Genomic DNA, 67,030 nt, shown 5'->3' on the forward strand with positions numbered 1-67,030 from the left:
CAAACTACACTCTAAAAAATGCTGGGTTAAAAACAACCCAAGTTGTGTTAAATATGGACAAACCCAGTGATTGGGTTGTTATGTGTGGGTTAAATGTTTGACCCAACCTGCTGGGTAGTTTTATTTAACTCAACTATTGTTTAAAAATGACTATATGGCTGGCTTAAAATGAGCCCAAAATATGTTGGAAATTAAAAATCAGACACATAATTACTAGAGGCAACAATAATAATCAAAAGGTGAACAGTCATTAAAAAGCAATTTAATACATGTTTATTATTTAATTATTATTAATTAAACATAATAAAGGTACAATATGTAAAATTTTTGCAGTAAAATATCCAAAAACCACTAGGCTAGTGTTATATATTTTGTCCAGCTGATTATTAACAATATCTCTAATGTTTTCAACTACTTGTAAATCATGAGAAAATTCCCATTCTAAACAGTGACACGGGGCAGTGCAGTCGCCTGTCAATGACGCAGTTACCTTTGTTACCGCCTTTACTGACGTAGAAACCACATGACAACAGTGCCGTGGACAAATGCGGAAGTAAAGTCTAGCGTCCAGCAAACCACTAGCTTGCTTCAAGCAGTTCCTTATTTACTTCTTGCACGTTTTATTGTGGATTGTGTTACTTATTTATGGAACATAATTACTGTTTACCATCTGCCGCTGGTTCGGTCGACAAGGACAGCTCCCGTAAACTCATGACCGGAAAAGCGGAAGCGGCGCCGGCGACTGTGTCATAATAAAAGTCCCGCTGCTTGTGAGGCGTGTGTTGATCAATCGCTCCAGCTCCTCGTTCAGCTCCACAACACTCGCTCCTGCTCTGCTTCATACTACAGTAACGTTAATAATCGCATCCACGAACATGAGTTCTTCCAGACTCCAATCCCTATTCTTTTGCACCATCCGTTTAGATGGAAACCACATGTCCCAAGTTTCTGCTCTAAAACTTGGCGTCATCAAACTACGCCTTTGTTTTGAATAGGCTTCTAGCGACCTCTAGCGGAAAACAATATCACAAATTGTACCTTTAATAAATGTTAATTTCCAACCTATTTTGGGTCCATTTTAAGTGATCAATAAAGTAATTTTTAAACATTAGTTGAGTTAAATAAATCTACCCAGCAGATTGGGTTTAAGATTCAACCCAACAGATGGGTCAAAACAACCCAATGGCTGGGTTTGTCCATTTTTAACCTAACTTGGGTTGTTTTTAATCCAGCATTTTTTTAGAGTGTATCAAGTGTCTTTTTTTCACAATTAGACCATACAAATCAACTCCTAAGTGTTGCAACCATTTAATATTATAAATATATCATAGGCTACATTACAGTTTAAGTAAAATATTATATTGAGAATCTCTTCCTTTGTAAACGATTATTCTATAAATCAAAGCCTAAATTAAATCTTTTCAGCGTATAAAGCAATTGTATCTTTTCAGAAGATTTGGACTAAATCACTAAATTCATATGGATACTTACTTTTACGATCTCTTTATTAACCTTTTGAACCGTCAAAGTGGCAGTTGCGTAGGTTTAGCTGTTAATGAAGGGACAGAAATCACTCAGATTTCAATAAAAATATCTTTATTTGTGTTCCGAAGATGAACGAAATTCTTACGGGTTTGGAATGACATGAGGGTGAGTAAATGATGACAGAAATTTCATTTTGGGGTGAATTAACAGTTTAGATGGTTCAACTGTCACCATTACTCTTTATTTGGGACACATGTGTTTACATATCAATATAAAAATTAACAAAAACATTGGAAATGCCAATAAATACTCACCAAACCCGTCTTCAGTTTGCTTCTCTTGTCAGCTAGAGATCAGATCACAACACAACTTGAGCAACATCTCCCCCGTGTGGTGATACTGAAACCTTCAAGAAAACCAAACCAGTTCCATCGGTCGCTGTTTAAATCACACTTTATTCACCATTTATAAAAGGAAAGGGAACAAATGACATTTAATGAATGCCAAGGACATTTCTCCAGTCTTATATCCCATAAATTAAAAGGCTTGCATAATTAAGTGTTCCTGAACAGAAACAAACCTGGAATTGCATGTGTGCATTAAAATGTTCTTTTCAAACACAACAAACTTCTAGTGAAAACGAGGAGCCACCACAAAGCAGTCTGCAGTGAATCTGAATATTATGGTAATTTCTCTGAAATAATCAGAAAATTATTAATGTTATTAAAAAAACAAAACAAACACACACACATTTAGGTCATTGTTCACAGATAAATTCTGACTTCATTATATAGTATATGGAATGCTTCAGTTAATTTAGTCCTGAATAATGAAACAGCATGAGATTCATAACAACATGTCCAGTTTCCACAAAGCCACAAAAAAAAAAAAATAAAAAAAAAAATAATGGTCCTAAAAACAGGCTTCATTTTAATTCTTTCAATGCAAAATATAAATGTATTACCGATTTCTTCCTGTTTATATTGCAGATAAAATATGACCCAGGTATTTTTCATCCACACTAGCCAAGCCTCAGACATAAACAAATGACTGAATGCAAAATATTTCTTGCTGAATTAAAATGCATTAAAACCTGTTTATTACACAGTTCTCTTAAAGAACACCCTAATACTGTAAGCAATGAAAGGAACTTCAAAACAAATTCGTATTTATGCAGTCATTTATACCACTTAAAAAGAGAAAAGTGAACACATCATTCTTGCAAAGAAATGTGAACTATTATTAAGTATTCACAGGCATGACCATTTGTTAAGCATCCTCTCAAAGTCTCATACAGAACATCACGTTCACTTGCTAATAAAAGCTGAGCGCCATAACCAACCGAGTTAAACTTAATAACTTACTCTTTAATCCAAACATTTTTCGGCCATTTTTTTCCAGACTAATTCATTTTACATGAGTAGAACTATTTTTTTTTTTCAATGCTACAACGTACATACGAATGCATTTACAAATGACTTCGACAGAACTCCTTTCTGTGTCACCTTCACGACACAAAGTCCCTACATCTCTGGTCATAAAGAGCCTCGGACGTTTTGCTTTACCAGGAGAAGTGTTGTTTAAATAATCAAACTAATGTCAGTTAAATTTTGAGCAGCTAAAATATCGATAGAGTTGTTCCGTCAAAACCCAGAAGACTAATTCGCCAGTGATTCCCTCGAGATTCTCCTATGGGTTTTTCAATTTATGAGTAAAATAAAGTCTGTGGTAAACATAACTTGACAATACTTGGATGTTTTGTTCTACAACGTAAACATGCACACACACACTCACATCCCAAACACTCTTAACTAGTTACTTATTAAAAACTTATTTTTTAAAATAAACATAAAAGCGTCAAAATTTGAGAGAACAAAATAGTAAATTTTGCGGCAGATATAGTAACAAAATAGTAAATTGTGCACACGATTTAGCAACTCAAGGAAACTAATTATTAAATCCTGTGCACAGTTTAGCAAACCGAGGAAACAAATTATTAAATCCTGTGCAGGATTTATAAATCGAAGGAACGAAATAGTAAATAGTGTGCAAGGTTTATCAAATCGAGGACACTAATTAGTAAATAGTGTGCACAATTTCCTTTTTTTCCCTGCATATCATGTGCGGGGCTCTGTACGTTTTCGATATGGCGTGTATGCAATTTACATTGAGCAAAATATCCAAGTATCGTCAAATTATGTTTACCACAGAGCTTAGTTTACTCATCCCAAGGGAATCGCTGGCGAATTAGTCTTTTTAGGTTGACGTCATCCCTGCAGCGCTAAATATTTTTTTGGTTCCTAAGAATGTACAAGCTAAGAAATGTGGAAAAAGACACAGAAGCCAAATTACAGTCAGAAAACAAGCAGTTTGGTGATACGTAACAGGTGCCACTGTGGTGAACAGAGTTTTTGCCCTCTCGTGTGGTTTGCGTGGCATAAATCAGGAACATGCCCAGCTCATATTTTACCCCAAAATCATCAGATAATTTCATTGCTCAAAACAGATTTTGGGGTAAAAATGTGAGATTCGCCAACAAATTTGCGTGTGTAACTAAGGCATGCTGAGCTCACTGAGGTAAGAGAGAGCAAATGTTTGCAAGGCTTGTGATTTTTGTCCGGAAGAGAGAGTGCATAGTCCAAAAAGTCTGGAGTCCACTGGAAAACAGGCATGAAATCTCAGTGGTAGCATCATGCTCTGTTGGTGTCTACATCTGTACCGTCTGAGCCCCGAAGGTTCTGGACCTGGTCAAGCACCCAGCTGATTCTGGGCCTTTCCTGAGGATTGGTCACCATAGTGGAGCTGAGAAGGGTTTGAAGACCTTGAGAATAACTGTCAAAGATAGAGACAAGATTATACAGGATACATCAAGGAACTCTTTGGCAGGTAACGTTTCTCCGCTTAGATGCTAAAACTAAATTCTGGAAGTGTTCAATAACAAGCTTTTCTGAAATAAAGAGAATAGTAGTTGACGGGTAATATGAGCTGAAACAGCTTTTATTAAACTTAGTCTCCATAATCGCTTGTGAATGTACAATACTGTGAAGATAAAATTAATTTTAATATTTTCCAAAACGTCCACATTTCTTCATGTGTAAACCTTTTGTAAATTGGGAAAATTACTTTAAAAGACATATTTATAATAGTATTTAAAATATAATGTTCCACATTTACTATAATATATATATATATATAAAATGAAATATATATATATATATATATATATATATATATATATATATATATATATATATATATATATATATATATATATATATATATATATATATATATATATATATATATATATATATATATATATATATATATATATATATATAAAATGAAATATATATATTATATATAAAAAAATATTATAATATGATTTAAAATACAGTATTTTATTATATTTGAAAATTATTTGTATTTTATTTATATAGCACCAATTTAATACAACGTTAGTTGCCCAAAGTGCTTCACAGTGCCAAGAAAAAAAAACAAATGTAAAAAAAATTAAAACAAATAAAACAATACAAAACACACACATTAAACATCACTCTCCATCATTAGAACTTGCATTCAGAGTTAAGCAAATGTGATTTTAACATATCTTTACCTGTTTTTAAAGCTTTGATGGACCTAATCGCGACTGGGAGATCGTTCCACAATTTAGGACCGGCTCGAGAGAAGGCTCGATCACCTTTGTGTTTGTATTTTGTCTTAGTAACGGCAAGCAGATATTTGTTTTCAGATCTCAAGGATCTTGGCGGAGTATACACTGTCACCATCCTAGATAAGTAATTGTGAATGGCCTTAAAAACAAGTACAAGAATCTTAAAAACAATTCGATAACGTACTGGCAACCACTTCAGTGAAATTAAAAGCGGAGTAACAGACTTCCATTATAACGAAAAGAGTGGCCTTTTGTGTTCCACAGAAGAAAGAAATGAGTTTGGAATAACATGAGGGTGGATAAATAATGACAGAATTTTCATTTTTTGGCTGAACTATCCCTTTAAAAGTGCTGTGTGATTTGGACTTTAGGCATCTCGTAGTGTTAGACTTTGATCTTATCCTCCTCATCAGCATAGCTGTAATTATAATATTATTTTAAACATAATATTATAATTTTTATAAAAATATAAACATTTCCCCTTTTTAACATTTTACACATAAATTATGTAACTGAAATGCGAAATATATTATTTAAAAATATTATAATTTTTGCAAAAAATATATTTTTTAAAATGTATATTTAGTTAAAATATTGAATATTATATGCTAATTACATTTAAGTTACACATTTTCTTATGTTTAATTTTGTTAATGCGTTAATGTTTAAAATATAATCAAACAATAATATTTAAAATATAATATATATTCATTTAAAATTAGCTGAAAATGTAATACTATATTGAAAAAATTATATTCCAGGATATATATAATATATATATATATATATATATATATATAGATATATATATATATATATATATATATATATATATATATATTATATATATCCTGGAATATATATGTGAATAATATATAGTATATAGTATATATAATAATATTACAATATACAAAATTAAAATATATTACATTTGATTGATGATCATCTACAAAAAAATTGGATCTTGCACTCCAAAGGTCCAAAGATGTTGAATTTTGCACAATAATAGCCCTGTGAGACCTCAAGCTCACCTGCACGGCTGTGGAATGGAGACTGGATTCTGGACGGCGAGAGCCACGCTGTCTCCCTTCTGAAATATCAAGTCATACGGTCCTTCCAGCATCATCATACAGTACAGCACACAACCTAGAGACTACAGACAGAAAAAAAACAAATGTTACCTACAGCAGATATAACAGACTGTCATAGACATAACATGATGCTGATCAGGAGCAGAGGATGAAAGGATGAAGGACATTAGACCTGCACAGACAGAACAGTGTATATATTGATATACATGTACAGAATTCTGTAAGTCATGTTGTTTTGAGAAAGAGCAGCTGAAAAAGACTTAGAAAAAGAGAATTACCCAAATATCTGTTCTCTCATCAATGATACAGTGACTCTCCACATTAAAGAGCTCTGGTGCTCTGTAGGAGATAGTGCACCTCTGAGCAGCCCAATCCTGAAAGGGAAGATGTAAACAAAAGAGGATTCATTTAATGTTTTGTTTTACTCGCTATGTTTCCATCCACACATTTTTATGCAACCGCATTCATTAACCGCACCAAAAAATAAAAAATAAAATAAAAAAATTGCACAGCATCTCAAATCATTCTGAAATGTCTGAGCCACATCTTAATGTGCATACTATCCATCCTAAATAGTATGTGAGATTAGAATAGTGTGTCCCAAAGCATCTATGTTGAAAAGAGTATCCCAAAAGTCCCCAGGTGGTCTACTATTTCCAGAAGATTTTTGAAGTGCATTATAGTCCGTGCACACTATAATGTCTAATATTGCCCACAATCCATTGCGCTTTGGAGGAAAATTCGGTTTAAAACTACAAACATGGTGGATGTGTGCGACCAACGGTTAAGTAGAGATGTTTAGATAAAGGAGTTTGAGTGACTAATAATCAACATTTATCCTGATAAAAAAATATTTACTTGATGTTACCCATGTTATATTTCATCTGCAAAAACAAAGTGAACTTTTCTAAACTTTTCCGTTTGGCCATTAATTTTTAAATGCATCATTATGCAAAAATATGAGGAGAGTTCTCCACATGAAAGACTTGCAATGTGCTACTTGTTTTCTCTCCAGTACGGTAGGAAATTAAATGAAATGGGGAGGATTTTGAGTTTATGGTGACAGGATGCGTGTAACTATGTGTTAAAGATGCAATTTTGTGACGTGACAGTATGTCCCAAAGCTTGTCTACTTTTCTGCTACACACTCAAAAGTATGCACTTTTTCTTCACAAAAAAAAGTACATACTTTTAGAGCATAGTATAAGTAAGCCATCTGGGGACACAGCACATGATACATGTACATGATTGCATTCCCAAATACTCGGCAACCGAATGCAAGATAACATGACAGCGTTTATTGCATTTCGTCATGTATAGTCATTTATAATGTAGGAAAAAAGAACCAGAGTGGCTTCCCTGATTGCAGCAACTTCCATTTTTATTACAGATATTTTGCGCCAATTGTCAGAAAGTGACAATTTTGTTCTCTTGAACACATGGGATGGAAACGCAGATAAATTCACAACTATTTTATGTGATATTCCAAGTTCTTAACTTTAAATGGTAACATAGCTACTGATAACTCTTGCTTAAGTGCTGCTTGATATTTCTGCTCTGACCTGGACTGTCATGGCCTCCCGTGACCCTCGAACTTCAATCCTGGCCTTGTTCATGGAGCCCAAATCCATTAAAAAAGGCTGATCGTTCTCATCCAGTAAAACGTTGGTGGGTTTCAAATCTCTGTTTTCAGAAATAAAACTCATGTTAGAGAAACAATAAGAACAGGAAAATACAGCCAATTATTTCAGACTGAAAACAGGATATTCCTCAAAGAGGTTTTTTTTTTTTAGCATCAGATCAGCTTTTGTTGTCTACTTAGATACATGAGTCATTGACAAATAAGGTTTTTAAAAGTGTAAAAAAAAACCTAATGGAAATATAATTAATTTTGAAGTTTTCTTAAGTGTTAACAATGAGATTATGTGGTTTTTTATAATCAATTAACACTGCTTTTGTCATTTTTATCAAGATGGACAAAATGTGTCACCAAAAAAAGTCATTCGGTTTAACCAAAATTTCGGTTTTACCGAATTACATTTTTGTTTATACTGAATGCCGATATTTTCAAAAAAATGCTAACAGGCTGATATCTATCTGGCTAGCAAAATAACAATCAAACATTTTTATTTAGTACAAGTTTTTAAAATATTACAACATTTTCCATGTTTTATAGCGGTTGTACCAAATGACCTGATGTTTCAGGACATGCGTATGAGTGAAAACATGATTTTTTCAAATAGTTAAAAGAGAGTTAGTTAATTTACTTCACGGCCATGAGGTCCTTTGCAGGTGTCTGAATGATGTCACATCCTGTCACATGATATTGAAAGCATGACTTGATCCAAAATGGTCCCTTTATATTGGTTACTCCGAATGACGTCAATGAAATTCATTTTTTCCAGACATTCCTTCTCATAACAAAGCAACGACTTCAACACATAATTTTAATGCCATTTTGCACGGTTAAACCGAATGACCTTTTGACACTTCAAAATCTTTAAAACACCTTTATATGTAGCAAAATAATTGTGGATTCAATAAAAGAGATCTAGTTGTACTACCTTACACACTTTGGATGTCATATCTTTGTTTTTTATTATTTATTAAGGCCTTTGGACAAAAAAATGACCCGTCATGTAACGATTATTGAAATGCCTAGGATTCATATAAGTGGGACTTTCATTTATGTTCATCTATTTTTATTTATATTTATGCATTTGGCAGACGCTTTTATCCAAAGCGACTTACATTGCATTATACTATCATAATTTGCATATATACTATAATATATGACTTCAAGGCCTTGAGTCTGTGTTGGATGATGGGATATTCCACCTTTTCTTCAGGGATTTACTCAGGCAGGATATTGTGTTTTAAACTGATTTTACAGTTGGGTTTTTGACTCTTAAACTGATTCATCAGTAACACTACATGAAATATTACATAGTATGCTAAATATATAATATTAGCAATGAAATCAGACTGAATCAGAACTTTTTAGGGATTCGAAATCTCAAACCCCATTCACTACCATAATAAAGCTTGGAAGAGCCGGGATATTTTTTGAATATAACTCAGATTGTGTTTGGCGGAAAGAAGAGAAGGGTGGCTTGAGAGCGAGTGAATTATGGGATAATTTTCAATTTTAAACTAAAGTGGAACCTATTGTAAAGTGTTACTTATTACATGAACTTGTAGACTAAATACTAGTTATTTTTACAGGTCCCATCTTCAATGCAGGCAATTCGGGTTCAGGATGAATTAACTGTACTCTCAGTGGTACCTGTGTGCATAGTCTTTGTCATGAATTGCTTTGAGGCCTTCACAGATGCCATGCAGAATGTGTAAGATGCGACTCTCAGGCATAGAGCTCCCCTTATCCCGCAGCTTCTCAAGAACAGACCAAAGACTTCCCTTCTGCACAGGAACAATTCAGCAAGTGAAACACTGCACGTCTTTTTAGAAGTCTGGAATGGAAAGCAGAACACAGTCCACTTACACTGATGTACGGGAGCAACAGCCAGGCCTCACACTTCCCGCCGCGCTCCATGAAGGTGTGTGAGGTCAGGCTGAGGATGTTGGGGTGGTTGAAGAGGCGGTGCATCTCCACCTCGGTCTGAGCCTCCTTACGGGCCTCGCGGTCATGGCAAAGGATTCGCTTCAGAGCGTAGAAGCGTCCATCATGTGCACCCTCGACCAGGTCAACATAGCTGAAACCTCTAGAAGGAGCGGAGAATTGCATGCATAATTATCAAAGATGGACCATATTTTGGAAACCGAATTGTCTAGTTGAGGAGTCTTACCCTTCTTCTAGTTTCTGGATGAAGAAGTATCTCTTGTTGTCAATTGTGATGACGCTGCGCGAGCAGATACACAACGCTTGTCCCATTTTCTCTGGGGCATTGCTTAGGACCAACCGTGGATGGAGGAGAGGCACTGAAAGTGATCATGACTTGATTACTCATATTCTTGTTTTCAAAATGTATTTTATTCCACATGCATATTTTTCTTATTTAGAATGTCAGATGAATACTGCATGCTCACAGTGTTCAATTTTTCACTAAAATAAACTAGATGACAAAAAAGTTTGTCAAGACAAACTTTAAGTCGGCTTGAAAAAGCCGGTCCAGAAAGTTTGAAGCAATTTTAAAAGTTTTCAGTTTGAAAGTTTTAGTTTAGTAGTTTAGATAGATAGATAGAGGTCAGGGTAATCAAGGTGGTTGCTAAGGTACTTGGGGTGGTTACTAAGGTGTTTCTATGCGGTTGCTAAGGTATTTGGGGTGGTTGCTAGCGTGTTGCTATACAGTTGCTAGGGTACTCGGGGTGGTTGCTAAGGTGTTGCTATGAGGTTGCTAGGGTACTCAGGGTGGTTGCTAAGGTGTTGCTATGAGGTTGCTAGGGTACTCAGGGTGGTTACTAGGGTGTTGCTATGCAGTTGCTAAGGTATTCTGGGTGGTTGCTAGGGTGTTGCTATGCGGTTGCTAAGGTATTCGGGGAGGTTGCTAGGGTGTTGCTATACAGTTGCTAGGGTACTTGGGGTAGTTACTAAGGTGTTGCTATGCGGTTGCTAAGTTATTCAGGGTGGTTGCTAGGGTGTTGCTATACAGTTGCTAGGATACAAGGAGTGGTTGCTAAGGTGTTGCAATGAGGTTGCTAGGGTACTCGGGGTGGTTGCTAAGGTGTTGCTATGAGGTTGCTAGGGTACTCAGGGTGGTTGCTATGCAGTTGCTAAGGTATTCTGGGTGGTTGCTAGGGTGTTGCTATGCAGTTGCTAAGGTATTCTGGGTGGTTGCTAGGGTGTTGCTATGCAGTTGCTAGGGTACATGAACTGGTTTCTAGGATGTTGCCAGGGTGATGTGTGGTTGCTAGGTGGTTGCCATGGTGTTCTGGGTGGTTGCTATGAGATAGATAGATAGATAGATAGATAGATAGATAGATAGATAGATAGATAGATAGATATAGTTTATGAGTTTTAATGAGTTTCAATGGATTAGAAATAGTACATAGAATGGCAGCTTTATTGAGTTTTGACAGTTGGAGTTTGAAAGTCTTGGCTCATTTGAACATTACGTCAATTAAAGTCAATGGGATTTTTCCGAGCTTTAATAGTCATTTTTAGAAAAACCTTAAGTTGGATCAGTTAGAAAAGATACTGCACACTAAGTCAGAACAGTTTGAAGGTCTGAGCCGAGTTTGGAGTTTGTAGAGTTAAAGCTCTAGGAGGAGTTAGAGTCAGAAATATTAGTCTCAGAAGAAAATAGCATAACAGTAAGTTGGCTTTTTCAAGCCAACTTAATTATGCACCTCACGGTGTAGAACGGAGCTGTCTGATTGGCTCTTTATATTTTCCTTTATGACGTGCTCTGTTGCTTTCGGAAATGTGACACACGCGACTTGATAGAGTTACTGGGGAAAACTCGTTGAATTTAGAGTGAATTCGTCACGTTAATTCATGACTGTGTTGTGCTACACATGGATCAATTCATGAATTCTCGTCCGCAGTAAACGTGGCGTCTTTTGCAGGCAGTGAATTCACCGAGCAACACCCGTAACATTCATATTTAGACTAACGTTAGACTCTAAGCTTGTTACTTGAAGCTGATGTCGAGCCATGCCGTATAGATCTAACTGAAGCATTAAAGTGAGACTCTGTTTACCTGAGACGCTCTCCTTCTTGTCCTCCGCTGATTTCTCCGGTTTCTTCCGTGTACAAAGAAAACGTAACAGTGACGTATACTTACGGCTGCCGGTTTAACCCATTCAATGCTGACACGGTCAAATACTCATTTAAAATTGGGGTGTTAAACATATAAAATAATTATAATTGTTAATATTATTATAAATCTAATTCTTAAATTATTAATATGGAATATATTTAATATTATAATGTACACATTTAATATGCAAGTATAAAAAGTGACAGAAGTCTATGCATAAAAGCATTTATCTAATTATCATTTTTATTTATTAGTGTTTGTCTTATTGATGCTCTTTCGGTAGATACAAGTTTTGTAAGGTATACAGTTCAGTACAGTATACACCATTTTAATTATTACATTAATTTACATAATACAGGCCTACTTGTTATTAACATAAAATCTTATGATTAAATACTCATGATGATTTTCCAATATTATTAAATATATACAATTATTATCATTGTTAATATTATTATAAATCTAATTATTAAATTATTAATATTATATATATTTAAAATTAGACAATTGTTTATAATGTACCACATTTAATATGCAAGTATAAAAAGTGACTATAATGTCGATGTATAAAAGCATTTATCTAATTATCATTTTTAATTATTAGTGTTTGTCTTATTAATGCTCTTTCGGTAGATAAAAGTTTTGTATGGTTTACAGTTCAGTACAGTATACACCATTTTAATTATTAAATTAATTTACATAATACAGGCCTACTTATTAACATAAAATCTTATGATTAAATACTCAATTTTCCAATAGTATTAAATATATAAAATTAATATAATCGTTAATATTATTATAAATCTATTTATTAAACTAATTAATATCATATATATATTTAATATTATAAAATTGTTGTTAATATGCAAGTATAAAAAGTGACTAAGAAGTCTATGTATAAGAGTGTTTATCTATCATTTTTAATTATTAGTGTTTGTCTTATTATTAATGCTCTTTTGGTAGATACAAGTTTTGTATGGTTTACAGTTCAATACAGTATATGCCATTTTAATTGGGTAATTATTACATGAATTTAAATAATACAGGCCTAATTACTATTAGCATAAATGCTTTTAATTAAATAGGCATGATAATATCCAATATTATTAAATATATAAAATTAATATAACTTATGATTATAAATCTAATTATATATAGTATACATTTGTGTAAGTCTATAAAAAGTGACTAAGAAGTCTAATTATAATTTTTAATGATTAGTATTTGTTTTATTAATGCTCTTTTGGTAATAAAACTTTTGTATCGTTTAATTATATATATATATTTTTTGCATGGTTTAATTATCTAATTATCATTTACAGTTCAATACAGTATACACCATTTTAATTGGGTACTAATTAAATTTAAACAGTATATTTATTATTAGCATGAAAGCTTATGAATAAATAATGACAATATCCATTATTAAACATTGGTTATTAATCATTTAATAGTTTTTTCCCCTCCATCATTAAAATGATTAATTGCAGTGATATTGTTTCTTTATTATCAGGGGTTTTAAACCAATGGTCATATATAAAATAAATGTAGTAAAATAATGATCTGTTAAACTTACAAAAGTTATATAATATCATAGATACAGATCTTATTGAAGATTTAGATCATAATAATATTAATGTCGCTAGGGTTAAGTTATTAGCCTATAAAGTATTATCAATCAAAATCCAAAATCTTTTCTATATTGGAAGGAATTGCCTGTATTTGACAATGTCACCAAATTATTAAAAGAAGACACAACAACAACAACATCATTTAAGCTAGATTTTATTTAATTTTTCTGGTAGAAAAATAAACAACACTTTTACATTTTAGTACTCTTCACCCTCCTCATCTTCCTCGAATGAATCAATGCCCACTTCTTCGTAGTCCTTCTCCAGAGCCGCCATATCTTCTCTGGCCTCAGAAAACTCTCCCTCTTCCATTCCCTCGCCCACATACCAGTGCACAAAGGCTCTCTTGGCATACATCAGATCAAATTTGTGGTCCAGACGAGCCCAAGCTTCGGCAATGGCAGTGGTGTTGCTAAGCATGCACACTGCTCTTTGCACTTTGGCTAAATCTCCACCAGGAACCACAGTTGGGGGCTGGTAGTTGATGCCCACCTTGAAGCCAGTGGGACACCAGTCCACAAACTGGATGCTTCTCTTGGTCTTGATGGCGGCGATGGCCACGTTGACGTCTTTTGGAACCACGTCTCCCCTGTACAGCAAACAGCAGGCCATGTATTTTCCATGGCGTGGATCGCACTTCACCATCTGGTTGCAGGGCTCGAAACACGAGTTGGTGATCTCAGCCACAGAGAGCTGCTCATGGTAGGCCTTCTCGGCGGAGATTACCGGAGCATAGGTGGCGAGCGGGAAGTGGATACGAGGGTAGGGGACCAAATTGGTCTGGAACTCCGTGAGGTCGACGTTCAAGGCGCCGTCGAAGCGCAGAGAGGCGGTGATGGAGGAAACAATCTGACTGATGAGCCGGTTGAGGTTGGTGTACGACGGGCGCTCTATATCCAGGTTCCTCCTGCAGATATCATAGATGGCCTCGTTGTCCACCATGAAGGCACAGTCGGAGTGCTCGAGGGTGGTGTGGGTGGTCAGGATGGAGTTGTATGGCTCCACCACAGCCGTAGACACCTGGGGTGCTGGGTAAATGGCAAACTCTAGCTTGGACTTCTTTCCGAAGTCAACTGAGAGACGCTCCATCAGAAGGGAGGTGAAACCTGAGCCTGTGCCTCCACCGAAACTGTGGAAGACCAGGAAACCTTGCAGCCCTGTGCACTGATCAGCCTGTGTGGAAGAAGGGAGGGAAGTTGCATTTTAGTTTCTGTTATTTTGATCTCATTTGTAAGCAGGGCTTGACATTAACTTTTTTGCTAACAAGCCACTGTGGTTAGAGGTTTTCCAAAGTTACTAGACACTCAGCATTTTCACTGGCCACAATTTTGACATGAATACCATGGGGGAAAAACTGCCATATAGACATTTTTAATATTATCTCATAATCTGCTGTCACTTTAAGACCTGACGCACGGATCCTTTAAACTGTTACACATGCGTTTTATTTCTCAGCTGTTTACATTCACTTAAAACATAACTGACTATGTTTACATGAATACACACCAAGACCGCCATTTTGACATTATTTTGTGTGCATTTGATTGTGCAATAAGCAGTAAAAAAGAACTCAGTTTAGCATTGAGAGGCATTTTTATATGCCGCAGTTTAGGCACAAAATCTGAGGGAATGTGTAAAATTATGCGCAATTCACACAATCCCACGCCGAAATTCAAACCCTGTAACAGCGACAATATTCATCCAGAGCAAATGGAACGAGTGAGTGAGGGGAGACGGGTTTGTGTGTCAACGCACTGTCGGAAAGCGCAGCTGTTATCGTGTATCTATTCAGGTATTTCAGTATCAATATGTAGCAAAAAAATCTGTATTTTTGACAACACTACATTGCACTTAGTTTATTATTTCAGATGCCTTTTTAAAAGACTACAATTTAAAAATGCATATATTATATATAAAAAATTCAACCCGCTAAAGTGGCTAGTAGGAGTGACTGCATGCCACTGCTAAAATCCACCCGCATTTAGCGGGTGTTAATGTCAAGCCCTGTTTTTAAGTAAATGTAACACTATTTTTTCACATTACCAGTTTGCGTATGCGGTCCAGCACCGAGTCAATGATCTCCTTGCCAATGGTGTAGTGCCCACGGGCATAGTTATTCGCTGCATCCTCTTTGCCTGAGATGAGCTGCTCAGGATGAAACAGTTGGCGATAGGTTCCTGTGCGGACCTCGTCTGAAAGAATAACAGTACCATACATAGTTAGAGCAAAAAATAAATAAATAAAAGATTAAAAATATTAATACTATAATAGCATATAAATACTAATACTAAAATAACACTGTTCCTGACCTCTATCCTTCTGAGAAAAAAAAAAAGTAACATTTAATTATCAGTGATACATACTAGATTCATCCATGGTTATGCTATTATAATATTAATAATTTAGATTTAATTAAATTATAATTTTATGACAAAATAATACCATCACAGTTATGCTCTGTTAAATTCATTTTCAAAAACTTTTAGTTTGTTTATCTTCAGTCACATGTTTCCAGCCACTCATCGGTTTCCATGGACACTGACTCCATCACAGCTGTTCGTCATTAAGTTCATCACCATTGTGTATTTTAAGTTTCTCCTTGTGTACTCTTCATTTGTTCAGTATTGTTTGTGTTTTAGTGGCATGCTGTCTCAAGTGTTAGCTTCTTGTTTAAATAAACCTTGTTATTGTTTAACCTTGTTAAACCTTAAACCTTGTTAAAACTTGTTATTGTCTTTGGACTATCTGTGACAGAATACTGGACCAAGTAATGGGTTTTGCAGCTCAGATCACTGCATTGGCACAGAGTGGCCTGAGCTTTATGGACTATTTACTGCGGTTTTGCAGTCTTGCCGTCAATTCCTCCTATGACGACGAGATTTAAAAGTCTCTCTTCTGGATTGTGGCCAATTATCACCACACATACCCCTTTTCCACCAGCATGAACCAGATGCTAGTTTAGAGCCAGTGCTATTGCCAATTCAAAGATGGTTCGACTGACAAGCCTTCTAAGAATCGGTTTGCCTTTCCACGGGCTAGAGAGCCAGCACAAAGCCAGGTCTAATGTCACGGTCATGCTAGCGCGGCAGCGCCAAACACACTAGGTTTGTTCGACAGGCATCGGCTTCTCGCAGACCAATCGGACCATGACACCAAAACACCGTGAGAGAGCCAAAAGCACAAGGAGTTGCATGCTCTCCAAACGCTCCTGCAGCACTTCGATGTCACATGTCGATCGGTCCACGCAGCTCTGATGCATTTCGAACAAGCCTTCCATCAACAATGGCAGACGTTGTGTTACTATTGATGCTCATTGCTTTGCGAACCTATATCGTCATCCAAACACGGCGAATCCAAGGCATTTGTGCAGCTCACCATAATATGTATAGACAGAGATTACAATCGAGCTGTAGCTTGATTAGCTGCTATTTCAAAAATGGCTGTCACAACAAGCTTCTGTTCATCTTGTTGGTCATGGTAACCCCGCTCCCAGTCCCTGATGCAAACGGTTCTTTTGGTGCTACTTACGAACCACTTTTCCTGCTTCAGAGCTGGTGCTTTGGGTGTCAAAAGACAAAGAGACTAAGCTCTGGCTCTGAACCAGCACTTAAACTGCCTTGGTGGAAAAGGGGTACCAGTAGACCTCCCAGGCCCCAAAGGACTGAGTTGGAGGGAGGCCATCATCAGATGTCTGGAGAGGGTCTACCCACCCTGAATCATTTGTCTGTTGTTCGTCATTGCTGTTTCAAGACAGCACTGAGACGGTTTCATTGAACTGTGGGAGGGGAATTACCCTTATTGATCATGTCAAGCTTACCTCTTTCACCTTCACCTCAAAGCTCAGCCAGTCCTCCAGCCCCACCTCACTGGATGCCTGCAGCCCTTCGTACTCCCCGGAAAAGCCTTGCTGCAATGTGAAGCCTCAGGCCGTGCAACCACCAGCCTCACCCTAGCGAGAGGATCTTGTGGCTCCGCCTCTGATCCATTCGCACCACCTCAGCCCGTCGGCTTCGCCTTGGCTCCTCCCACCCTCTGCTCCACCAGATACCCTCGCCCCTGCGACTCCACCGAGTTCCCTCGTCCCACCGGCTCCTCCTTGGCCAGTCATCACTTTGCTTCAACCTCCGACTTACGAGCCTTCCGCTACACTCCATCTCTCCACCCCTACAGTTTCAGCCTCTTTCCCTCTAGCTCGGCCTCTGTCACACCGGCTCCACCTCAGTCCTCGTGCACTCTGGCTCCACCTCGAGCACCCGTCGCTGCACCATCGCCTTGGTCTTCAGAGCCTGCGGTGTCACCCTTCGGCTCTCCGTCTCCCTGGGCTCCACTTCTAACGGCTCATCTCTGTTGGTTGTCGTCTGTTAAGTCACCATCATGGCTTCTCCCTCAATCGACTCCGCCGTGGGCTTTCATTCTGGCTGTGCTCTGGGTCACCACCACCTGGCCACTCCTTCCATCATTGCCACCCTGGTCTCTCCTGCCTGTTTGTCTGCCCTCTTCCAGCCCTTCGCCTGCTCCTCGTTCGCCTCCAAAGCCTCCACCTTTGCCTACCTCGTTTCATCTCTTACGCCTTCTGAGAGGGGGCGCACTGTCACAGTTATGTTCTGTTAAATTCATTTACATAGACTTTGTTTATATTCAGTCATATGTTTCCCTGTTTAGTTTAGTTTCCCACCACTCATCTGTTTCCATGGACACTAACTCAATCATCACAGCTGTTCGTTATTTAGTTCATCACCATTGTGTATTTAAGTTCCTCCTTGTGCACTCTTCATTTGTTCAGTATTGTTTGTGTTTTAGTGGCATGCTATCTCAAGTGTTAGCTTCGTGTTTAAATAAACCTTGCTGTTTTTATTAACCTGCCTTCATCTTCATTTTTGGAATATTGTGACTAATAATAATAATAATAATAAATTATGTACTTTTTTTATATTAATAACAAAAACAAAACAATTACATTGAATTTATATTATTAATTAATAATATTATTTTATTATACTGGACCGCTCTACTCAGTATCTGTTTAGCAAAATTACTAAAACTTTAACATTAAAATGAAAAACTAAAATATATTTTTAATTTCAAAATATTAACATTTTAATAGTATATAAATGATATTAAAATAACAAGGATCTTGACCCCCATCCCTCTGTAAATAAAATGGTTTTTAATTTGCAATCAGTTTGCAAAATGATTGTTTATTGTGATAATATATGTAATTATCGATTGAACACTGCTAGCTACTTATAAATGCAACATTTTCCCTGCCCAATGAAGACTGAAATGGTTGAAAATGGTTTATTATTAATAAATGTTGTGAAAGCATTAAAGCAGTGTGCTGTCCCTTTTTATTTCTATTATAAATGCAAAGTGCTGCTTGGCTTTACAATGATTTTACTCAGTGTTAAGCTAAACATGGTAAAATGACAAATACATGACCTTTTATGGCTTGTTGCCTTAAATGTAGCACCATGACGATATTTACCAATGACCGTTGGTTCAAGGTCTACAAAGATGGCACGTGGTACGTATTTGCCAGCTCCAGTATCACTGAAGAAGGTGGTGAACGAGTCATCATGGCCACCCACTGGTTTGTGGCAGGGCATCTGGCCATCGGGCTGGATACCATGTTCCAGACAGTACAGCTCCCAACAGGTGTTGCCCATCTGGACGCCAGCCTGGCCAACGTGGACAGAGATACATTCACGCTGTGGAGAGGAAACAGATTATTAGTAACTGAGTAATGCTGCATGGCATTGCAAACATAAGTTTAGGAGGAATAAAAGTATTGTCACCTAATATGTTAACTACCAACCTTGATGGGGCATTTAACGGTCAATATGAAATCAAAAATAATTTCCAAACCCAATATGAAAATTGAAATCATATGAAAGCTTGTTTCTGCTACAGAAAAAAACAATTTGAAAGATAATTGCAACTTTTTATCTCGCAATTCCTTTTTTTTCTCAGAATTGCAAATTATAATGTCAGAATTGCAAGATATAAACTCGCAATAGCGAGAAAAAGTTCGAATTGTGAGATTTAAACTTGCAATTTAGTTTATTATTGAGTTTATATCTTGCAATTCTGAATTTCTCAGATTTGCGTGATATAAAGTCGCAATTGAGAGTTATAGTCAGAATTGTGAGAAAAAAAAACTAGCAATTGTGAGAAATAAAGTCAGAATTGCGAGTTATAGTGTCAGAATTGTGTTATATAAACTCGCAATTGTGAAAAATAAAGTTAGAATTGTGAGATATAAACTCCCAATAGTGAGAAATAAAATCAGAATTAAGAGATATAGACTCGCAAATCTAAGAAAAAGTCAGAATCGCGAGATTTAAACTTGCAATTCTGGCTTTTCTCGCAATTGCGAGTTTATATCTTGCAATTCTGAATTTTTCAGATTTCGCAATTAACGTTTTTTTATTATTCAGTGGCGGAAACAAGCTTCCGTAAAATCAGTCATGTATACTCTTTTCTGTCTTTTCTGGTAAATGTTTATCTGTTTAGCTGCTTTTCAGACTTTTGTTTTGCCCACCAGGGGGCAGAAGCAAAATAAGCAAATAAGGCTCTTAACAGTGGGAGGTAGGTTTATTACACAATGTCGGTCACAGATGACTGACACCTGCAGCTGACAGGAGTCAGGACAGAACAAAAATACTGGCCGGATCACTCAAAGCCCACAGACATGTTTGTCGCCAGTCATGGGTTTGTGTTTATCTAGATGACAACCCGGAGATAAAATCTACAGCCAGCCTTGAATTCATACTATGGCATGTTAAACACCTCTGTTTGTTTGGAAGGGGAGTTCCCTGAAAGACCCGACCTGGGAACTGTTTACGATGCGACACTTGCCACATATGGCAGACAGGCCTACTAACCCTCATGGCCGTTATTTTCTCTTCACACACACACAAGAAAAACCTTCCACAAACATTTCCTCGCTCCTCTCACACACCCTAGCAAGTCTGAAGCATGAAAAGGCTTGAGGTGTCGACAACAGCCCCAACACGTTTGTATCTGACAACAGAGCAAGCTGCACCCTAATGTGGAATTTACAGTATGTGTCCTAAAATGGAGGTTGAAAGAGTGCTGAAAATCAATGATGGAAAAAAACAAAACAATTGATTATGAAAAGAGTTGTGTTCTGGTTTTCTCTGACCATACATTACAATACATTCATGAGACAGCGGAATGTGCTGAACTAGTACTATCCAAAAATGTGGGGGCAGTTTATTTATTTTAACACTTTTATTAATCAAAGTGGCAGTAAATACAAGGATTCCCAGGGAATGCATGGACTTATAAAATGCAAATTGCAGGGATAAAAGTGTCTGCCAAAGGCATAAATGTAGGTGTTGCCATTAAGCATTCACATTTTGAAGACACCGGTGCAAAAATGAGTGTCACGTGGTTGCAGTAAAAGCGCTATGTAATGATTCAGTCCCTAAATCTGTGCCTGCGCTCCAGAGAGATGGCCTACATCAGCCTGAGAAGAAATATCCAGACTGTTTCTCCTCTGTCGGCATGACTCTTCCTCTGCATTCATTCTCCTGGGGTTGGGTCACTATTTTTACCCCACTGTCCCTTTCTGCCTATTGGTGAGTCAGTGGGGAGGGGGGTGGTACATTACACAGGCACATGGGACTGCCTAATTTGGACATGGTAGCCAGGTTAGAATTTATTTATGGGTTGTTACAGGTCATCTTTCCCCACTAGCTATTCTCCCCCCTCCAAAACCTCCACCACCAACCCATGAACCCTTTTTGCTCATCTTTTGACCCCATAGGGAGGTGATATGTTATCCTTCTGCATTTTTTCTCTCTCTTTTTCACTTCTGCAAATTCGGTCTCATAAATTTCTTAGTCTCTCAGTTTATACGGGGAAATTGTGATGTATGGCCACAGAAAAAAAAAAAAGATAAAAGATAATTGCGACTTTTAATCTCGCAATTCTGACTTTTTTCTCAGAATTGCGTGATATAAAGTCTAAATTATGAGAACTAAAGTCAGAATTGAGATATAAACTTTTTTCCTCGCAACTGTGACTTTATATATCTTCTGACTTCTCGCAATTCAGACTTTTTTCCTCGCAATTGCGAGTTTGTATCGTACAATTCTGACTTTTTCAGAATTGTGAGTTTACATCTCACAATTCTGACTTTATAACTCGCAATTGCGAGTTTGTCATGCAATTGAGAAAAAAAAAGTCAGAATTGTGAGATGTAAAGTCGCAATTAACTTTTTTTTTTTTTTTAATTCAGTGGTGGAAACAAGTTTCCATAAAAAATAGTTTGGAGACAATTATTATTTTTCCAATTCCTTGACCTTCAGCATTGGAAACTACCTAAAAGCTGTTTGGCTATTTGTTAACATAATAGTCGACATGGCCAAGTTGTTAGGAAAAAAATAAATAAAATTATTTCATAGGGTGGAGCGTTATTTCATTTTGACGAAAGATTACAAAAGAAGAAAAAAAAAAAGTTCTCTCTTTAAAATAATGTGCACGAATCCTCATTCCATCAAAATTGACCCTATTTAGTCTCAGTATTTACTTTCTAAATACATGTTAAGAAGGCAATAATTAGCCTAAAATATATTTTAAATGCACAAATTCACTTGTTCATTTAAGTGAATTTTATATTTGACTTCACCTTTAACCTTATTCTGTGTAATGATTGCAAAAAAACAAAACAAATAAGACTTATGGTTACAAAGTGTAAGGTGAGATATGACAGAGACTAAGGTTTGTTAATTGTTAACTTTACTGGGAGGCAACCGACCTCACCACATGATTTGTAAAGGAAAGAATAGAAATGCTTTTTCAGAGCTATTAGAAATAAACTACCAATTTCACATCGCAAACATGCTTTAGAGGCAACAGTCAGAAATCTTGTGAAATGTTGTGAAAGGTTTTGCTGGTGTCCAAAGCACCAAAAGACGAAAAACACAACGGCCTCAGGAGTGTGACGGTGTCCTTTAGAATGTGGGAACCATTTGTTCTTGGAATTCAGCACAAACAAACTCCTACACACACGATTCGGATATATTTTCCATGTAAAACAGGCTTGGAGATCTACAACACTCCATTGGTTGTAAACCGGGGGCGTGTTGGCACTACAATCCATTTTGCAATGTACGTAGGTTTATTACAAATGAGCATTGGCACACATTATTTCACACAATTAACCAAAGCTTGAGATTCTAGAACATTCACAAACTATGAATCAGCATACACTCTTACAGTCATATCAAACAACCCCCTTCAACCATTATTACTCAGGTCTCTTTCTGAGATGTACTTAACTCTTATTATTATTATTATTATGCATATTTGCAATCAGCATGAACATCTTTGTGTCTTTTTCTGGATCATGGGACATACTGAGGCAGGGAGCCACAGTAAAATCAAATACACACCCATAATCACACTTAAGCGCCTAAGGCATAAATCTCTCAGTAGTTTTTATAATACTGGAAATATGAAGTAACGTTAGTGGTAAAGTATGGTCAAATAGCTATAAAAATAAAAATGAACAATTACGCCACAATTTCAGTTCTTACTTTTTAAAGAAACGCAGTAAAATGGGAGAATGAGGCTAGTTGTCACAAACAATCAAAATTATGGTTGTATAAATGCTTATTACCTCTAGCAGTTTGTATGTCTTATAAATCTTTATTTAAAAAAATAAAAAAAAATCAAATGGTACGCACCTTATTTTGCTTATATGTAATTATAATTTATGAGTCATAGTTAAACTTATTTTCAATTCTCGTTATTTTGTGTTAATGTATTATTAAACTTCAAAATACTGAGTTATTAAAGCAGATCAAGCGTATGCTATGCGTATATCCTTAGCTTAGTAGGCTAACGTTAGCTGTTTCCATGCACCATGCGCACTTTGGGATGTCGCATTAAAAACGTTGGATGGAAACGCCAAGATGCGCATACATTCTTAAAAAATGCGTATAAAAATCCTACGCGCTTAACCGAGTCAGAAATGTTTTATTAGCAAAGAAAACATACGCATAAACTACGATGGAAACACATTTTCCGAATAAATTATTTGATGCGCACCAAAAAAAGACACGTGACTTTGAGATGGGACGGCATAACTGGACCAACCAGCGCGCGGACCGACTCGTTGCGCAGCATCTGAAATGCTGGTTTGGTTATATTCTGAAATGCCGGAGCAAAGTCTGTCGTGTTTTGGTATCATTACCTTTCAGAACTGTCTTACTTGGCCAAACAGTGGCATCCGCATGAGAAAGAAATATAAAATGGCCGCATTTAGTCTGCGCGCGCTTTGAGGAGTAATATATTATAGGCCTAACTGTTATATTATATATAACGTTAGTGGCTTCTCCCACTGCGTCAACTTACAGTGATATTTAACGCCAGTACATCAGGAAGTGACGATATATTTATCTTTTCGACTCACTGGTTGCTATATTCTCACATGCATATTGCAATTTTGCGTATAATATAAACGCATGACTGCTTAATATGTTTACTAACAGGCGAATAAACTTTAACACAGTAGATTTGACTATTAAAAATAATGTTCTACTCACCATTTTGCTTTGGATTTGTTTTAGATTTCGCCGGGAAATTGAAGAACACTTGTCTCTCACTGCGTACCTACAATGTGGTATGAGTGAGACAGTCTCTGGCTCATTGACAGGAGTTTGATTTTATACTACAGCAAAGAGGAGGGGCAACCTGACACTCCTATGAAACTGTGAAGCAATATATTTAGACGCAACATACATAAAACGCATGCAAAACATCACTGTTTTATGAAAAAAATAAGGGTAAATAATGTGATACATTTTGTCTATTAAGCTACATATTTTCTACAATTTATTTTTTTGCTTTTTCAAGTCAACTCATACATTTTATATACTGAATCAACCTAACAACATCAAGGTATTTTAATGTCTTAAGAAAGACAAACAGAGGAGCTTTTCTTTAAAAGCTTTAATGCAGAAAGCAGAACAACAAGATTCACAGCAGACTACGCAGCTCTAATATTTTCACATACGACACTTCCTGAATTCCCTAAGGCGGCTCACTGCAGAGCCACTGGGCGGAGCTTGACGTCCATCCCCCCCTCCGTGGAAGTAATGAGTTAAACCAGAGCCGTCGAAAAACTCTGGGTTAAACTAGACGGTCCAACCACACCTGTAATCCTATTATAACCTTATCGCTAAAGATAACTCCAGCCATTAAGTCCACAGAGGTGGAACTGGATTAGAAAAGCTCCACCCATTAGGTCCAGAGAGGCGGGGCTTGCTGTAGTGAGCGGCATTTGATTAACCCCGTAACTGCTGGTGCAATAAGGAGTTAAATCCATGCAACGTGTCATTTCAAAACAAATTTTGTAAATTAAAATAAAAATGCAAACAAAAATAAAGAATTAAAAAAAAAAAATTAAGTATGCAAACAAAAAGTAAATAACTCCAAAAGAAAAATTAAGTATATCGAGAGAGAAACAAATATGTTTGCAAACAAAAATAAACACAAAATAATAATAAAATGGAGCAAAAAATAAAGATATAATTAATTGCAAAAATCAATAGCAGCTGTAAAAGAAGCTTAAAGGGTTAGTTCACCCAAAAATGAAAATAATGTCATTAATTACTCACCCTCATGCCGTTCTACATCCGTAAGACCTTCATTCATCTTCGGAACACAAATTAAGATATTCTGATTAAATCTGATGGCTCAGTGAGGCCTGCATTCACAGCAATAGTACGTCCTCTCAAGATCCTTAAAGGTACTAAAAACATATTTAAATCAGTTCAGGTGACTACAGTAGTTCTACCTTAATATAATAAAGCAATGAGAATACTTTTTGTGCACCAAAAAACCCCAAATAACGACTTTTCTACAATATCTAGTGATGGGCCGATTTCAAAACACTGCTTCAGAGCTTTACGAATCGAATCAGTGACTCAGATCTCCTATCAAACGGCTAAACTGCTGAAATCACGTGACTTTGGCGCTCCGAGTCACTGATTCGATTTGTAAAGCTCCGAAGCAGTGTTTTGAAATTGGCTCATCACTATATTGTTAAAAAGTTGTTATTTTGTTTTTTGGCGCACAAACGTATTCTCGTCGCTTTATAATATTAATATTGAACCACTCACATGAACTGATTTAAGTATGTTTTTAGTACCTTTATGGATCTTGAGAGAGGAAATTTGCTGGCTATGCAGGCCTCACTGAGCCATCGGATTTCATCAAAAATATGTTAATTTGTGTTCAGAAGATGAATGAAGGCCTTATGGGTGTAGAACGACATGAGGGTGAGTAATTAATGACATTATTTTCATATTTTCAAAAATGGAAATTATCATTTACTAGGAAGATATTTGGAAGAATGTTGGTAACCAAGCAGATCCCCCCCCCCCACCCTCCTTCATATTTTCCCCTACCATGGTCGTCAATGGGGGGGCGAGATCTGCTTGGTTACAAACATTCTTCCAAATATCATCTTTTGTGTACAGCAGAACAAAGAAATTTATATATGTTTGGAACAACTTGAGGGTGAGTAAATGACGACAGAGTTTTCATTTTTTGGGTGAACTATGCCTTTAAGAAATTTGTTCCTATTTATCTACATTTTGCAACATGTTTTCCATGGCCATACCTACTAATTCATTTGCATCCTCCTTTTATTCTGCGTTTCAGTCAAGTGTGAGCTCTCTATACCGTTTTCCCTTTGCGCTTCACTTTTTTGTTTGTTTTCAAATTATGGCACTGTTTTGAATTCAGGGTGTAGTCAAGAAACCGGTGCGTGACCACGCCTCTCTCGAAGTACGTCATCAGCTCGAGGCATGCGATTGGATCGTGTCCTTTCATTCACTAGCATTTAAATATGCATGGTTTCGTTTTGTTAACTAAATGTGAAGTTAACGGACCCTTTTCACGGACTGTGATGACGCGTTTTAACGGTCATCAATATCGTAAATCCTGCAATTTAAAAAAAAAACATATTTATGACAATATACTTATATTACCTTTGCATCAAAATACAAAAACTTAGTTAACGGTGCTGTGAGGGTGTTTCTAATACAGCAGCTATGGGAGTGACAGTTAATGACGTCTTTCTCTCTTCTGACTGCCGTTATCAATCGCTTTCTATTTTTTTCCTATTTATGAAAGTTGTGAAAACACTAGTGAAGATTTATTTTGCTATTTGAGCAAATGGAAACACAAAAAATATATATTTCATGTATTCTCTCTTTACCCAACTATGACGACTTCCGCCTCTGAGAAACCCGGAAATGTGAAAAGGGTCTATACTAGCAGTAATTTTGAACTAGTGGAAACCGCTTCGGTTCGCCGATGTCCTCCCTCAAGTTAACACGTTTTAAGCACGAAAACAAAAACATTTTAATGCTATAAAAGTGTGAGCATTGGGATAAATAAACTGCAGATTCTGGCTGTTTCAGACAGTTTGGCCTACGGCTAACTTCAGCTGATCTCTAACGTGACAAACGCTGAGCACAGCAGCGACGCAGCACTTTTAGCATTAACCCTGTAACTGCTGGTGCAAACCACAACTAGCCTATTACCAACGGGCTGCAGTGCTACAATATATGTATTCTGGTGTGTATATATATATATATATACCGTCTTTCATGTGGTTAATTTGGTTCTGGTTGTAGCCTGTATTTCATAGAATATTTTATTTCTTTAACTTATCTAAATTATGTCATTCCTTTTGGTCTTCACCTTTACCCTAGTTCTTGTGTTTGTTTATGCTCAAAACTAAACTGCCCCTCCAGGATTTATTAGGGATGTGCCGATCGAGGCAACAATGAAGCAATGAAGCTTTTAAAACAAACCACATTTGTGCTTCGAAGCTTTTGGCACAGTGCTCTACTTCGCCATCTGGTGGTCAATACAAATTCCTACACCACCTGTGTGTCATTCAAGGATTAGTTCACTCTCAAATTAAAATTTCCTGATAATTTACTCACCCTCATGTCATCCAAGATGTTCATGTCTTTCTTTCTTCATTCGAAAAGAAATTAAGGTTTTTGATGAAAACATTCCAGGATTTTTCTCCTTATAGTGGACTTCACTGGAGCCCAAACGGTTGAAGGTCAAAATTAGTTTCATTGCAGCTTCAAAGCGTTCTACACAATCCCAGACGAGGAATAAGGGTCTTATCTAGAGAAACTATCGCTCATTTTCTTAAAAATAAATAAATAAATGCTCATCTTGAACAAGCTCTCTTCTTCTCTGTTGGAATTCCAGCAGTGTAGACACTGCTAAGTGTATTACTGCCCTCCACAGGTCAAAGTTTGAATTGTATATGACAATTTAGTTCAAACTTTGACCTAAGGAGGGCAGTAATACACTTATCAGTGTCTACACTGCTGGAATTCTAATAGAGAAGAAGAAGAGAGCTAGTTCAAGATGAGCATTTATGGTTAAAACGTATAAAATTTTACATTTTTTAGAAAATGAGCAATGGTTTCTCTAGATAAGACACTTATTCCTTGCCTTGGATCGCTGTAAACTGTCATTTTGACCTTCAACTGTTTGGGCTCCATTGAAGTCCACTATAAGGAGAAAAATCCTGGAATGTTTTCATCAAAAACCTTAATTTCTTTTCGACTGAAGCAAGAAGGACATGAACATCTTGGATGCCATGATGGTGAGTAAATTATCAGGAAATTTTAATTAGAAAGTGAACTAATCCTTTCAGATGTTTTGTTCATAGGGATGTCTGGTGAGGTTTATTTGTAAGCATGTCATTAGCAAGATGGCAGTGCTGGCAGCGCATGTGTGCAAAGTTTCCAAATTTCATTGTATTTTGCACAGAAAGACTGTTCTTCATTTTTACCCGCATTAAACTTATGTATTTTCACCTTCTAAATAAAATGTTTAATACACCACTAAATTAGGCCAATGTGATTTTTCATTGCACCATTGTTTGTGTGCAGTGGCGAAGCTATGGGTGCTCTCATTTTCCAAAATGATGATGAAATAATTTAATAAGCGATAACAATAATTAGAATAAGCATCTTATCACAATGTAGCTTTATATATTTAGTTAAAAGAATGATTAAATGCATTTTCCTTGGTCAATTGCAGTTGGTTTCATAGTTTCTCCTCTTCGTGTAAAGTCTAAATCGCCTGAAATAAGGTCAGTGGTAAATAAAGCCTCTAAAAATGTGCACGTTTTGATCTATGACATAAAACACACCAGTTATAACCCGCTTGTGATTTTTTAAAACCTTTATTGTGTCTTAAAAATGGCGGTTGCTAACAAGTTGCTAAAAGGGACTACTTCCTTTGGCGTGGACTTTAGACGTCATCATGATAAACAGGACATTTGGACAGTATTTCTCATGAAAAAGTGGATAAGTATTCATACACAGTGCAGATCATCATCAGCAAGCATGTTTTTAAATAAAGTAGTTTTCTAAATAAAGTTTGAGGAAGTTTGGTGGTGGTGACGTTGATCCGCGGCCATGGGGTGTTGTAGTCCATTTATAGCCTACTGTTAGCTTTTTATATCTGACGACTTTATTTAGGCTTCAAAATGTATTAACTTGTAAAGATCATCTTGATAGACAAAACATGTAAGTGTCATAACCCTTTGTTAAACAAAGAGCTTATTTTTTTGCAATTTTCCAAAAGTCTATGGGAAAAAATGCATAGGCTTTCGATTGAGGGAACCCGTGTGCCGCTCACTTCCGGGTTGGCCTACAAAAATACGTCATCCCTGAGGTACTATTAAAGCAATGCTCCGGTTTCATGAGAAATCGAGTCCCCCACAGGAATCGGGTCTCCTTTAGGACCCTGAGTGATTCTATTAGTTCAACGGGCTTTTAATGTTGATTAAATAATAATTTCACAGTATATAATAATACTATAATACATTTTAATAAATTAATTGCCACGATAAGTTTACACTGTCATTATTTTGAAATGTAATTGGGAACTTTATGGGATGCAAAAAAAACATACCTAATATAATGTAACTTTTAAATTTGATACATCATTGCATAGATAATACATAATGTAGAATGTAAATAATACATAAAAATACTAGGCAATATAGCTACTGTGACATACCAATATAAATGATTTCATTAGATGACCTGTTAATAATAATAATAATACGAAAAATGACAAGAATAATTAAAGAAACATATTACACAGTTATAATAACTGAAATATTTGCATATTTAACACATATATGTAGGGTAAATGTGTGGTGTATAAGCCGAGCTAGCAGGCTAATCGGGTAGATGTATGCTATGCTAGTACGTAAGCTGACTTAAAAAAACAGTAAGAATGAGAAATACTTGATTTCACAACCTATAGCTTCAGTTATATATACATATACTAGTATATGAACTGTAATTTAAAACACTTTAATGGTCATTATAACGCATTTTAAACAATATTAATCATAATGTGATTTTGCAGGAATTGTAATCAGATGCTAAAAATATCACTCAGGATCACTCAGGGTCCTAAACGAGACTCAAAGCACTAGTGTGTCAAAAACTCAAGACGCGTGTCGAAACCCGGGTGTCAAACTATCCATGTCTAGGATTTATACACTTTACTAGGTTTTTTGTTAATCAATGTCATGGTACTTGTGGGTGAAAAAAAAGTATTATGTCTAAAAAGTGCTTTTGTTAGTGCTTTCCATCAGATGTTTTATTGGAGACAGACTAGACGAAATGGCAGTCAATGCGGTATTGTTCGATTATTAGACTGCTGGATCTCCCACCACTTCATTGCATGACAGTCATGTTTATGGCCCTGCCTAAAGTTGCCCTCTAGTGCCTGTAAAAGCAATCACATCAAGAGTGAGCGAAATGCAATGAGCTAAGCTGCTTATAAATCTTTAGGCTATATGATGTCTCTTCATTTTCACACATCCAGTTTTTGAATTACTTGTGTCATATACTACTACATCACTGAATATACATTAAATACTAATAAACTTCTTTTTTTTTTTTGTAAAATATGTAAGTATTTGGCTGCTCTTGAAAAATATTTAGATAAATTACATATTTATATTCAACTATGGCTCTTGTAATATTGTTCTATTGTTCTTCAGACATTTTTATATAAAACACATTTGAGTCAACAATCAATAATCACACCTCAAACTCATACAACTTTAAAGAACTTAATTAAAGATTATTTTTGTTTGTTTTTTGTTTCTTATTTTTAACAAAACAAGAGAGATCATACAAAATGCATGTTATTTTTTGTTTAGTGCTGTCCTGAGTAAGATATTTTACATAAAAGATGTTTTAGTTCACAAGACAAAAAAAAAATAAATAAATAAATAAATAAATAAAATAGCTGCATTTATTAAAATGGCCCAGTTCAAAAGTAACAGAGCTCAGTTTGACTGCTCAGGACAAACAAGGGACTCATGAACAGCCAGTCGTAGATCATCCCGGTAACCACACACATTGAGAATCAATGGTTCACATACTTATAAATGGAGTTATTTTAGTAAATTCAGCTTATTATTATTATAATTTTTTTTTGTCTTGTGGATTATATGTAAACATCTTTTATGTAAAATATCTTACCCAGGACAGTACTAAATAAAAAATAACATGCATTTTGTATGATCTCTCTTATTTTGTTAAAATTATTAACATTTTCACAGATTCTGCAAGTGGTTCACATACTTTTTCTTGCATATACTTATTCACCTCTCATATTTTACTTACAGTACACATTTTTTTGCATTATCTGTCCAGTAGATGGAGATATGTATGCTTTATTTCAGAACTGGTATAGTTGTTGACTCTAAATAATCACTGCACTGTTCTTTGACCTTTCAAATATAATTTCACAGTCACAGATAAGAAATAAATAGGCCTACACGGAGATAGAAACTGGCCAGTGAAGTAACAGTGTCCTCAAAATTCTCAAATTAATTTTAGATAATGTTTACACAGCTTACTTTTCATCTTCAGGTCATCTTGAAGGTCAAGGACAAATATTCAAGGAGAAAAAGGTATAAACGTCAGTCAGTTTTTCCAAAAACAAACAGAGCTCGAATTACAAAGTTCCAAAGCTTATTTTTCCTAAACTCCCTTCATTAACTGGTGAGAATATATAGCACTTATAATCATTTTGCAAATATAATGATATGTGTACTGTATACATATCTCTGTATATCAATAAATAAATAAACACAGTTTGACGCGCACAGTGCGGCGTCACCGGTGCGTCATGGGCATCTCCTCCCACTCGCTTTGTTTCTGCTGTGGGACGCGACTGCATCTGCATGAGCGTTCGCGTTAAAACATGTCTAATGAGTAAATGGGAAAAACTACGGTCTGTGTGTGTGACTTATTCGTGCCATATGGTCTCAAGTAAGATCGGGAGCTGTCTTTAATTTGAATTAATCAAGGATTTACTGGTTTTCTTCGCCGCTGGCTGGGCTGGCCGTATAGGAAAATGGACCAGGCGGCGAGCCGCTACCAAGTGGTAAGACTAAATCGCTCATCGTTATATAAGTCGATCAAACATGCCATGTTATACAATACACTGACTTGTCCGAGCTGATGATTACTGTCATTTTATCCGCCTGCCTTTAATCGTACGTGACTTCCGCATCATCACACACACCTTCACCGAGGCAGTTCACACATGACGCTTTTTTTGGCGTTCAAATCCGCAAAACGGTCTTCAACTGAATGTACGCGTTTGCAAACTTGAACTACTTTAATATTGTCGCCCTACATTAATGCAGGGTCAAGAACGCGTCCTGTTTAACCCAGCTGGAGATGTGACACAGTGGCTATAGTAACCGTAGTTCATGCAATTTTGTAGTACAAATTTACCATCTTTTTACTCTGCCATATTTTAAGCATGAAATTTGTAATAAAGCCATGGAAACAAAAATAATAGATCTTCAAAAAATTGATACTACAGTTTTAACCATTTAAAAAAAAAAAAACTCAGAACATTGTGAGACAACATGTTTTGTCCATGAAAAAGGTTTTAAATGTTCTCTGACATCATAGGTGCATTGAGGAATGATCAAGTACATACTATGGTTTTGGGTGCATTCATTCAAATGCATTTTGAAGCTCACAGACGTAATGAGTGCATTTTACATTCAATTTTGAAGCATCACGGGTGCATTCCAACTCACTGTGAGTTTTCACAGTTGCACAGAGAACTTTTAATCTTTTGGGAAGTTCAAATGCATTTTGAAACTTGTTTGGGACGTTGGGTGCATTTTAACATTCAGTTTTGATGCCTCGCATTCCAATGCCGTTCCAATTACGTGTTCCAGTTAGAGTTGTCACAGTTGTAACTTGGAACGTTTAAAGGGTTAGTTCACCCAAAAATGAAAATAATGTTATTTATTACTCACCCTCATGCCGTTCCACACCTGTAAGACCTTTGTTAATCTTCGAAACACAAATTAAAATATTTTAGTTGAAATCCGATGGCTCCGTGAGGCCTCCATAGGGAGCAATGACATTTCCTCTCTCAAGATCCATATTTAAATCAGTTCATGTGAGTACAGTGGTTCAATATTAATATTATAAAGCAACAAGAATATTTTTGAAGCGCCAAAAAAACTAAACAAAATAACGACTTCTATAGTGATGGCCAATTTTAAAACACTGCTTCAGGAAGCTTCGGAGCATAATGAATCAGTGTGTCGAATCTGCTGTTCGGAGCGCCAAAGTCACATGATTTCAGCAGTTTGACATGCGATCCGAATCATGATTCGATACGCTGATTCATTATGCTCCGAAGCTTCCTGAAGCAGTGTTTTGAATTCGGCCATCACTATATAAGTCGTTATTTTGGGTTTTTTTGGCACACCAAAAATATTCTCATCACTTTATAATATTAACATTGAACCACTGTACGCACATGAACTGACTTAAATATGTTTTTAGTACATTAATGGATCTTGAGAGAGGAAATGTCATTGCTCCCTATGGAGGCCTCACTGAACCATCGGATTTCAACTAAAATATCTTAATTTGTGTTCTGAAGATTAACGAAGGTCTTATGGGTGTGGAACAGCATGAGGGTGAGTAATAAATGACATAATTTTCATTTTTGGGTGAACTAACCCTTTAAGGTGCAAATGGAACATTGGAATGTGCAAAAAGTAAATTCCTGGGAAATTGGAGCAAAATATCTGTAATAAAATGGGCATTTTGACTCGGTGTGAGTTTTCACGGGTGCAACTTTTAATCTTTTGGGGAGTTCAAACGCATTTTTAAACATGTATGGGACGTTGTGTGCATTTTGACATTCAGTTTTGATGCCTCACATTCCAACAGTGTGTTCCAATGGAGTTATAGTTGTCATAGTTGTAACTTGGAACGTTTAAGGTGATGCAAGTACAAATGGAACGTTGAAATGTGCAAAAAGTCAATTCCTGGGAAATTGGAGCAAAATATCTGTAATAAAAATGGGTGTTGCTGCAATTTGGGAAGCCACTGTGGCTCTTTTTTCATACATCATAACTGACAAAACGCAATAAACACTGTCACGTTATCTTGGGTTTGGAGGCGGATGCCTGGTGTTTGGGAACACAATTGTGTGAGATCGTTCTGCAGGTCATGATGACTTTGGTTTAAGCATTTCAGAATAACTAAACCAACATTTGAGATGCTCTGCAACGAAACTGGTCCACTGGTTAGTCCAGTTATGAAGTTGTTTGTTTCGGCCCTCATCAATTCAATCAATTCACTAGCTGCCAAGTCACTTGACTTTTTTTGTTACAAGGGATTTATTCGGTAGATGTGTTTCCAGCATAAGTTGGTGGATTTAACTTTTTAAAGCATCAAAGTTTCTATTTCAATGCTGTCAATGGAGGGCATTTTTGCATATGCCTTGGGCGGGAATTATTTAAAGGGTTACTTCACTTAAAAATGAAAATTCTGTCATCATTTACTCACCCTCATGTCGTTCCAAACCCATAAGACCCGTTCTGTTCCTCCATTGACAGCCATGCAAATAAAACTTTGATGCTTCAAAAAGTTCATAAACAGATTGTAAAACTAATCCATATGAATCGAGTGGTTTAGTCCACCTTTTCTGAAGAGACATGATTGCTTTAAATAAGTTGGTGGATTGAAACATACATCTGGTGTGTTCCAATGCAGTTTGAGTTGTCACAGGTTAACTTGAAACATTTAAAGCCAGCACTTTTTAGTCATTATAGGCATGTTGTGGGACCCTCAAATGCATGCTGAGGCATTCTACGCACGTTTAAATTGTTCTTCAGGGCCGAACACTAACTTTTTGCCAATGGCTGGTGACTTGAGAAAATGTACCGACCAAAACAATATTTTACCAGCCATGAAACAAAAACAGGCAGTTATGACACCAATATTTTAAATACTAGTGAAAATTCACAATCCTCTATTCCAGTTTTGATACTACGGTTAAAACTACTAACTTAACTAATATCATTTAAATAGCCTACATGTTAAAAGACAAGTAAACAGTCAGTAATAAAATAAGAACAAATAATCAAATTAGCACAAATAATAAATAATACAACAAAGATAAAAATGAAATGAACAGTGCTTTTCAAGGAGGCCTAACAGTAGTTTTCAGGTACAGAAATGTAATAAAGTAGTCTAATCAAATAAATAACACTGCATAGTCTTCATATCTTTTTAAATTTCAAAAGCAGTGAGTGATTTTTATCTTCCATTGTTGTTTGGTTAACATTAAAATAGTGTTGTCAAAAGTACCGACTTCGGTACCTATCGGTACTGAAATTTTAAAAACGTGACACGCTGTTGAGCGGATTCATAAACATCTCTGATTGGCCATTGTGTTGACGCGCTCATCGAATATGCCTGTGATTGGCTACAATGATCAATGCGTGGGAGCATTTGAAAGCACACGGAAGTGTTTGAATTTGAAAGCGTTTTGAAAGTGGGAGCGCGAGCGATTGAAAGCAGGCGTCTAACAGTGGACCAATCCGCGATAGACGCCTGCTTTCAAACGCTCCCGTGTGTATCTGTGTAAGCGCTTAGTGAAGAGATTAATTGATGACTATTTACAACATTTTTACAGCGTTGATCATTGAAGCCTATCACAGACATATCTGATGAGCCGTGAAAACAACGGCCAATCAGAGATGTTTACGAATCCGCACAACAGCGCTCAAAGCGCCACGTTTTTAAAATTTCAGTACCGACTAGGTACCGAAGTCGGTACTTTTGACAACACTACATTAAAAACGTAGATGGCACAGCAGCAGGATTATTAGGATGCTGTCACTTTAAGAGCGAATCGATGGATAGATCATGCGTTTTCTTTCTCAACTTGAAGACATAACGGATTATGTTTTCTAGGATGCTCGCCGAGACATAGGTGTCTGGGAATTTTAGGCTAAGCACATTTCAGTGCATTTTTGAGGGGTCATGACTGCGTTGGGTGCAAAATGCAAATGTAATGTCCTTTTGGCGGACGGTTCACTTGGTTTTCAATGAGTTACAACCTTCTGCTGTATCATAAAGAACAAAAGTGCATTATAATCACAAGTTTGTGTGTGTTTTCCACCCTGAACAATAGAGCACTGGCCTGGTAATCTGGATCCAGGGCCTTTTGTTTATTTTGGAAATCTGGTGACTCACTTCTCAGCTGGAAAGGGTTATGTGAAGTGTCCCGGAAAATAATATCTTTTATAAACATACCGTACAAACATTATTAAGATATGCACCTTACAAAAATTACCATGGTAATTTGGACTATAGTACTTTGAGTGTGTGTGTGTGTGTGTGTATATATGCAAGGGCAGCTGCTAGGTAAACATGTACAGAGTTGTTGTGTACCGACCACACAAATTGTAGACTTTGGATTCAGAGTATAAATCTGGTTGTTGGCATACACTTATTTACCAGGGAATAAGGCTAATGTATTACAGTCTTTATGCTTCATCAAAAAAAAATCATGAAATCATTTTCTGTTTTTAAAGTCTTTTGTATATAACAAGGAGAGCTTTCTGATATATTTTCATTTACAGAGAAGAGCACGTCACTGAAACTCAATTCCTGGGGTGTTGAGTAATTCATCGCGCCGGCCTCTGTATGTTTTCAAAGTCCTTTCATCATTTCTTGGAAGGAAAAAAAGCAGTTCGCTTTAGTCACAAACTTTTTTTGATCTTGCTGCAGGTTTCAATGTTGCTATAGCAACCACTGCGTAATAGCACTTCTTAGATGTGTCAACAAATAGGCGTTGCTAGTCTTTCCATTTTAAGGTACCTCGATATTTAGGTGGTGGTGGTTTGTGTGGTGCAACCATTCTCAGAAGTCGCTTCCTGCAATATTACATATAGCTGCACAAGTTCTTCTTAATCTTTATTCAGTTTATTATACTTGTACCATGATATCAATGTCTCCCACTTTATCTTTGAACTCTTCATTAGTCAGTACACTGCAGAATTGCAATTATGCAACTGTCTCTTCATCATATAAAGATATTGTGTCTTTTCAGAAAATTTGGACTAAACCGCTCAATTCTTATGGATTAGTTTTATGATCTCTCGATGAACTTTTTGAAGTGTCAGTTGCGTAGCTGTCAATGGAGGGACAGAAATCAGTCAGATTTCATCAAAACATCATAATTTGTGATCCAAAGATAAATCCCTAAGACTTTCATTCGAAACTACATGACAGTGAGTAAATAACAACATCATTTTCATTTTTGGGTGAACTATCCCTTTAAATGAGGAATATTGTGATGTGTATGCTCAAGGCTGCAATCAACGCGTTTCAGGGCATTCAGTGCTTGCTTTTTTTACAAACTTTTTTGTTGTTGTTGTTGTTAATATTAGTTAAAAATACAACTGACCATTGTTAGTTTTAGGTCCATTAAATAATAATTACAACTTTATATTTTAGTAATGTTAATAAACACTAACTAGAAATTAATATTAACTAAGATTAATAAATTATATTTTAAATGCTATAATAAAATATTTTTTCATTGTCAGTTTGGTAATAATGAATTAACATGTTAACTAATGAAGCCTTAGGTCATCAAGTGTTACTGAACAAAAACAAATAAACAGAAAATTTTCAATCATTATAGGGCATGTTCCATATTAAAATATAAAAATGTTAAAGTTTGAAAATAAATAGCCACTCAAGTCTTGAAGTATTTGGTGCTGTGATGAACAACATTGTGAATACAAACAAATAGAATGGCTGTTTGAAGCATTTTAAATACTGTAGTACAGCAGCTGCTTTAATAGGGTTTCTGGGGTAACCGCTGCATTTCTGCTATTCCATCAGCGCCCTCTGCTGCACTTTCATTCAGCTCGTTCTGCCATGTGCTTCTCGTGCACGTTGGGTTTGTTTACATAGTGTGCGTGCCTCTTTGACACCGCATGCAGCGTTGTTGTGGATTTTAAGTATTCTTAAAATGTAATATAAATCTATAAAATAATATAATAAATAATTATTCACGGTATTTTGAGGTGCCCACGGTAACAATATCACGTATATTCATTATCGTGATATATCGTATTTAACGAATTTAACAAATATATATATATATATATATAAAAAATATAATATAAGCATAGTAGGTCTTCTTTAAATTATTGGCATTTATTGTACAAGGATATGCCAGTGCTTCCCTTTTAGTTTTGTTACTTGCTTCTTCATTCCATGTTAACAAAAGTGAGACACTTAATGAGTTGGTCCAGATTTCAATTGACATCAAGTCAGCCCTTTTCAGAGTTTTCAGTGAACACTGATTCTTTGCAGTCTTAGTCATAATAACACAGATAAGATGTACCATTTATATCCAGTCTGATATAGTTCTTCTAACAGCCCATTGCAAACCACTTGAGATGCTTGCTTTGTCCCTGGTCAGTTGTTGGGTTTTTGTATTTGTTCATTTGGTTATCTTCAGTGCAGAGTGAGAAAACCCATTCACCATTGTTGTGCTCACTGTCCTTGATGTGGCTCCATGGTGTAATCATTCTCATGTGAACTTCATCCCTCATTGGATCTCTAATCCCGTTTCTGATGCCATTTCGTTGAGGATAGCAGAGTTGAACCTTAGAGCGCTGACCTTTGCAAAGACTTCGTGGCTCTCAGCCGTGTCGGGAGGCCTCAGATATTATCAGATGGTGTGTGGCGTAGTGAAAGATTGTGTCACGGCTTGATCCATCAGTTATCGGTATATTAGCTATAGTTGTAGTACCCTAGCAGATCTGTACAGCTTGCTTTTTTGTTGAGTCTTGTAGAATAATATGAGTATACTAGTTGAAGTTATTTTCTGCATTTACCACGTTTATTGTTTATTAGCTGCATGTGAGCAATAGAGTTTGAACAAGAGTCAGACTAATTTCATTTTGAGGTTTTTTTTTTAGTTGCCAGTACATTTATTAATTTAGCAGATGCTTTTATCCAAAGCACTCACAATTAAGGAATTCATTTTAAAGAGGCAATAAACACGAGATGTGCTAGTAATACATTCAGTTTGGGGTGGGAGAATAAAATAAAATAAATTCAAATAAAAACTGCTCAAATATATTTGCTTAAACAATTATATGAAGAAAAAAAACGGCTATCCGAATCGGCAAATTTGCTTTAAAAAAAAATCGGAATTGGCCATGAAAACAACATGATCTGTGCATCCCTACAGACAGGTATGACAATTATTTAGAAAAAAATTGTATTTTGACCTCCCTCTACAAAATAGTTGGTTAATCAGTAAATATTTATCCATGGAATTTAATATTTTGCCTTTAAATTACTATTTATGTTTATCTTTCTTCAGAAAAAAAACCAAAAAACAAATTGAAAACATTGAGCCGGAGGCCTCTGGTTGAGTCATTGACTCAACTTAAGAGGATTGTCCTTGTAAGTCACTGAATTACTGCCACGAATGTGAAACAGACTAATTTCACCAGGCCGAATCCCCCTGTTTGGACGATTACTTCTTAACGTTACATCAAACAGGTGCAGCTGAAGGGACAGCCTTGTGCCTCAGTCTCGTGGTTTTCATTACCGTTGCTCTCCTGTTACTGTGTGAATCTTGCTGTTTGCTAACTTTGTTGGCAGACGACTGTGCATCCTACTGCACTCTGATGTGCCAAATACGTCCCCTGCAATCTTGAACTGTCATATTACCACAAGTCTTCAATGCTTGGAAGACGTTTTCAGGTTAAGATTTATGGCTCTAAATGTTTATGGACACTAAATGTTTTATTTGTTTCAACAACTTTTTCTTGAAGTTTAGCTTTACAGATGATTTTGTTAATTGTAGGGTGAGGGCAGTAAGATTATGCAACCCAAGAGTGGTTTACTCAAGTTGTTGACGTGTTCCTTGAAGTGTTAGATGATATCCTCCCTTCGTTGTGTACATGGTGTCAACTCAGCTAACACATATATCTTAGTGAAATGGCTTCTTGAAGGAAAAAAATGTAGGGCGGGACTTGATTTTGTCCAATTGGAATGGATTGGATGGTTGTGGTTTGCTGTTGGTCGAGCTCATGTGAGTGACATGTTGCCCCGCCAGTAAACAAGTCATCAGAGAAGAGAAGAGATGTCACTGCAAGAGGGAGTGGACGTTATTATGGTTTAGAGTGTGAGGCACATTAATTAAAAATAATAAAATAATAATGACATACACTGATAAATGATTTAAAATAAACACTGCAAAATACCTTTTAAAAAATAAAAATTGTTAGTTTTGGTTTCATGGTGAATTTAGGGCTGGGTGATATGGCCAAAAATATTATCACAATATATATTTTTTTACATATCATACAAAATCAATATTTATCACTTTAATACGGAAGAGGATTAGGGCCAAGCAATGATAAAAAAATAAAACCATCTCGAGATTAAAGTTGTTAAATTTCAAGAAAAAAACTCTTTAAATTTTGAGAAAAAAGTCTAAATAAAATGTTGAGAATAAACTCATTAAATTACGAGAAAAAACTCGTTAAATTTCAAGAAAAGTCAAGATAAAATGTTGAGAATAAACTCATTAAATTACGAGAAAAAACTCGTTAAATTTCAAGAAAAAAGTCGAGAAAAAATGTTGAGAATAGTCATTAAATTATGAGAAAAAAATCGTTAAATTTCAAGAAAAAAGTAGAGAAAAAATGTTGAGAATAGTCATTAAATTATGAGAAAAAAATCGTTAAATTTCAAGAAAAAAGTCGAGATAAAATGTTGAGAATAGTCATTAAATTATGAGAAAAAAATCGTTAAATTTCAAGAAAAAAGTCGAGATAAAATGTTGAGAATAGTCATTAAATTATGAGAAAAAAGTCTAAATAAAATGTTGAGAATAAACTCATTAAATTACGAGAAAAAACTCGTTAAATTTCAAGAAAAGTCAAGATAAAATGTTGAGAATAAACTCATTAAATTACGAGAAAAAACTCGTTAAATTTCAAGAAAAAAGTCGAGAAAAAATGTTGAGAATAGTCATTAAATTATGAGAAAAAAATCGTTAAATTTCAAGAAAAAAGTAGAGAAAAAATGTTGAGAATAGTCATTAAATTATGAGAAAAAAATCGTTAAATTTCAAGAAAAAAGTAGAGAAAAAATGTTGAGAATAGTCATTAAATTATGAGAAAAAAATCGTTAAATTTCAAGAAAAAAGTCGAGATAAAATGTTGAGAATAGTCATTAAATTATGAGAAAAAAGTCTAAATAAAATGTTGAGAATAAACTCATTAAATTACGAGAAAAAACTCGTTAAATTTCAAGAAAAGTCAAGATAAAATGTTGAGAATAGTCATTAAATTATGAGAAAAAAAATCGTTAAATTTCAAGAAAAAAGTAGAGAAAAAATGTTGAGAATAGTCATTAAATTATGAGAAAAAAATCGTTAAATTTCAAGAAAAAAGTCGAGATAAAATGTTGAGAATAGTCATTAAATTATGAGAAAAAAGTCTAAATAAAATGTTGAGAATAAACTCATTAAAAAAAAACTCGTTAAATTTCAAGAAAAGTCAAGATAAAATGTTGAGAATAAACTCATTAAATTACGAGAAAAAACTCGTTAAATTTCAAGAAAAAAGTCGAGAAAAAATATTGAGAATAGTCATTAAATTATGAGAAAAAAAACGTTAAATTTCAAGAAAAAAGTAGAGAAAAAATGTTGAGAATAGTCATTAAATTATGAGAAAAAAATCGTTAAATTTCAAGAAAAAAGTCGAGATAAAATGTTGAGAATAGTCATTAAATTATGAGAAAAAAAATCGTTAAATTTCAAGAAAAAAGTCGAGATAAAATGTTGAGAATAGTCATTAAATTATGAGAAAAAAAGTCGTTAAATTATGTTCTCGTAATTTATCGACTTTATTCTCAACATTTTATCTAGACTTTTTTTCTCGTGATTTAACGAGTTTATTCTCAACATTTTATTTTGACTTTTTTCTCTAAATTTAACAACTTTAATCTCGAGATGGTTTTATTTTTTATTATTGCTTGGCCCTAATCCTCTTCTGTACTTTAATCATTTACCATTAATGTGGAAGGAAAAGTTTCCGTCTATATGTTAACCTAGACATTGAGAATGAATGTAAACATGTAAACTTGTTTTTTCACAATTAAACTCCACAGAGTAGCTACCTTTTAATTTAGGGCTCCATGAAATCCATTTTATTTTCCCTAAATTCTGTGTTTTCCATTTTATTTTATTTATTTTATTTTATTTTTTTGTCAAATATGCTGCACAACAGAACTGTATAAATTTAAAACTTGAATAAAAAAATATATTGGTTGTATTGATATTCCTTAGAAATAATATTATTATTATTACATTGAGAAGTACATTTTAGTATACAGTAGTGGTGTATTTCTGTCATAATTTCTTGAAGTTAAACCAAACTTTTGTTTTGACGGTTTGTCGTGAAGATCTTTCAGTTATAGTTTCAGTTTCAGATGGTAGTTTTGAAATGAAACGATGAAAAGCTTGTGAAGTGACTTTCAAAAGGCTCTGTTAACACCTAGTGTTTTAATCCGTCTCTTTTGTCCTCTTTCAACCACATCTGTCCTGATTTTTTTTGAGGGGAGGGTTCCCACGTGTCCTGGAAAACCTGGAAATCCTGTGCAGTGACAGTGGCGTTTAAAATGAATCTACAATTTTGAACGAATGTTTTGAAAATGTGATTCAATGACCCATTTATAAAGACCGTAAATGAATAAGCGCTTCAAACGAATTGTTTGAAAGATTGACTCCATTAGTTGCTGCCACCTAATGGCGGTGTTTTTTTAATTTTAACATTATCTTTAATTTTTTTACTATTCAGAATTGTTTATTTTAAAACTTTAAAATCATAGCATTATTTAAATTGTGATATCTTGTTTGTTGATATTATATTAATACACTTAATTATTACTAAAAATTGTTTATATAATTTGATTAAATATTGTATTAATGTATTAATATAATTTAAGATAAATATAGAAAGTGTGCTTTACAAAAAGGAAAAGACAATGAAGTACAATGTTCATGTCCTCCTATATTGAGACTGCAGATGCTGAAAACACCGTGAGCATCACATCTGTGTGAGTTTGTGTATCAGACGAAACCGCGCGTTTAGTCACACAGAGACACGCAGAAATCACTTATTGGCTTGTCACGAATATTTATGTGATTTTAATTCTATGACGTAAATTTTATTGCGATCTCGATATGATATCGTTTATTGCCCATCCCTTGGTGATTTTTTTTTTTAACTTAAAGGATTAGTTCACTTTCAAATAAAAATTTCCTGATAATTTAATCATCCCATGTCATCCAAGATGTCCATGTCCTTCTTTCTTTAGTCAAAAAGAAATTAAGGTTTTTGATGAAAAAATTCCAGGATTTTTCTCCATATAGTGGACTTATATTGGCCCCAAACGGCTGAAGGTCAAAATTACAGTTTCAGTGCAGCTTCAAATTGTTCTACACGATCCCAGACGAGGAATAAGGGTCTTATCTGTTTTTATTTTTGAAAGTAAACTAATCCTTTAACACTTTGTCACGTTTCTTCATCTGAACATTTGTTTCTGTCCTTCCTCAGCTGCACAATGAGGATGACCCCTCCGAAGGGGCCGCCGGCGCCGAGCCGTCCACATCATCCCAGGCCTCTGCCGCTGTCTTAGGCATCAGCAACCCCGTGATGGATACAGAAGCTCCGCCTCCTCCTTATGCTAGTGTGGCGCTCGGAGCAACAGCCGCACCAGGTACAGACACCTTATTATTTCCAGAGAGAGGAAGGGAAGAAGGAATCTACTAGATTAGCAATTCTAGACTAAATTTATAGTGTATGCAATATGGCAATAGGATAGAAAAGTTTTCAATATGCATAAATGAAATGATGTATGACGCTCATCTCGTTTTATTTCTGTTGCTGTGAATGAAAAATAAACTCAATGTGGGTTCAGTGCACCTTTTGAGGTATAAACATTGAAATAGAAGACCAATCACAATTCAGTATGCAAATATTACATTATAGATATTTATATAAAGATGTTTATTTTTTAATTAGTAGTTGTATTCAGTAAGGATGGATGAACAAATGTGACAGCAAAGACATTTATAATGTTTTAAAAAGCTTTGCTGCTGTTCTTTTGAGCTTTCTATTCATAAAAGAATCCTGAAAATAATGTATCTAAGTTTCCACAAAAATCATCATATTAGAGTGATTTCCGAAGGATCATGTGACACTGAAAACAGGAGTAATGATGCTGAAAATTCAGCTTTGATCACATGAATAAATTACATTTTACAATATATTCAAATAGAAAACAATTATTTTAAATTGTAATAATATTTTCCAGTATTGCTGTTTTTTCTTTTTTTTTTCTTTAATAAAACAAATGCAGCCTTGGGGAACATGAGACTTCTTTCAAAAACATTAAAAAAAATCTTTCCGATCCCCGTGGGATATTTTCAAACCATACCACACCGTGCGGTTGCTAGGGTTTTTTGGATGGTTGCTAGGTGGCTAGTTATTTGCCTAAGTCTAAAGAGCCTCCAGGTTTTGATAGATAGATATTCTAATGCAATTCTCAGCATAAGTCTTAGTTGTTTTGCCTGTCTGCAAGGAGAAACTTGTAAGTCCGATCACTGCAGAGCTCGTTATGCTACTGTGTTATTATGGGTTTTTATTCTGATCTCCAAGTATGAGTAATACTAACAGTGACTATTTACTAAGAAACATCAATACAGCACTCCCTTGAAATACTGCTCCCTCTGAATACTCATAGCTAGAAATGTGTGGCTTATCTATGTCTTGACCTGTGTACTTATCACTTTTCAGAGAGCACATTTCCGGGGGAATTTCCCGTTCCTCCACCATACAGCGTTGCCACGTCTCTGCCCACTTACGATGAGGCAGAGAAGGCTAAAGCAGCAGCCATGGCTGCCTCGGCGGTGGAGGTCATTCCACGAGTGAGTATCTCATCCACCTACGCGCCCATATGTTCCGCAGAACAAAACTCCAAGTCCTCGATTCGCACAACTTTCCACTGCGGCTTCGGTAGAGTCCAAATCGTTCATTCCCTCCAAGGAAAGATGCTGTGGTAATGCTGGTATGAGTTGATGATGACCAAAATTAAATGGGGTGTCTCTTGATTTTTATTTAACACCGTGTCTGACTTGCTTTTAGCAGTAACATAAGGAGAAGCGTTTGAGGATGTGGTGTGCCGTGAAAACCATGACCTAAATAGAGAATCCCTCAGATACTCTGATTTCTCTGAGCTCAGATCAAGAAGTGTTATGTAATGTGGCCCCAAAAAGTATTATTTGGGCAGTCTTAAGAGTGTCATTGCATTAGATAACTGAATGTCGAACCAACTGACATCTGCAAACAAATGATGCTTTTCTCTGAACTATTTTTTTTTTTTTTTTTTTGCAATGACCACACAGTGAATCACACAGTGATATCTGTGTTTGAATGAAGTCCTGATTTATGCAGCACTAAACATTTCAAATTTATGCACTGTTGTTAAAAAGTTCAGGATCTGTACAGTTTTTGTTTTTTGAAAGAAAGTAATACTTTAATTTGACAAAGCATGCATTAAATTGATTAAAAGTGACATTAAAGATATTTGTAATGTTACAAAAGACGATTCTCACATGATCCTTCAGAAATCATGCTAATATGCTGATTTGGTGCTCAAGAAAAATTATTATTATTATTTTGTAATTGCAAAATGAGGACATGCAGAGAGAGTGAGAGAGCAAGCACCCAAGTGCTCGAGCCCTGTTATGAAATCACTACAGAAACAAAGAATGAATTCGAGCATTATTCAAGACTTTTGCATGTTATACAACCGTAGCAGCTCTGTTTTGAGCTGCGGTAGCAATGTGGAGCTGGGCTGGGCTCTACCAAAGGCGTAGGCTGAATCATAAAGGAGAAGTTCACACAAGAATGAAGATTTGGCCATTTATCCACCCTCATTTCATTCCAATCCCTGTGAAACACAAATGGAGACGTTGTGCAGAATGTTGATGCTGTACAAAAGGTCATTCATACTAGGACTGCCCCCTAATAATCGACTAGGAGAGGCTTAGTTGATAAATTGTATTAGTTGGTTAGACACGCAGTCCGTGAGAGACAGATCATTAATGGCGGTTCCTTGTGGTAATTCCGGTATGTCGGACAGGAAATCCAAACATTCGGCAAACATCCATCGACCTAAAATATGGCTTATCGTTTGAAACATGTGAATAGTAGTACCTTTACATTTGTGCGGGAGGAGGAAGTTGAAGTAAAGCGTGCTTACTGCAAGATATGGAGGCACTGGTGCCATCACTTACATTTTTTCTGATAACAGCAGAAACCTCTTAAAATACTAGTAATTTTTGGTCATACAGATAAGAGTAATATGGCATTCGAAACTTTTATTTGTTTAAATTCACAATAAACATTGTGCCTTTGTAAAATAAAGAAAACAAACAGGATGCACTTTCTGCCATCTTGGTCTCTGTCAACTGGAGCGCGTCAAAAATGAAGCGAAACTCAGCGTATACTTGCCTCACAGACATGAGAAATATTTCTATAGAAAGCTTGAAATGTCTACTTTTAAATGAACCAATTCAAATTGAAAAGAAATATTCCCTGCTTATATAATATTGTGGATAATGTGACACAGCTTCATCAAATTAATCTTTGCAACTAGGGCTGTGCGATATCGCATGCCATTGTCACGCGCATTTTGTCAGTAAAGCCGGTTCCCTGATTGCCGCTAAATCGCCATCACCTGCTTTCAAATGGAGCGGCATTTAATAGACAGAGCCGTAGATCACTGATAAGCCAAGCAATATCTATTGCTATTAATATATGATATTGCGTGGCTTGTCATTGATCTACGGCTCTGTCTATTAAATGCCGCTCCATTTGAAAGCAGGTGATGGCGATTTAGCGGCAATCAGGGAACAGGCTTTACTGACAAAATGCGCGTGACAATCACATGCAATATATCGCCCAGCCCTATTTGCAGCCGACACCGACTCAGAAAACACTAGTTTATTAATAAATAGTTTAAATGTCTCCTTGCAATCCCCCCCCCCCCAACATATTCATAATCATTACTTTTGCTGGTGCTTTGCGACAAGCTTTATGTGTACGCTTGAGTGCGCTTTAGGCTATATTACGCTTATATATATTAAACGCTTATTATGGTTTAGGATATTTAAAGGTGCCCAAGAATGCTTTTTCACAAGATGTAATATAAGTCGAAGGTGTATCCTGTATGTGTCTGTGAAGTTTCAGCTCAAAATACCACATAGATTTTTTTTTATTAATTTTTTTAACTGCCTTTTTTGGGGCATCATTAACTATGCACTGATTTTGGCAGCGCGCCACCCCTTTAATTCACCTGCTCCCTGCCACACGAGCTCTCGACTATATTACAGTGCATTTACAAAGTTCACACAGCTAATATAACCCTCAAATGGATCTTTACAAGATGTTCATCATTCATTCTGCATTCATGCTTCGAATTATGTGAGTAAAGTATTTATTTTGATGTTTACATTTGATTCTGTATGAGTTTGAGGCTGTGCTCCGTGGCTAATGGCTAATGCTACACTGTTGGAGAGATTTATAAAGAATGAAGTTGTGTTTATGAATTATACAGACTGCAAGTGTTTAATAATGAAAATAGCGACGGCTCTTGTCTCTGTGAATACAGTAATAAACGATGGTAACTTTAACCACATTTAACAGTACATTAGCAACACGCTAACAAAACATTTAGAAAGAAAATTAGAAATATCACTAAAAATATCATGCTGTCATGGATCAGTTATTATTGCTCCATCTGCCATTTTTTGCTGTTGTTCTTGCTGGCTTACCTTGTCTGTGCACAGATCCAGACGTTAATACTGCCTTTCCTTGTCTAATGCCTTGAACATGGGCTGGCATATGCAAATATTGGTGGCGTACATATTAATGATCTCGACTGTTACGTAACAGTCGGTGCTATGTTGAGATTCGCATGTTTTCTGGAAGTCTTTTAAACAAATGAGATTTATATAAGAAGGAGGAAACAATGGAGTTTGAAACTCAATGTATGTCTTTTCCATATACTGAACTTGTTATTTAACTATGCAGAGGTAAATTCAAATTTTGATTCTAGGGCACCTTTAAGTAATTAAATGAATATAAACATACTATTAGTTTACTAATGCCTTAAATGAATGACCAATGGGGTCTGTCCGGTTCCAAAAAAGGATCATAAAAACACCAAGCAGTCCTTTAGTCAAATATGTCTTGAGAGCTGTATTTCGGAGCAGTGCAGTAGCGAATGTTGTTCGCTGAAAAAAACAAACTTATATATATATATATATATATATATATATATATATATATATATATATATATATATATATATATATATATATATATATATATATATATATATATATATATATATATATATATATATATATATATATACACACTGTGTGCAGAATTATTAGGCAAGTTGATTTTCTGATCATATTTTTTTTCCAAGCACATTTTACCAATTCCAATCCACACAATTGTTTTTAATCATTTATAAGTGATATATACTTGTTCATGAAGGCTGGAAATGAAAAATGCCCTATATTCAGGTGTGCAGAATTATTAGGCAGGTTTTTGCATATATATTAGTATATTTAAACTTAAACTATACTATTAAAATAGTATATTTTAGTATAATCTTTTTTTTTTTTTAACTTTTTTATTTATTTTCACAGTTTTTACAGTTGTTCTAACTTTTCCACTGACCCACTCCCAGTTTGAAAACCACTGTATAGACCACTTTCATGATATGTTTATGGTGTTTTTTTTTTTTGTTTTTTTTTTGTTTCTTTGGATCTTAAACAGCTGATCACTGTTCACTTTCACCGCACAGAAAAGAGCAGAGACATTATACAAAAGAACTCATTTTGTGGTCATTTTGGTTTGGAATAACATGAGGTTGAGTAAAAGACAGATCTTTCATTTTCTGGTGAACCTCTCCTCTAAAAGCAAAACAAAAAAGGATTTCACGGAAAATCTGTGGACACGTGCCCTTGAATTAAATGCTTAACCTCAAAGTTGCTGTGAAGGGACTGTCCCTGTCCTTGGATGAAAGTGTTTGCTGAAATGAAAGTAATCGAGCTTTGAAAAAGCTATGGAATTAAGAGTTACATCACCACGTCGTTGTCTTAATTTTAATGAAAGTGACTTTTTTCTGTGGATTCAATAAAGGAAATTGCAAGGCTTTGTCAAGGTTTTCATGCATTAAGACCTTTATTCAGTCCTTCATACAAACCCGATTCCAAAAAGGTTGGGACACTATACAAATTGTGAATAAAAACAGAACGCAATGATGTGGAAGTTTCAAATTTCAATATTTTATTCAGAATACAACATAGATGACATATCAAATGTTTAAACTGAGAAAATGTATAATTTTAAGGGAAAAATTAAGTTGATTTTAAATTTCATGGCATCAACACATCTCAAAAAAGTTGGGACAAGGCCATGTTTACCACTGTGTGGCATCCCCTCTTCTTTTTATAACAGTCTGCAAACGTCTGGGGACTGAGGAGACAAGTTACTCAAGTTTAGGAATAGGAATGTTGTCCCATTTTTGTCTAATACAGGCTTCTAGTTGCTCAACTGTCTTAGGTCTTCTTTGTCGCATCTTCCTCTTTATGATGCGGAAAAGGTTTTCTATGGGTGAAAGATCTGGACTGCAGGCTGGCCATTTCAGTACCCGGATCCTTCTACGCAGCCATGATGTTGTAATTGATGCAGTATGTGGACTGGCATTGTCATGTTGGAAAATTCAAGGTCTTGCATATACCTTTCAGCATTGATGGTGCCTTTCCAGATGTGTAAGCTGCCCATGCCACATGCACTCATGCAACCCCATACCATCAGAGATGCAGGCTTCTGAACTGAGCGCTGATAACAACTTTGGTTGTCCTTGTCCTCTTTAGTCCGGATGACATGGCGTCCCAGTTTTCCAAAAAGAACTTCAAATTTTGATTCGTCTGACCACAAAACAGTTTTCCACTTTGCCACAGTCCATTTTAAATGAGCCTTGGCCCAGAGAAAACGCCTGCCTTTCTGGATCATGTTTAGATATGGCTTCTTTTTTGATCTATAGTTTTAGCCGGCAACGGCGAATGGCACGGTGGATTGTGTTCACCGACAGTGTTTTCTGGAAGTATTCCTGAGCCCATGTTGTGATTTCCATTACAGTAGCATTCCTGTATGTGATGCAGTGCCATCTAAGGGCCCAAAGATCACGGCATCCAGTACGGTTTTCCGGCCTTGACCCTTACGCACAGAGATTGTTCCAGATTCTCTGAATCTTTGGATGATATTATGCACTGTAGATGATGATAACTTCAAACTCTTTGCAATTTTTCTCTGAGAAACTCCTTTCTGATATTGCTCCACTATTTTTCACCGCAGCATTGGGGGAACTGGACATCTTCTGCCCATCTTGACTTCTGAGAGACGCTGCCACTCTTATTGCTACCTGTCCCAACTTTTTTGGAATGTGTAGCTCTCATCAAATCCAAAAAGAGCCAATATTTGGCATGACATTTCAAAATGTCTCACTTTCAACATTTGATATGTCATCTATATTCTATTGTGACTAAAATATAAGTTTATGAGATTTTTAAATTATTGCATTCCTTTTTTATTCACAATTTGTACAGTGTCCCAACTTTTTTGGAATTAGGTTTGTATATATTTTCCACCTTCTCTCTCTGACCCTTAAACACTTAAACACTTTTTTTGCCTCGACCTCTTTTGTGATTGGCGAACATCTATGTACCATTTTAATATACGATTGTATTATTAAGATTGGTCCAGTTGCTAATATGTAAACATTGTGGTCACATTACTACCATGGTGATTTCTGAATCACTTTTGCATTGTAATGTGCTTCTAAAACTCTCATAAATGTTTCTCTTTATCCATCTACTTGAAAAGGATGAGGATTTTCCGGTTCGGGATGACTTCAGTGACGCTGATCAGCTGAGGGTGGGAAATGATGGAATCTTCATGCTGGCCTTCTTCAGTAAGTCATGTAGACTGTTTATGGTACACACACGTCCATGTTTGGAATAGCATTCACTAAATTTCACAAATGCATAATAACAAATGATGACTGGACTGAATCAAACATGCAGTTTAGTAAGGTTTTGTCAACCTTTAAGCGTATGACAGGTTAAAGCATTCATCATTTCATAATGCATACTGCTTCACATACTTTTTTTGTAAAAAAATATGCAGTTCACAGTATATACTGTGTAGTATGCAGTACACTAGTATGCCGTTAAAGGATTAGTTCACTTTCAAATGAAAATTAGCCCAAGTTTTACTCATCCTCAAGCCATCCGAGGTTTATCCCAGGTTTATGATGGATGGATGTAGATGGAGGCACTTTCTTCAGCTCATACTCATTGGTATTGTTCACTGCCATTATAAAGCTTGGATGCGTCAGAATATTTGTTAAAATATCTCTGATTGTGTTCATCAGAAAGAAGAAAGTCATATACACCTAAGATGGCTTGAGGGTGAGTAAAGCTTGGGATAATTTTCATTTCAAAGTGAACAAATCCTTGAAGAACACAGCAGCTGCATCCGAAATCGCATACTTCCCTACTATTTAGTAGGCGTATGATGGATGCTTTACTATCACATGAGGCCATGAGAGAGGATTTGTGAATGGCAGCGATGCAACATGACATTGACGACAATATGGATGTGGTATATCCGGGTTACATTGACAGATTCATATAATGTTGATCATACCGTATTATTAGTGCTCAAAGTAATAACTTATTCAAAATAAGTACCTTCTCAAGAGACTATGCCTGCGTCTCAATGTGCATACTATCCATCCTAAATAGTATGTGACACTAGTAATATTCAATAGGATGGATAGTATGCACATTAGGATGCAGGATATGTGATTTCTGATGCAGCCAGCCTCTGTGTGTTTGTGCACCCTTAGTGCTCCTTGTGCGCCATCTGGTGGTGTTGTGATGTATTGCATGTCATGTTATTCCATACACAGTAAAGCATGATCAGTCAGGTAGTCCAGTCATGTTTAATTAATGACCAGTCACTCTTTCATTAACAAAGCATCACCATCTTTGCTTTGTTTTTCAAGTTGTATTTGTCAGCATATAAAAACAGAATAATCACCATATTTGCTCCCAAAGGTCTCTGCAGAGTACTTGTGTGTGTGTGTATATACAGTATACATTTCATGTAATTCTTCATTAATGCAACTCTCTCTCTGTTTCTGTAACCAGTGGCTTTTCTTTTCAACTGGATTGGGTTTTGCTTGTCTTTCTGTTTGACCAACACCATTGCTGGCCGATACGGTGCCATCTGCGGCTTTGGTCTCTCTCTCATCAAATGGATCCTCATTGTGAGGGTGAGTCTGTGATTTAATTATCTCAAAACCCAAACAGGAGTATAAGAAACTCTCAATTAGTTTAGTGGAAAACTTTTAAGTGAAAGTGACTGAATCAAACATGTTGTGTTATGAGTGTGAATTCAGTTAGCATTAAACTTGATGGGATTTTTCTTCTTTTCAGTTTTCAGATTACTTTACTGGATACTTCAATGGGCAGTACTGGCTCTGGTGGATTTTCCTCGTTCTTGGTAAGACCTTAAACAGGACTTTAAGATCTGATAATATCAGTGTTAGTTACTGAGGTGTTTTGATTCATACATTATACAGTACTCTAGCACCATCTGCTGGTTAACTGACTGAAAGACAACATGACTTTAAATTCAAATGGAACTCAAAATGCATTGTTTTTCTTTATTAAATGCATTATGACTTCAGTGCATTTTGTTTATCAGAGTAGATATTAACAAACAATAATCTTTACGTTGGTGTACTTGCTGCTGTGATTAGTCTGTAATGGATTCCTTTGTGAATTCTGTATTAGTGTGAACTATGGTTGCAGTCAGTGCCCTCTTATATTCTCTTTGTGGATATGTAGTAGTGCTGTTTGCTAAGAGCAGATGGGCATGCTGTTTCTTCTCTAAGCAATTAGGCTTTTCTGTCTGGTGGATGTGAGTAGCAAGCAGCCCTCACATTTTTCTTTAGAACATCCCGTTATTGACCTTTGACCTGTCTTGCATCCACTCCAGGACTCCTGCTGTTCTTCAGAGGGTTCGTGAACTACCTAAAAGTGCGTAACATGTCAGAAAGCATGGTGTCTTCACTCCGAACTCGCTTCTTCCTCCTGTATTAAAGGTGAGGATGTTATTTAACAAACACACACACACATACACACACACACATATATATAAATATATATATATATATATATATATATATATATATATATATATATATATATATGTAAAATGATTTATATTTTCACAACAAAAAAAAGGTTAAAGATTGTATTTAGGAAATTACATTGTAATTGAATAGGTTAATAAAGATGCATTGCAGTGTTTGCAAACCAAATAGCAAACATAATGACTTTTTCATATATCTTGTATGTAATCTCAATATGTATTTGCTCTCAAATTACTTATTTTTTTATATATAATCTGTCTTTGTGAAAAATGCCTTTACTGAGGCTGATTTATGCAGTTATATATTTGCTTGGCTTGACTGTTTGATGCAACAATGTTTGCAAAAGAAAATTGGTCAAGAAATGTATTTAGTGTAAGAATTGACAGTGTAATTATTTTGATTTAATTTTATTCATTATAATAGATTATTAAAGCAAAAAGAACAACTTTAAACAAGTTTCTCAAACTCCATTTACCATTGTTCGTTCAACAAAACTTGAATTTATATATATATATATATATATATATATATATATATATATATATATATATATATATATATATATATATATATATATATATTAATATAATATAATATAATATATTACCCCTAATCAAGAACATTTAAGTTTTCATCAATTAAACAAATTTTGTGCATGCATTAAAAGATTTAGTATTGAAAATATTTGCAGATTCTATCATACTTTAATGTAAAAGGTTTCTACTATTTGATATCAGACTATAGATTGGTTTAATTGTGCTGTAAAGATACAAACCAGCATGCACTCCTGTTTTTTTTTTTTTGTTTTTTTTTTTTAATGTGGTTAAATGTTTGGCTGCTGTTACTCGACTTTAATTCGACACACAAAACTGATGCTTGAGTGTGTGTGTGTGTGTGGTGAGCCTTGAGAAGGATCACTTCCTCTTTGGTCAGGAATTGCCTAATATGCATAATAACCAAGCATGGAAATAGCAACCAAACTGTGTATTCAAAACATTCTGGGAAATTGCACGCGACAAGAACTGGCCAACAAAGATCTTTTTAATATTTGAGATATCTCAGATATGTTCTTTTAATGTGTATGTATATGTACTTGGTCTTAAAAAAATATAAATATAAATAATATACATTTGTTTGACACCAACACATTATGTGTTTGGTGCAACATGTTGACAGGCAAATTTAGCCTAAATTAAACTAGTAGTGTAATTATTGCCAAATCTATATTTCTCATAAACAAAACAAAAATATTTGATCATTTTTACAATAACTTTCTGTTTGAGCTTGATGTATACTGTCGAAACTACAATTTATGTAAAATATGATAAGATTATTATGATAAATTATGATTTACCACAAATATTGTTGCAATGTTGCAGTTTTAAGAAATGTTTAATTTCTTCAACAGGGAAAAAAATGTGCAGGAGTTGCATGCAAAATATGAGATGCAGATAAATATTTTTGGTTATTTAAATGAGTTAATAATTACAAATATTTCTTTGTACAAATAACAGATTGTAAATTCAACAGGTTATGTAATAATGCCGTCGTTGTGTGATTTTAAGTTTTAGATTAGAGTTGAGAATATTAACGTTAGGACAGAGCAAAATGACCATTTTACGAGAGCATACATTTGTTTAAAAATAGTGCCCACATGAAATCTGTTTTATTTTCCCAAATTCATTTTTTTCTGTTTTATTTTTTCTGGATTACGTTTTTTCCCGTTTTAATATTTTTGGACTTCATTTTAATGGCTAAATAAACTTTTATTAATCAAAAAGCATGTGTAATTAATTGAAATCATTGAAATGTATACAATTTATTAAAAGTTCAACAAAAGTTTAATTTTTAGGACCCAATAAAATGTTTTTTTTTTTTTTTCTTTACCAAATTCTGCACAACATAGCTTTACTGTTAAAGTTAAAACATGGAAGAAAAATTGTGATTATTCCTTAAAAACAAAGTTTTAATAATAATTTATAATTATTATTATTAGCATTAGTATTAATACATTGAGACGTATCTAAATTCTACCGTACCACAGTAATATATTTGTCACAATTTCTTAAAGTTAAACCAAACTTTTATTTTGACAGGTTGCCCTGAAGACCTTTGAGTTTGTGCGCGTTTATGATACGGCGATAGTTTTTTTCAAAAGAAACGGTAAAACGCTCGTGAAGCGACTCTCAGAGCGGCTCTGCAGATGAAGTTTATGCATTCATGTCCTCATATAGTGAGGCGGGAGAGGGTGAAAACAACACGAGCGTCACGCGCGTCTCAGTGTGTGTGGTAAATGAAACGTCTGTGCCATTCATTCACACAGACACAGAACATGCAGGATTCATATTTAAATAGTCTTTTTGCAGTTAAATAGTCACAGACACTAGTCTGTATCACAATTTCATTTAAGTGTACTGACCTACTTTTTATTTATTCATCAAATATTTGACAAATTCCGTGACATTCTGTTTTTATGACTGTATTCCACAATTCCGTCCACGTTTTCTGCATTGCGGAAATCACGGGGCCCTATTTTCATGCTAGGTTAATTTTATATTAGCAAGTTGTCTAATATATCTTATAAGTCTCACAGCAAAATGACATGATTTGTATCTTTTTACCCTATTGTGAAAGTGCCTTTTATTGAAGTAACTCAGCATGTTAAACACATTTTCAGCTTGAATTTGTTCCAGAACAACACAAGAAGTGATTATGCTTTTGTTAACTTGGACATGCAAGCCGGATGTAATTTGCTTCATTGATAATGGCTCTCATAACCTTGCTTATATGCAGTTTGCACAATGAAGGCCATCGTGGCAAACCTCCAAAAAACAAGCTTCACTCTCATTCACTCTGTCTCTTTCAAGGTCGCCTCACCAAAACATTCCTCCCTAATGTGAAATTCCTTGATGATTTGCAACCCGTCAAATGAACTGGACTGGATCCCACTGAGGGGAAGAGGAAGAAGAAAAAAAATAAATAAATAAAGCGAGTATCTCTGCCAAACGTTCTGAACTGAACTTGGTGAAAATGGAAGGTTTTTCTGAACTTTGAATGAGTTTCACATCATTACTTCCCAGTTGGCCTCAGCCCATAAACTTCTGGTTTACTACTAGATTACTTTGAGAAGACGAAAAAAAAAGTCTTTTAATGGTTAATAATCCCACACATTGCATGCAGAGTATTGGATTTGTGTACTTGGGTCGAACAAACTGCAAAAGATCACTAGAAATATGCAGCCAAGACATCCTATGCAATGTCTTTTACCAAAATGGTTTAGCAGTCTTAGATGATGATAAAACTAGACTAGTTTGATTCTGATTGCTTTGCTGCATCCAAGGCCTTGGCAAATTTGATTGCATTGCAGTATTACTATACCAAGTTTAGATAGAATTTAGCTAAGCGGTCAAGCTAATGGTAATGTATAATTGCACCGTTTCTCTTCTTCTTAAGTTTTGTCTCGCTTAACTTTATAGTAAATGATTAAATAACTTCATTGATGTGTTTCAGACTGGAAATGGAATTTGTACTTATCCTGAAATATATATTTGCCTTTTGCACCTTCATTTTCCCCCTTTTTTATGGTTGTTGTTATTAAGTTGTGACTTTGCTCAAGCTGTGATCTGCCTAGATGATTTTAGTTACTTGAATGGCTGAATGCTACTGTCATTTGTTTCTATTAATCACAAGCCTCTTCAGCAATATCAGATATTAAAAGAAATGCATGTTTAACTCAGTTACAAATGACTAATCCAGTAAACAACAACAAAAAAAAAATCTACTTACATTTATTAAATGTATGTAAAACAACCAAACTATTTTTGTTGGAATAATGATTTTGGATATTCTCTGAATGACGGAGATCATTGTGTGCTATGTTTATTCTCTTGTCTTGCATAATGACAATAAAATTCAAAATCCTCCCGAGTACATTTATTTGGGCCTGTTGTTTAAAGTCAACAATATCCGATATCTGCATTTACACTATACACTTTGCGAAACAACCCAGGGTACACTGGTTTAAAAATGGACAAACCCAGCAACTGGATTGTTTTAACCCAGCGGTTGGGTTAAATGTTTGCCCAACATGCTGGGTAGTTTTATTTCACCCAACTATTGTTTAAAAATGACTATGGCTGGCTTAAAATTAACTCAAATAAGTTGGAAATTAAAAATCAGAAACATAATTACTAGAGGCAAAAAAAAAAATCAAAAGGTGAACATGCATTAATAAGGAATTTATTAAATATGTATTGCATTGTAATCCATTCATTAGACTCTAAAAAATACTGGGTTAAAAACAACCCAAGTTGTGTTGAAAATGGACAAACCCAGCGATTGGGTTGTTTTAATCCAGCGGTTGGGTTAAATGTTTGCCCAACCTGCTGGGTAGTTTTATTTAAACCAACTATTATTTAAAAATTGCTATATGGCTAGCTTAAAATGAACCCAAAATAGTTGGGAAATTAAAAACCAGATGCAATTAGAGACAACAATAATAGACAAAAGGTGAATGTTTATTAATATAAATTTAATAGTTTAATAGTTTATTAATATAAATATATTAATAAGCAATTTAATGTTTATTGTTTAATAATTATTCATTGAACATTAATAAATGTTAATTTCCAACATACTTTGGGTTAATTTTAATTAAGAAATACAGTAATTTTTAAACAATAGTTGAGTTAAATAAAACTACCCAGCAGGTTGGGCAAACATTTAACCCAACCACTGGGTTAAAACAACCCAATTGCTGGGTTTGTCCATTTTCAACCCAACTTGGGTTGTTTTTAACCCAGCATTTTTTAGAGTGTATTATTCATCAAACTTTCAGACATACTTTGGGTTCATTTTAAGCAAGCAACTAGTAATTTTTTTGTCCATTTTTAATTCAACTTAGGTTGTTTTTAACCCAGCTTTTTTTAGAGTGCTTATTAATAAATGTACATCTTTTGATTATTATTGTTGCCTAGTAATTATGTGTCTGATTTATAATTTCCAACCTATTTTTGGGTTCATTTTAAGCCAGCCATATAGTAATTTTTAAACAATAGCTGGGTTAAATAAAACTGTACAATCGCTAAAACGTTTAACCCAATTGCTGGGTTTGTCCATTTTCAACCCAACTTGGGTTGTTTTTAAGTGTAGTCATTCTGACCCGGAAAAGGCTTAGGCCAAAGAGGAAGCAAAAACGGACACGGATGAAATGATAATACAAGCTTTTGCTTTCCGTATCATCTTTAAAGGTCAGCAAATCATGATTTAGCCTTTGTCTGCCTGCCGTCCATTGAGTCATTTAATCGTGGTTGGTGTCCATCTGAGTTGACGTTATTCACCAATATCTGATCGGTCTACTTACATGGCAGATGCACGTATGTCCACATATGTATGAGGCCTGAAACCAATCGGAGAATATCGGATTCCATGTGCTTTTTCCGTGTACACATTTGTGGGTTATATCCAATCAGCGTTGCCAATTTAATGATTTTGTCACTAGATTTCGTGACTTCCCCGCCCCTTCTGAGACTCAACCAATGATATTTATCAGTGGACTCGCCATTATGACGACATTTAGCGACCAGTTTATGCTACTTTCCAGTGAAAGCATTTGGCAATTCTACCATTCTGTGGATATAAAAATTATATAAAAATCGGAATTGGGTCATGATCCAGGTAATGTTAATGCGGCCCAAATGGACCTTGTTTGTTTTAATCTCAAAATCATCAAAATGCACTTGCTCCACATATGAAACTTCCTTTTCAGCTTAGGTCATCTAGGTCATGTGGTTGGGGAAAGCAAAGTTAACTAAAAGCCAAATTATGCTTCAGATCCTGATCCAAAAGCCTAGTAGTCATCTTTTTTCCCTCCAAAATTGAATATTCCATTTCACTTCAAAATGTTACAGAATTAACATTGGTTGCAAATGCCATTTCATGTTGACTTTTGCTCTCATTACTTGTATTTAAAATTATACAATGCCACTGTAATTATTTAATTCATTAGGTTGGTAATTATACCAGTTATTATACTTCAGCAATGATAATGTTAGCTAAAATGACATCCTTCTGAAATGCAGCATTTATAGAGAAGATGAATAAATAGTAAGTTTATAATTGCTTTTTATCGTTATTTTTATATGACAAATGTCAATTGAAGTTAATTGAAATTAAAAATTGTGAGTTAATACAACTAAGGTGATTGGTTTAATCAACAGAAACTCAAAATATGATGTTATCTGAACTACATCAATTATCTAAGTTGATCTGACAAAAGAAAAAACGTTGAGATAACAAATCATGAAAATCATTTTTACAGTGCATACTTAGCAAGTATAGTCATTTTATTTTATTTTTATTTTTTTGACAATGCTGGCGAAAACCAAGTTACAAAAAATGTAGTAACACAAACTAGCATATTTTGTAGAACAAATGTAGTTAACACATACACACACTTTCACACAAACTCTTAATAAGCTTTTAATGAGTGACCCATTTACATAACACCTTTCCAGTCGGCACTGCATTTTTCAGGTCCTTTCTTCTGAATGGATGGCTCACTGCTCACAATCATTCACAATTCACAATACACACACACACACACACCATAGTACTGAAAGATTACTATATTCATATGCCATTGTTATTTTTACATTCAAGGCAGAGTCAGAAATTAACTGCTCAGACCAAAATTGCCATCAAAAATGACACATTTTTTTTTAATATGGATTTTAATTATTTTGAATGAATCTATAATAAAATATTTTTCTAATTATATTTAGTGGCTTGATTTATTATTTTGTTCTTGCATAAAATATGACCTATTGCATATAATTAGTTGATGTTAATTTTATAGGCAACAAGCAATATAATTATGCAGATTGAGACTTCATTTAAAGGATGCTTTTTAAGCGAAAGCAAGACATGCAAAGTGTTTATATGGTTAAAAATATTGCCATTAATAACTTGAAGGTAGATATAAAAATATCATGGAACTACACTGTTCAACATTGTGCCTCATCGAAAATTAGTATCATGCTATTGATTTATTATTGGGTTTTTTTTGTTTTTTGTTTTTTTTAATTGATGTCTTTGTTTCTTTCTAGCATGAGTGATACAAAGCAAATCCTGTCACATGTATCCATTAAGAAAAGAGAGAATGAATGCATGTGAACTGCAGTGTGTGTGTGTGTGTCAGAGAAAGCGCAAGGGCCATGCTGACAATTGCTGTCGGCAGCATTTTCAGAGCCTTTTTTTGTTCCTGGCCACGTCTAAACAGAGTAATGCACCCACTGGCCTCTCCTCCTCCTCCTCGAGGCTTTCCGGCCCAGCGGGTAAATAGTGGCTCTCTTAAGCTCCGGCACACCTCCAGTCACTCCGCAGCATGCACAGGTACAGATAGGAATGTCAGGGGCTGGGTCTCAACCTGCACTCACAGCCTGCCTGTTTTTTTCCCCCATTCACTCTGAATTGCTGGGCCTTCACACTGTGGCACGATATAACCACATGAAATCTAGTTTGGTCGTATTGCACTCTTCATTTTTCAGTGTAGATGCATTGAAAGGAATAACACCCAGTCTACATTGCAAAGTAGTGTTGCAACCAAACTAGATTGCTCCGGCGATCCAATTTTGTCGCACTGAATATTAAAAAATGATGGCTTGATTTCTCCAGCTATTGCAATGTAGACAGATTCATTGATTATCAAGGAGCAATCTCTTGACATCCAAAAAAACTTCACACACATCATTGTCATAGTGACTTGGTGTAAAAAAAACAACCAAAGTCATTAATTTTCATTCAGTTTTGTCACATCTCTCCCCCTTGGCCAAGACGGTGGTTATAGTATTGGTTGCCAGTAAGCGTAACTACTTGCTCTCATTGCTGCATCATTATGTAATCATAATTTAAATAGAGTAAATGTTTTTTATTATTATTTATTAATTTATTTTTTCTATTAATTCCTTTTAAATTAAATTTTTGATTATTTATTGTTTTATGTTTTTCCATAAAATATGCAGAATAATACATATTGCATAACAACAGTTGATTAGTTGAATTTAAAGATAAAAATAGAATAATTAAATAATAAAATAGAATTATGCAGGTTGAGTCTTAATTTAAATAAGTAGAAAACATACATTGTATTTAATATTTTTTTAATTATTCATATTTAAGTAAAGATGTATTTACGTAGCACCTTTTAAAAGTGTTTACAAAGTGCTTTACAGAAAAAAAATACACAAAACATATAGAATTTTGTAAATATTTTTTCAAATTAAATATTTATTTGATTTTATTACATATTTTTGTTGTTCTTGCATAAAATATGAAAAATATTACATAGTTTTAGCCTATATAACATATAAAATTTGATGTTGAATTCATATCCAACAACCAATAGAATTATGCAGCTTGAAACTTTATTTAAATAAAAATAAGACATGCAATGTGTTTATATGGTTAGAAATACTGCACTTAATAAAAAGTTAATTTCTGACTTGAGCAAATTTATTGCTGTGCTGTTGGTTGCCAGTAGGTGTAACCACTAATTGGTAGTTGCTGCATCTTGTGCTGCTCATTTGCATAAAGTAAAATTCAAATTTGTTCTATCACTAATAGGGGTTTAACAATATGTTGTTATATCGAAATATCACAATATAAAAATGTGACAATATGTACTGATGTGACCAATATGCATTGCGATATAGAGTTGAAACTCAGCTTACTGTATTTATAAGATATAGTTCACCCAAAAATTGTCCTCATGTACTCACCCTCATGTCGCTTTTCATTCATCTTCCAAACACAAATGAAGATATTTTTACGATACCTGAGAGATTTGGGTTTTGTATCGCGGGTATCGGACCGTGAGTGTAGTGTCGCGATAGTATTGTATGGTGACATGAGTGTCTTTAATAGCTAACAATCACTATCATGTCTCCTCAAACTCTCTTTGAAAGGCAAAAGGCTTTTGGTTGCGTTTTTGTTGTTGTTGTTGTTGTTGCTGCAAATCGTACACCTTTTATTTTAGCAGATTAAGCAGACTAATACTCTAATGAGAGTCAGTTGACATGTAGTTACTTATAGTCAACAGAATGTCTAAAGGAGACCATCAAAATAGTGTTACCAGACATTTTTTTTCTTTAAAGGCATAGTTTGCCCAAAAATGTTCACAGAATTTTCATTTTTGAACGAACTATCCCTTTAACACAAGACTCGCTCGCTCTCTCTGTGTGTGTGTTGATTAGAGCGTGAGGCGTTTGCCCACAGTTGATGGGTTGAGGGTAAGTGCCGCCCGAGGCCAGCATGGCACGGTGCCACACCTCTCTTGTACGTTGTCAACAGCCTGTCAGATGCTTCGAAAAACTTCCACCTGTGTTTTTCAACACGCTTCTCGCAAGAAGCTTTCGTTGAGGCTCATTCAAGAGCATGTTCGATGAAAAACAGGCTGAAAACAAAACCTATCATCTTGATGAAGAACAGAACGCATGCTTAAGAACAAATGAAACAGTAATGTTATATGTTATACGTGTTGCTATTTAGCTGTAGTTTTCTTCTTGCAAATAAACCCTGACATCCTTATGCCTTCTTGGACCTTCAGGGAACACCGGGGTGGGAATGAAGGGCACATCCACTGCCTTTCAAGTGGGCAAGAAAAGCACCACAGTGGCTTGGCTTTCACTTGTTTTTCTGGCAAGGACGACCGTGCCTTTTCTAGATCATTGACAGAAAACCGCAAACTGTTTGGCCGTATGCCTGCTTTCAGTGCGAATAGGAGATCAGCAAAGTTCAGTTTTACTCCAAGAATCTCCTGACGTCCATTAAAGGGGTGGTTGATTATGATTTCACTTTTTTAACTTTAGTTAGTGTGTAATGTTGCTGTTTGATCATAAAGATCATCTGCAAAGTTACGACGCTCAAAGTTCAATGCAAAGGGAGATTTTTCTTTTACAGAAATCGCTTTTTAAGGACTACAACAAACAGCTGGTTGGGACTACAACAAGCTTCGTCCCGGGTTGGTGACATCACAAACCCTAAAATTTACATAAACCCCGCCCCCGAGAATACACAACAAAGGGGGCGGGGCCATGTTGGGCTGCTTTAGAGAAGAGGAAGAGTTGTTGTAGTAGAGTGTTGTTGTCATTCCATCATTTCTGCTTCAAAAACGAGGGTCAATTCACTGCTGAATTTGCACAAAAGATGAACATGACGGCACATGCTAGTCGATGAGTTGAATCAACTCCACAGCAACTACATAAATGTATCCGTAACCATTCAGAAACGTCCAGTTTCATTCTAAAAGTTGTAACTTCTTCTTGAGTCTCTCCATCAGTGTCGACTCCGGTTTGAACAATGTAAGGCTGAACACCGTTACTGACAATCCTCATTTTGGCTGCGTGAGATTCTCCAGCTTTGTTGTTGTTGAACTGTTAAAGCTCTGTCCTCTTCTGGAAAGTGGGCCGGGAGCAGCAGCTCATTTGCATTTAAAGTGACACACACAAAAATGCTGTGTTTTTGCTCAACCCAAATAGAGGCAAATTTGACAAGCTATAATAAATGATCTGTGGGGGATTTTGAGCTGAAACTTCACAGACACATTCTGGGGACTAGAATGTGACTTCAAAGACACATTCTATTGTTCATCCGTATACAATTTTTGTAAAAAATAAATACAAAAATAGGCATTATTTTATAATTTTATGATTTTTTTTTCTTGTTATATTCTTTATAATGAATTGATTGATGAATACCAAGAAGGTTGATGTCTAACTTTAAAAAATGATTGAGGAGGAGGGTAGTGAATGACGTCCTGGGTCTCTAAAGACCCGAGGTATGCATTTAAGGGTTAAGGGAGATTAAAAAAAAAAAAAAAAAAAACCCTGGAAAACCTGAATTTCCATTTGTTCAAGTCTTTGGCTGTTGAAACATCAAGTGTACAAGGAGTTTTGGACTCATCGCTTATTATGAATCATATTTCCTTCTAAATTTGTTATACTTGTGCCTCAAAGTCCATGTTTACAATAGTGTCATAATGTGCTCTGTCCGACATATGTCTAAAAATACGCCGGCCATATGTTTTACCAGTGCTATTTTCAAAGCTATTGAGGAACGTGCTGTTTCACAAACAAATAAAAATTTATTGTTTTACGATTTTTGGACCCGTCTGATGAGGCCGACATCACAGGCAATGCAGCTGTTGGATTTAATAAATCACCTCAGCTTTGGTAACGATAAAGATTTGTCTTGTTGCTATGTGAAGCTTTGCTTATGTGCGTTTCCAAGCTTCGAATCGTTTCCAAGGGTCTGTAGAGTTCACTTCACAGCGCCAAAGCTTTTACAACTCTGACCTGAGGGTCGTCCTCTCACCTCTGCAAGATTTCTGCAGTTTGGTGTGAAATGTGATCAAAGATGAAATGGTTCCTGGTAGTTAGTCTGTTTGAGGTCAGAGGTCAGATTTTTTTATTTTTTTTTTATTTATACTTTTATTCAGCAAGGATGCATTAAATTGATCAAAGTGACAGTAAAGACATATAATATTACAAAAGGTTTCTATTTGAAATAAATGCTGTTCTTTCTTTTTTCAAAGAATCCTGAAAAAAAAGTACGTTTCCACAAAATTATGAAGCAGCACAACTGTTTTCAGCATTGGTAATTCTAAGAAATGTTTCTTTAGCAGCAAATCAGCTAGAATGATTCCTGAAGGATCATGTGACACTGAAGACTGGGGTAATGATGCTGAAAATTCATCTTTGATCACAGGAATAAATTACACTTTAAAATACATTAAAATAGAAAACAGTTATTTTAAATTAACCTACTATTTTTTTTTTTTTTTTCTGTGCATAATACAAAATGTTCCCAAATTAGCAATTATATTTGTCAAAATTCACACTAGAACAAAGCACACTGTGTTGGGTACTGTATCCCACAATGCAGCATTACCTTCCATTTCCAGCGTGATGAATGGAAGGAAAGGACATCATTTGAGTTGTTCAAAGGTAAAGTGTGTTATTTCTACATCTTTGTCATTATCAAACACTTCCTTGTCTGTGATTGGTTAGACTAACAGATAGTCCTGCCCCAAACTCACACCATTGGTTGACACAATATCAATATTTTAGCACCGCAGTGTTTATTTACTTATAATTACTTATATTTGCTTACGGAAGAGGATTAGGGCCAAGCAATAATAAAAAACATAAAACCATCTCGAGATTAAAGTTGTTAAATTTCGAGAAAAAAGTCGACATAAAATGTTGAGAATAAACTCGTTAAATTATGAGAATAAAATGTTCAGAATAAAGTCATTAAATTACAAGAAAAAGTCGTTAAATTACGAGAACAAATTCGTTAAATTATGAGAAAAATGTTGTTAAATTTCGAGAAAAAAGTCAAGATAAAATGTTGAAAATTAATTAGTTAAATTACGAGAAAAAAGTCGTTAAATTACGAGAACAAATTCGTTAAATTACAAATTTGTTCACATAATTTAACGACTTTTTCTCAATTTAACAATTTTCTCATAATTTAACAAATTTGTTCTCGTAATTTAACAAGTTTATTCTCAACATTTTATCTCGACTTTCTTCTCGAAATTTAACGAGTTTTTTCTCAAAATTTAACAACTTTAATCTCGAGATGGTTTTATTTTTTTATTATTGGATGGCCCTAATCCTCTTCCGTAGTTGCTTTAAAAGGTAAACTGTAAAAATAAATCACAACTCACAATCACAATATATATATGCATGGACTTTTTTGTTACTCCCAAATGTTGAGATAACTTTTTTTAATTTGGTCAGTTCAAATACATTGGATAAATCAATTGGATAAACACTGTTACTGAAGTTTAGTTTACTAAAAGCAGTGACAGCAAATTCAACAACATCATAACCACAAAACTTAAGATATAATTAGAGAAAATACTATTATATGTTTGCAAAAGAGGTCACTTTCTTTTGAGAAATAATAAATTTTTGCTAGAAGACCTAGCTACTTTTGTAAAATGACTACTTGCATTATCACTTTATTGACGATTTATACAAATGTGACCCTGGAGCACAAAAGCAGTCATAAGTGGCATGGGTATATTTGTAGCAATAGCCAACAATACATTTTAAGGGTCAAAATTATTGGGTCAAATTATGGGTCAAATTTTCTTTTATGCCAAAAATCATTAGGGTATTAAGTAAAGATTATGTTCCATTTAGATATTTTGTACATTTCCTACCGTAAATATATATAAAAAAAGTTATTTTTGTGAGTGGATATGCATTGCTAAGGACTTTTCTCAATATTTATTTATTTATTTTTTTTTTTTTTTGCACCCTCAGATTCCAGAATTTCTGATAGTTGTCTTGGGGCCAAATACTGTTATATCCTAACAAACCATACATAGATGGAAAGCTTATTTATTCAGAAGATAAATAATAGTATGAGTATAAATCTCAATTTCAAAACTTGTGACTGGTTTTGTGGTCCAGGGTCACAAATATGTCACACAGAAATAAGTTTTTGCATTCCTGGCCGTGCTATAGCACAAATATAAGTGCCAAATTTTTCCCCAAAAAATCAACAGATTTGGAAAAAGGAGCCAAATGTAAAAAATCTAAATTAAACTAAG

The 67,030-nt window shown here is 35.2% G+C and overlaps 3 protein-coding genes across 5 annotated transcripts; 1 reads left to right on the forward strand and 2 right to left on the reverse strand.

Moving 5' to 3' along the window:
- Positions 1 to 1,475: 1,475 nt before the first annotated feature.
- On the reverse strand, positions 1,476 to 13,601 carry stk16 (serine/threonine kinase 16). 2 transcript variants are annotated; one of them, XM_067403725.1, is made up of 8 exons: positions 11,910 to 13,601; positions 10,056 to 10,188; positions 9,752 to 9,971; positions 9,536 to 9,669; positions 7,812 to 7,932; positions 6,528 to 6,623; positions 6,190 to 6,311; positions 1,476 to 4,317 (listed from the first exon to the last, which is right to left on the reverse strand). In XM_067403725.1, the coding sequence occupies exons 2-8, from the start codon at positions 10,139 to 10,141 to the stop codon at positions 4,176 to 4,178; spliced, it is 921 nt and encodes a 306-aa protein (XP_067259826.1). In that variant the 5' UTR covers positions 10,142 to 10,188; positions 11,910 to 13,601; the 3' UTR covers positions 1,476 to 4,175. The 2 variants fall into 2 exon arrangements, with proteins under 2 accessions (XP_067259826.1, XP_067259827.1); XM_067403726.1 differs by having other exon boundaries at positions 10,056 to 13,601.
- Positions 13,602 to 13,737: 136 nt separating this feature from the next.
- tuba8l2 (tubulin, alpha 8 like 2) lies at positions 13,738 to 24,337 on the reverse strand. The gene is made up of 4 exons (XM_067403724.1): positions 24,178 to 24,337; positions 19,086 to 19,308; positions 15,644 to 15,792; positions 13,738 to 14,773 (listed from the first exon to the last, which is right to left on the reverse strand). Exons 1-4 carry the CDS (start codon positions 24,178 to 24,180, stop codon positions 13,799 to 13,801), a joined length of 1,350 nt encoding a protein of 449 aa, XP_067259825.1. The 5' UTR covers positions 24,181 to 24,337; the 3' UTR covers positions 13,738 to 13,798.
- Positions 24,338 to 31,856: 7,519 nt separating this feature from the next.
- On the forward strand, positions 31,857 to 57,328 carry ndfip2 (Nedd4 family interacting protein 2). Of its 2 annotated transcripts, none has more exons than XM_067403749.1 (8): positions 31,857 to 32,101; positions 43,653 to 43,815; positions 44,895 to 45,025; positions 51,066 to 51,153; positions 52,397 to 52,521; positions 52,685 to 52,751; positions 53,250 to 53,355; positions 56,274 to 57,328. In XM_067403749.1, exons 1-7 carry the CDS (start codon positions 32,072 to 32,074, stop codon positions 53,351 to 53,353), a joined length of 708 nt encoding a protein of 235 aa, XP_067259850.1. In that variant the 5' UTR covers positions 31,857 to 32,071; the 3' UTR covers positions 53,354 to 53,355; positions 56,274 to 57,328. The 2 variants fall into 2 exon arrangements, with proteins under 2 accessions (XP_067259850.1, XP_067259851.1); XM_067403750.1 differs by lacking the exon at positions 31,857 to 32,101 and adding an exon at positions 36,974 to 37,283.
- The last annotated feature ends 9,702 nt before the right edge of the window (positions 57,329 to 67,030 follow it).

The sequence above is a fragment of the Chanodichthys erythropterus genome, chromosome 12 (genome assembly GCF_024489055.1).
Source record: "Chanodichthys erythropterus isolate Z2021 chromosome 12, ASM2448905v1, whole genome shotgun sequence".
Taxonomy (NCBI): domain Eukaryota; kingdom Metazoa; phylum Chordata; class Actinopteri; order Cypriniformes; family Xenocyprididae; genus Chanodichthys; species Chanodichthys erythropterus.

What these genes read in the sequence shown, in the direction of transcription:
- tuba8l2 (XM_067403724.1), bottom strand. An exon ending in CCTTGAACCAACGGTCATTG is followed by an intron (nt 15,793 to 19,085) that starts GTAAATATCGTC and finishes TTATTCTTTCAG; the next exon opens with ACGAGGTCCGCACAGGAACC. An exon ending in TGGACCGCATACGCAAACTG is followed by an intron (nt 14,774 to 15,643) that starts GTAATGTGAAAA and finishes TCTTCCACACAG; the next exon opens with GCTGATCAGTGCACAGGGCT.
- ndfip2 (XM_067403749.1), top strand. Translation starts at nt 32,072, where the DNA reads ATGGACCAGGCGGCGAGCCGCTACCAAGTG. An exon ending in CGGCGAGCCGCTACCAAGTG is followed by an intron (nt 32,102 to 43,652) that starts GTAAGACTAAAT and finishes GTCCTTCCTCAG; the next exon opens with CTGCACAATGAGGATGACCC. An exon ending in CTTCATGCTGGCCTTCTTCA is followed by an intron (nt 51,154 to 52,396) that starts GTAAGTCATGTA and finishes TTCTGTAACCAG; the next exon opens with TGGCTTTTCTTTTCAACTGG.
- stk16 (XM_067403725.1), bottom strand. Translation starts at nt 10,141, where the DNA reads ATGGGACAAGCGTTGTGTATCTGCTCGCGCAGCGTCATCACAATTGAC. An exon ending in TGTTGCTCCCGTACATCAGT is followed by an intron (nt 9,670 to 9,751) that starts GTAAGTGGACTG and finishes GTTCCTGTGCAG; the next exon opens with AAGGGAAGTCTTTGGTCTGT. An exon ending in GACAAAGACTATGCACACAG is followed by an intron (nt 7,933 to 9,535) that starts GTACCACTGAGA and finishes TTCTGAAAACAG; the next exon opens with AGATTTGAAACCCACCAACG.